The following is a 71758-nucleotide window of genomic DNA, read 5'->3' as shown; positions in this document are numbered from 1 at the left end:
AGTGGATGGACAGATGGGTCAATGGCTGGATGGGTGGGTAGATGGATGAATGGGTACATGGACGGGTGGGTGGATGGATGGGTAGATGGATGGTTGGGTGGGTAGATGGATGGATGGACAGATGGATGGGTGGACAGATGGGTAGTTGAGTAGATGGACAGATGGGTGAGTGGGTGGACAGATGGGTGAGCAGAGAGACAGATGGGTGGGCAGATGGAGGAATGGATGGGTAGATGGATGGGTGGACAGGTATATGGATGGATGGATGAATGGATAGATGGATGGACAGGTATATGGATGGATGGATGGATGGATAGATGGGTGGACAGGTATATGGATGGATGGATGAATGGATGGATGGATAGACAGGTATATGGATGGATGGATGAATGGATAGATGGGTGGTTATATAGGCAGATAAGTGAATGGATGAACAATGGGTGGGTAGACGGAAGGCTGGATGGACAGATGGGTGGATAAATAGATGAATACTTGACCCTGATGCAGTAAGAAATCATTGAAGGGTTGAGGGCAGAGGAGCAATGTAAAGTGACATAAAGAAACATAAGATTCAGCCTCTACCTTCAAGGAGACTTCAATCCAGTTGGAGAGACTCGGCATGGACACCTGAATTGTCTCTTATCACTAAGAAGTCACTTCCACTGAGGTGCCCCGTATTTACAGAGCGTGGATATGACAGGCGGTCGGATGGAAGGGAACCCATGTGAAAGAAGTCAGAGAAGGCTGCCAGGCAGAGGGGAGGTTGGCGCTGTATACCGAAGGATGCGAAGAAGTAGATGGCTGGGAAGGGGGAACAAGGCAGACTCCAGAGACCATGCCGCCACATCGACTCCAGGGGTCTGTCTGCTGGCAGGCCATTCCGCTACACCCTATCAGGATACAGAAAGAAGGGAAGGGTGGGAGGAAAGAAAGGAAAAGGAGGAAAGAAAGGAAAAGGAGGAAAGAAAGAGGAAGAGAGAGAAGGGCATGAGGAAGTAAAAAAGAGAAGAGGGAGCGAGAAAGACGAGCCTTCTCTGGAGTTCTCTGGGGTAGCCTGGAGGTTCAGCTCTGCAGGTTTCTGACCAGGCCCCCTAACCCCAGTTCATTGGAGATTCAGCCACGGTGACTCGCATGCCCTCAGTGTGGGGGCATTCTGGGCTGACATCAACATATTGCTGTCACTTGCTAAACCTTCCTATCCTCCCCCTGTTCTCACGGCCCTACACGGCCAGGAGCACAAGCATTAGTCTCTCCATAAAAGCTTCAAGGCATGAAGGAGCCACTGATGTGAGGTCTGGGTCAGGGGAAGACCAGGACGAGGACTAGCTCCCCAGCTCCTCCCCGTTCTCATCCCCTGGCAGCGAGGGCCGGTAACAAGGGAGGAGAGAGGGGCGCTCGCCATGCAGCCCAGCCAGCAGCCTGGGGTCAAACCACCTCCTATCCGGTTCACTCTGGGCAAGTGATATTTAACCTCCCTGAGCTTTGGTTTCCACATCAGAAAAACGGGGGCTATACCCCGTAGAGATATTACAGTATACCCCTATGATATTATAAGAGATGATGCTTGGAAAGCCTGAGACCCAGCAGAACGTCAGGAAGGGGCAGGCATTACTGTCTGCAGCAGTGCTGCTTTGATCCACAGTAGATTAGGTGAAATCTAATCTGTTTCTGTTGCCTTTTGCCTGATGTCTCCAGAATCTCTCCGAGTGAGAATCCTGGTCTCCTAGTCCCCGGCTGAGAGCAGGTGGGTGGGTCACTCTGGGACTTTCTAGGATGCCTGCCTCCCTGCCAGGGAAACTGGTCCCCACGGGGCCCACTGACGCCTGCAGGAGACCAGCCGGCCTGCGCTGGCGACTGGCTCGCGCCGCCGGGCCGGGTGGGGCTGGCCTGCGAACTGCATGATGCATTCTTGGGCCCCCCAAGGTAAAAATAGTTTTGTTTTGTTAGGCTGGGTGGTTACACACTCTTTGGCCTGGCAGCCTGCCTGCTGGAAAGCCAAATGCCAGACTATTTCAGGCTGTAAAAACAAGCCCCTGCCAGGCCCCAGGGTCAAGCCCCCAGATAGTGGTAATAATAGGCCACTAGCTAATTATTTCAGGCCAGGAAAAAAAGAGTTCTATGACTGCATGATTCCTCCTCCTGTTATCCACAATCATAACAGCCAACTGCAGACAATGCGTATGATTGTCAAAGCTAGTTCCCCAAACAAAACACAAAACAGCTGCGGTAGGAATCACCATCTTCATCATCTTCCAGCACTTTCCACCCGCAAAGCACCCTGATGGGCATGTTGCTTTCATTCTATCATTCTTTCACAGCAGCCCTAGGGCGTAACTATTACAAGTCCCATTTCCTAGAAAAGGAAACTGAGGCTTGGAGAGGTGAAGGAACCTGTCGTAAGGTCACGCAGTGAATATCGGCAAGGCTGGATTCAGGTCTGTCTGACCTTGAAACTGACACTCCTTCCACCAGCCTGATTTTCATGGGATTTCTTTAAGTAAGAAACTGCACTGGGACATTTTCATGGCTTTCTGGTGCCTCTGAGATAAATTCCAAATTCCTTAGTTCAAGGCCCTAGGAAGTCTGACTCCTCCTACCTTGCAGTCTCCATGTTTCCCACAAATTCGTATGTTGAAGTCTGAGCCCCCAATGTGATAGTGATTGCAAAGCAATTAGGTCATAAAGATGGAGCCCCCTGATGGGATCAGTCCTCTAATAAGAACCACCAAAGAGCCTCTTCTTCCTAGTGAGGACACAGCCAGGAAGAGGGCCTCACTAGGCACCAGATGGACCGGTGCCTTGATCTTAGACTTCCCAGCTTCCGGAACTGTGAGAAATAATCGTTGATTGCTTAAGCCACCCGGTCTCCGGTTTCTGTCCTAGCAGCCTGAGTTTAGACACCGCCCTACACTGCCCAGCTCCAGCTCCACCTTCTCCAGGCAGCCTTCCTTGATTTCTCCCCGCCCAGAGCCCGGCGAGCGTCTTCCTGTCTGACCACCTGTCACAGCCACTGTGTGTGTGCCAGGCACTTCTGCAGAGGTGGCCCATGCTCTCTTCCCAGGGAGAAGGCAGAGGCTGCATTTGTGCCTCTGTTCCTATCACTCCCCTGTCCCCAAGCCTTCAGTGACATAGGATCATATTCACCCCTCTGTCCACACATCATCCATCCATGCATTTCTTCACTCACTCAGCAGACATCCATTGGATGCACTCTGAGAGAAATGGAAATCAACTCAACACCTACAGTGGGGGTGGCAGGGGAGGCGGCAGATGAAATGCAGCTGATCAAGGCCAGGGACTAGGGGAGCGCAGGGGCCCTGGGAGTCTTTCCAGGGATGGGGTCACCTGAGTCAACTTTACAGGAAGAATGGAGGTTGATTAGGTGAAACTAGGAGGCCATTCTTGGTCAGGTCTCATGACACTCCCTCCGTGATGGGACCTAACATCCTTGTCCCCCTCGGCCGCTCTATCAGTCACGTCCCAAGAGGGAGACTGGCCCACTCAAATCGGGTTAGGAAGAAGTGTGTGTTCCCACGGGGATGACTCTTCCCAGGGGGCCGGCGGGGGAACCACATGGTCAGTGTGGTCTGGCTAGTTGTTGTGGAGCTGATACCACCCACAAGGTTTGAAAGGGCGAGGACAGACAGGGTCTAGAGGAAGCCACGGGCACAGAGTTGGGTAGAAGCCTCAGGGGAGGAGCAGTGACTTTGTGCCAGAAAGATCCATACCCTAAACCGCAGTCTCCTTTCACTGCCTGACCTCCCACTGGTACCTCCCACCAGCCAACTCTGCCAGAGTAAAGGAGCTGGCCGCCTCCCAGGCAGACAGCAGGGTGCAGAAGGGTGACTCCAGAAGGCAGAGGAAGCTGAGTGCAGCCGTCCAAGCGCTCCTGAGGGCCGCACTGGGTCCCCTGAGCTCACCGGGCTTTCATCCCCGCTTCCTTTGCTTGCTCTGCTCCCTCTGCCCGGAACGCCCTTGCGCAGCTTCTGAGCCCATCAAAATCCTCTGCCTCCTTTAAGCCACACCCACAGGCTATATCCTCTGAAAGTCTTTGCTTTTCCTACTCAGAAAGCATCCACCTTTTTAATGCTTGTGTTATACTCTCAGGGGGCTTTTTCCCTCCACCCCTTTTAAGGGCAGGAGCTGAGGCTGATTTTGTCTTTAAAACTCCGAATCTTTGCCTACTCTAAGTCATAGCCTAGAATACCTCAAAGCCCGGGAAAGGTCTGAGACATGCCTACTTACCAGCTCACTGGTTAGCCTGACACTTTCATGGATGCTGCCAGAAGACAGGAGACTCCTGGATCAGAGACACAGAACTTTATCACTCACAGCAACAGTGTAGCATTTCTGCCCCAGTTTCCTAAGCCCCAGTCCCCATGTCATGCCATGCCAAGTCACTTCAGTCGTGTCTGACTCTTTATGACCCCACTGACTTGAGTTCTTCAGGCTCCTCTATCCATGGGGATTCTCCAAGCAAGAATACTAGAGTGGGCTGCCATTTCTTCCTCCAGGGGATCTTCCTGATCCAGGGATTGAACCTGAGTCTCCCACATTGCAAGCAGATTCTTTACCATCTGAGCCACCAGGGAAGCTCAGTCCCCACAGGACCACATAAAGAGAACCATGTTAACGCCTGTACACACAGTGGGTTGCATTACAGAGAACAACACTGAGCTAAGGAAACCCAAATATTTTTCAGTGGGCAGTAAGCTCTCTGTTCCAGAGGAAGACTCTCTCTTCTAGCGAGGATGTCTGCTGTACAAACATCCTGGTAAACACAGTCCAGAGAACAGGACAGATGGGGAAGCACTAGCCACGGGGAAACACCAGAGGCCCAAGGAGAACCATCCCCCAGCAGAACCTAAGAGGCATGCGCTGACTGTGGTATGGCCACCTTCGTGTCACTCTGCCTTCCTGATGGCAAACATCAGGACTGAGCATCATCAGAGCCCTGGCTTGGTCCCTCCTTGTGGGGTGCCTCCCATTGGATACCAGGACCCACAGTGATATTACTAAGAGAAACTGTGAAGGAACTGACGGGTAATAAAGAAACTTACTGGTTCCCCCAAGCCCATGGGATCCTTAGCCATGCAAGGACATGAGAAAGGGAGGCAGGATCAAGGAGAAGGAAGAGAGCAGGCTGGGTCCAGTCCTGCCTCTTACTAGCTGGTGGCTATGGCAAGGCACAGAATTCTCATCTGAGCCTCATTTTCCCCATCTGTAAAAGGGGTATAACAGGAGCTGGTTCACATGGTGGTCAGAAGGATGAAATTACTTTATTCCTGTGAAGTACGTAGACCAGCACATAAGTAGTAAGTACTCTATGTGTTAGCAAAACAGAAGAGGCAACAGAAATGCAGGAGGAGGAGGAGGCTGGGCATGGGGGCCAGACCGCCTGGCTCTGCTCTGGAACGGGGAGCAGAGTCTTAGCTGTGATGTGAAAGGTGGAGAACACCATTATGCAGGAATCTTCTTCCCCTGATGGGGCTCAGGTGAATGTAACTTCCTACATCACTGGCCCTGGTCTCTGACCGCATCTTCATTCGCAGGTGGGACGTGACGACATCCATGTGGGTGACGATGGGTGGCTCTGACTCCATTTCTTGAGACAAATTACTACCCACCGGAAAACAGAAACGAATAAATCCTGTTAGAATCTCTTCGAATGCTAAATAAGCACCGTGCTACTATTCTTATTCTCCTTTAGAAACTGACTTGCTCTCTTCAGCAGCCAACCTTTCAGGAGCAAATCAGTGGAAGATCATAATGGCATGAAGGAAAACAGCCATCGCCACAACCTGAGCATCCTAACAAGCTGGCCAGGCCCAGCGCTGGGGCTTTGCATGCATTTCCTGTCTGATGCTCACCATGATGCCCAGGACGGCCGTATCGTCATTATCCCCAGGTGAGAGATCAGAAAGCTGAAGCTCCTGGAGCTGAAGTAACTTGAACTCAAGTTCTAAGCTCAGAGATGAACCCAGGCTGACCAGACACCACCACACTGCATTATGCTGCTACAAGGAGCCTTGGAAATCACCTCTCCCCGCGCCTCTGACCTACACAACAGCAGACATCAGGCAGATTGGCAGTGCCACCTGCTGAGTTGGAGAAATGCCTGCAACCAAAACTCTTTAACTCTGGGTCCAGACTTCTGTTCACCATCCTCCCTTCACTCTTTGTCCTCTGATAGCTGCATCGGTTAAGTTGTGAGAAATAAACAGAAAACAACATAAAACACAGAGAAAATTAAGAAGGTCGGGTTGAGGAGGAACCACAGCAGTGTGGCTGGAAAGGCAATTTCCAATTCAGTCAAGCCCAAGAATTTCACGGTCGAGCTGAGCAGGGATGTCCACCAGGGGGCGGTATGAACCTGTTAAGTGATAAGAGCCTCCATCCAAAGTCACAGGGATGTCCACAACTTCCCAAGTGTTTTCCAAGGATGGGGCCCCCGTGAGTACCGCCAGGACACACGAGGTAAGTACAAAAGGCACACAGATGAACTCGTAAAAATACATAATAAGTATGCATCTTCTAAGAGAGTTTTGTTCTCTTTTAAATACACTCGACAAAGGAAGAATTTGCTCTCTGCCTGAAGCATTAATATTTTCTTGGATTAGAAAGTGAGAGGTTCTTTGGTTCTTTAGCTTCCAAAATACAGCTTCTAAAAGAAGCAAGTGAAGAATCAGATTATGTCATAAGTTCTTCTGGTTCTGTTAGGGCTAAGTGTCTGCTGATCGGGACGTCCAGCTGCAGGTCCTTAGCAGGTCATGTAGCCCCATGGCTGCTGCTAACCAGAATACACTCAAGACCAGTGACTCTGTAAGGCGAGAGAGATGCAGAACCCACGTGGTTGCTCTGCAGCTTCTAGAACATGACACTAGGCAGAGAGGCATAAAGGAAAACACATCTTCCAAGAGCCACACATTTTCCCTGGCAGTTTCAGGTCGTGAAATGCTTGTCCCTTGGGAGCAGGCCACCATGTCACACAACTCCTGGGTCACGATTTCCCATTGCAGTCTTCATGAACTGAGGTGTCCCTTTACCCTGGAGTTGTGTAAAGCCCAGCCATACTTGGTGGCCCTGATTATAAGCATTCATTCATCCATACATTCATTCATTAAACAGGTATTTCTGAGAAACTGCTTTTTGTCAGATGCTATGGTTGGCCCTGCTTTTAACAAACATAGAGCCAAAAGTGCTAAGTGTCAGGAGTGAGAGCATGGGGGAAAGAGGGGACACAATTTTGAATTGAGTTAATGCATCCCATTTTGAGAAACCAAACTTTCCCATTTCACAGATGAGGAAACTGAGACCTTCAGAAGCGATCTGCACACTAACAATGACACACCCAGAAAACAGCAGAGCCTGGTTGTAGCCCAAGCACCCTGGCTCCTCCCCATGCTGCGGCCTCTGACCCAGGCTGCCCGCCCCTGACCCAGAATGGGTCGGGAACCTGCTGGAAAAAGCCAAGATCAATGCTCCCATTTCACAGAAAAGCAAATTAAGGCACTCAGAAGACAACCTGGACCGGTTATCAAGATCAACATCCATCCAACTCTGAAACATTTCTCAAGAAAGACTTCTTCCAGTTCCGAGAAGTCTTTTCTGGATGTGAACCATAATGACACTGAGCTAGGATTCTCCCCGGCATCTAGCGCCTGCTGACCCACCCTTACAAATGCCTCCCCCAAGAAGGGCCCCACACGTGCAGATCCCCGCCACCGACACGTCTCCTCTCCCCAATCCTACTCGGACAGATTTCCCGTTCCACATTCAACCGAGAAAACCCTTGTGTGTCAATCAATGCCCTGGACCCTTTACGGTCAGAAGGGCGAGACGCTAACTGCAAGCACTTCAGTTTGGGTGCCTTTCAGTGGCTACAACAGGAAGAGGAGAAAAAGGAGAGGAAGATGAATGAGGAAAAGGCACTGGAGAGGAGGGAAGATGATGAAGATGAAGGAAAGGAAGAGGTGGAGGAAGGGGGAGAAGACCGGAGGAGGAGCAAGAGAAGGGGGAGGGAGCGGAAAGTGAAGTTTAATGCGACTGCTGCAACATCCCCCAATGAAAAGGAAAGCCATTCTGACTTCACGAAAAGTCTTAGCTAAGAAGCAAAAAAAAAAAAAGAAGAAGAAGAAGAAGAAGCTTAACTCTAAACAAATGTCAGAAGCAGGGCAAGACCACAGAGATCTCTATGGGCATCTCAGCTTCCAACCCATGCACACCTTTCCGTTAAATACCTCCCCCCAAAACCCCCAAAACACCTGCTTTCTTTAATGTTACTTAAAATCTCTAAACAGATTATATATCATTACTAAAAACAAACCAAGGCCATGGAGAGTTTAGATCAAAATTATTTCTCCTTAAAAGGTAAACTGAACCTTGATTTCATTCACATGCTACCAGTCTGCTTGCCTGCCCCAGCTTTCCTCTCTTAGGTCAATAGTGGCAGCTAACACATCACCAAGATGCGTTCCAACATCAAGGCTGTTGGATGCCACTTGTTTATGTTGACAAAAAAAGGGGAAATAATGTACAGCAAATGCTGACTTGCTTTCAGAAAGTGAGAGAGAACATTTATCTCACCACCCAAAGTCAAGCTGAGGCAGGTATAGGTTAAAGCGTCTGCCTCCAATGCGGGAGACCCGGGTTCGATCCCTGGGTCGGGAAGATCCCCTGGAGAAGGAAATGGCAATCCACTCCAGTATTCTTGCCTGGAGAATCCCGTGGACGGAGAAGCCTAGTAGGTTACAGTCCATAGGGTCGCAAAGAGTCAGACACGACTGAATGACTTCACCTATGTTGTCTCTGCCACTAAGTCAAGCTTGTGTTCCAGTAATACCTCTGGGAGATCTGGCAAAGAATGAATGCTGCTGGGGAACAGGTTCCTTATAGAGTTTCAAATGTGCTCTTCAGCCACAATATCAGAAAAAATGTGTTCAGTTGACCCTTCATATCCGCAAGTTTTGCATCCACAGATTCAACCAACCCAAGATTGAAAGAAAATTTTGAATTCCAGAAAGTTCCCTAAAGCAAAACTTGAATCTGTCACACACTAGCAACTCTCCTCATAGCTTTCACATTGTGTTAGGTACTGCAGCTAGTCTAGAGATGATTTAAAAGATGACTTACGGGAGGATGTGCATAGGGTATATGCCAATATTATGCCATTTTATATAAGGGACTTGGGCACCTGTGCATTTTGATATCAGTCAGGGATCCTGGAACAAACACCTTGGAGGTCTCAAGGCACAACTGTATAAACTGAAATTCAAGTTTGAAAAAGTCTTTCCCTGAGTATTCCAAAAATAGGGTGACTGTGACTTTCACTAATTTCATCGAGGTTAATCCCTTTGGCAAAAAAATGAATCTTGATGTTCTGCAATTAGGGCTCAAATCTTCACACAAAAAAGTAAGAGATAACGTGATGTTTTAACAAACTCTTTTTCACCAGCTGTCTACCTGAACAGCCAGTCTGAAGCTGCCCTCACAGAATTTTCCACTCACATACTGGGCAGTGTTTAGACATCCTAAAATACAAATCTTCCCTTGGATTTTTGTCCCAGATGCTGATCTTGAACCTAGCACTGCTAAAATGGCATCAACAGATGCCAAATCTTATTTATTTTTCCTAGCTAAGCTCATTACCTCAAAGAATTCTGGCAAAGCTTCAGAGAGATTCTCAATGTAAGGGGTGTCTCCAGTGCTAAGGACCGCAGTACAGCATGCATAAACAAGCAGCAAGAACAATCTCCCTTTACTGGTGATGAATTAACCTGAAATGTTATTTCCTCTGTGAAGTCCTCTTTTCAGCCTTTGACCATTAAAGTCAGACAAAACAATGCCCTGGAATTTATCTGTAGTTTTTTTTCTCCAAATTAAGAAGCACTCTGGCAACACTCAGGATTCATGGTTTTCATGATTCTCTTCAACAACGTTAAGTTCCTGTCATTCTCCATTTAGACCTTTAAAAAACTATCTCAGTTGTTTATAAGTTAGGTAAATTCCTGATTCTATATTCCAGCACAATAGCAGAAGAGAACTGTACTCTATTAAAGAAAGAAAGAAAAAATTCCATCCAGACCTGTTAAAGGTTTGTTTGAGGAACTCAAATAAAGCTGAGCTGTTAATGGCTGGTCTCAGCAGCCTCTCCCACTCGAATAGAACACTGGTTCAACGTAATAGAAAGCAGTTGAAAAGCTATTTTAATTATCTGTACTTTGCTGTACTGTTTAATTTATAAAAATAGTATATTATGTCGAGAGGACACAAGAGCTAACCTGAAAGAGCTCCCACCAGCCAAACCTGGAACAACTGGGGCAATAAAAGAAGTAGCTGTAATGTTTTACTATAACCCAACAAATAAATACAATGTCCATGAGCCCAAACTCATATTTAAAAAGACTGAACAAATAAATAAGTGGGAGAGAAGTGATGGCTCTTCCTTTCAGAAGAACTCCAGTTGACAGATGGAGAAGGGACGGGGGAAACAGAAGGCCCCCGTCAGAGCACTGCAACGGCCACCGTGGCTGCAAGGCCCACAAGCGCTAGGAAGGCTAGCGAGTGAAAGATGAAGGAGAGACGGGGCATCCGAGAACCTCGGAGAACCACCCCCCCAAGCTGTTCAGTATTCACTAAGGGAGAAACTGCAAGCTTGCAGTGGAGAAGTGGCGGACACCACGTACCAAGGCGAGCTTCAGCGGGAACAGACACGCCCGCATCATGCACCCTGGCAGGAGGCACCGGAAGGGCACTCAGCTCTGCGGCCTTCTCTCCCCAAACCCATCACCACCGTCCATCCAACACGAGGAGACAGCAAGCCTAAACTGAGGGACACTCTACGAAATGCCTGACCAGCGCTTTCCAACGTGGTCCAGGTCACAGGAGACTGGTAGAGGCTGAGGACCAGAGGCAGTGCATGATCCCAGACGGGGTCCTGCATCAGAATGAGCATGTTAGCAGGAAAATGGGGGAAAGCTGAGTCCCTGTGTTCTGCTTAGCAGCCTTGCTGCAGGACTAATGCTTAGTTTTGATAAATGTACCATGTTAACATCATAGGAGGCTGAGTGGTGGGTGTATGAGAACTCTCTTTGTAACTCTCCTGTAAGTCTACAGCTATTTCACCAGTTTAAAAAAAAAATTAAAAAGAAGAAAAAAGTAGAACATGGTATTATAAAAAGTCAAACCAAATAGGAGGTTGAAAGAAAAACTTCACCCATCCCCTAAACCCAGTTCACCCCTTGAAGTAACCTGTTTGGTATTGACTTTATGGTTCCTTTTACTCATTAAAAAAATATATAGATACATAAATATAGATATAGATATAAATTTATTAAGGTTTTCCCTTTGCCTTTTATTTGATTGTGTTAAATGATGGATTGTTGTGAAAAGGTGAATATTTACTGATTTAACCTTTACTGAAATCTCTTTAAAAACCTCCAGAGGGACATTCTGCTGTATGGTGCCCATAAAACATGCGGGAACCCTTATTCACCCTGATTTACTTCTGAAGCTCTTATAGTTCCTGTTCAGAACCCTTCCCTCTTACCCAGACAAAATAACAATTTGAAAAGGCGCATGCACTCCTATGTTTACAGCAGCACTATTTTTAACAGCCAGGACACAGAAGCACCCTAAATATCCAGAGACGGATGAATGGATAGAGAAGATGAAATGCCACTCAGGCATAAAAAGAACGCAGTAACGCCATTGCATCAACTTGTATGGATCTAGGAATGATCCTACTAAGTGAAGAAAGTGAAAAAGAGAAAAACAAATACCAGACGCTATCACTTACAGTGTGGAATGGAAAGTACGACACAGATGAACTCATCTATGAAACAGGAACAGACTCACAAACGTAGAAAACAGACCTGTGGTTGCCAAGGGAGAGGAAAGGTGGCCGGGATGATGGGGAGTGGGGAGTGGGGAGTGGGGATTCCCAGACGCAAACTATTATACGGAATAATAAACAAGATTCTACTGTATGGCACAGGGAACTATATTCAACACCCTGTGATAAACCAAAATGGAAAAGAATACACACACACACTCTCATATATAACTGAATCACTTTACAGCAGAAATTAACACATTGTAAGTCAACTATACTTCAATAAAATTTAAAAATCAAAACCAAAAACAAACCTTCTGTCTATCTCTTCACTGTACCCTTATATCCAAGTTTCTGACCCACAGTGATTTCCTTCCTGGTCTACTCACCTCAACCCACCACCTCAGCCCAGTAATTCTTCTCTGTTTATGCCCTCTTCCATGGCTACTTCCCCTTTAAAAGGAAGCAAGTTAAACTTCCTGGCTCCTGCAGATGCCCCGGTTCACTCGGTAGCACAAGCTCCATCACCAGAGTCCAAAGCAAGCAGCAAAGGACCCTTTGAAATGGCAGGGAAGTTGTGACTTTATCAGTGTCTTGATTCCCACCCCACAATGTTTGACTGAAACACTTTTCAAGTCAGGTGGGCTACATGGTGGCATTACCCAGGATTTTTAGGTATAACCCATCCTGAAGAAGTTACATTCTATCCTTTGCAATAAACATGGATCCACACTTGATACAAGCCTTAGAAGTTCAGGGGGAAGGGGTGTGTGTTGCTGTAGTCAGCAGGCAGCACCCCCAGAGAAGAAGGGAGGGAGGTAACAGTGAGGAGAAGAGGGCCAGCTGCACTTGGGTGACGAGTGGTGTCAGCAATGGCCTGTGGGGGGCAGAGTGGCCCCAGGAATCCAGCTACCCTTGGCCCCATTTCCGTCCCTCTCCCTACACATACAGAGCTGCAGCAGGCTTTGATCCCATCTCACTATTTAATGGAATTTAAAGGCAGATCCATGCATCCTTATTCTGATTTCTTTGGGGAAGAAATAGGGGAGATTCTAACTCCTGAGAGGATGTCATTAAAATAATTGATTTTGACACTCTATTATACCAACTGTCAGAAAAAAAAATTTTTCTCTTTATTTGACACCAGCCTGCCTTGGCACTGAATCTCAATCCTTCTACTTACTTGCTGTGTGATCCTGGGACAATTACTTCCCCTCTCTGTAGAGCCTACCGCCCTCATATGTAAAAAGATAATAATATTATCCACGTGTGGTTGCTGTGAGGGTTAAAGAGCTAATGTAGGTAAAGTACCTACACTAGAGGTATTTAAAAAGCCTCCACCTTAAAAGGATAATGCAAACTACTTATTGAAATTAAATGGGTGGATGGATGGACAGATAAATAGATGTACACATATATATTTGGCATTTAGAGATATTTTGGTGATCTGACAAGCTCATGTATAGGAAAGTGCTTACCAATCCAATTTTACTAGAAAAACAAGCAGACACTGTACTGTATCTCGAAGCTTCACAGATGCTAAGTAGTGGCTACAGAAAATGGCAGGAGAGGCTAGGCTGCCCTCAGGGCACACCCGCAGCAATCTGGGGATTAACCATGCTGGTCCCCTTTCAATGGTGACTGGCTACTGTTCCTTGATAACCCAGCACCAAGTGAGTCTAGGGCCTGAAGTGATTGTTCATGGAGTCAGGGTATGCGCTTGTCTGTGGATGTGAAAGGAGGACTCTCCCGGGCCTAGTGCTGCAGGGAGCCAACGTGGGCCTCCTGGGCCACCCGGCCCCACTCACCACGCTTCGCAGACACAGGCAGCGCTGCCAGGGCCTATCTCAGCTGCCACTCCTTTCCGCCTTGGAGCCACACTTTTACACTTACCCCCCTATGGTGAAGTGTCACTTAATCTGGGAATTTCAGCTTTCAGAACATGACTCAGAAGAGAGAACCAAAAGGTCCTTTGGCAAAGTCAAAGCTACTGGCAGCACCAAGTGCGTGCACCAAAGCATGCTCGCAGCCATGACTCATAGCTGAGACAGAATTGTAACCAGGTTAGTTATCCGATAGCCCAGATCACAGAGGATTAGAAACAGTGACTTCAGAGGGGGCAGAAATCAGAGGCAGCCGACAATAACAAGGAGTGGCAGTTGAAAGTGAGGAGAGAAATGGAGAAGTCGTTAAATGCCGCCAAAAGCTTCAAACACCACAGCAATCTGGGGTCCAGAGATATTAGAAGCATCACGTCAAGGAGGACAGGGCAGAAAAGAATGTGGAAAGGGGTGAAGGCCACCAACGCAGAGCACGGCTTCACTGAGCACAAGACTGAGCGGGATCTCAGGCTGCTCACAGCCTGAGAACGGACATGCAACAAGCAGGACAGATGGAAAGCCAGGGCAGATCCCTAAGTCCCCGACCACTGACTGTAGCCTCCTGACCCTTCTCCCACACTCAGGACACGATGGGAGGTGCAGAGGGCCTGGGGCAGCCCCAGAGGGAAAAGCATGTGGGACAGAGAGATGACACCCCAACCAGACGCCCCCATGGCCTGGGAGTCAGAACTTCCACCTGATTCTCGGTGTTCCATGAACTAACAGGCAGTGGTGAGTAGACACAACCAGCCCTGCTTGGGGCCCAGGGAACCAGGAAGGACACTTTGGGGAGGGACAGGAGTGTCCCAACAGGTCGGGAAGGGGATCCAGTCCCCTTGCTCATTTCTTTTACTCTGACTGATGGTGGCAGCAAAGCTCACGTCAACCTGAGGATATGCTTGTTTGGCTCCTCCTCGGCTAAAGAGTTAGCAGAACTGAGAGGCAAAGGGGAAAGCAGGGCAAGGGAGAGCCGCAGAGCTGGCACCAGCCCTGTGACGTCAGGTGCTAAGAAACCTACTCCTGCCTAGACTGCAGACTGAAGTAAGCCAACTCATTTAACTGCAAATTAAACATGCAGTATTCCAAACGCTCAGTCTCAGGCAACATGGTGAATTTACCAAGCATCCTAAGTTAGAGGCACACAGAGCTGTATGATCACAGGTTGAGCTGGGGAGAAACATTAAGCATCAACAAGCAGACAGACTCACCAGAGAGTTAGTATCAATATTAACAGCTGGCACAAACCATCAAAATGTGAAGATGAATGTGAACAGGGGATGGGAAGGAAGTTTCCCCGGGAGAGAACAGAAACAATAAAATTCCATAGAAAAAACTGTTTGGCATCACCAGTTACCAAAGACAGGTAAGTATAAACTATGGTGTGTCACACGACATCGATTAAATAACCAAAAAGAGAAAATAACAATGATGCCCGATGATGGCAAGGTTGTAAGGAAACTGGTAAATTCAAATATTACTAGTGGCAGAGTATTTCGGAAAGTAATTTGGAAACATTTCTTGAGCTTTAAAATTATTGGTACCTTATGGCCCAATGGTCACAGTGCATGGAATTTTTTCTAAAAGAATCCAAAAGTGCAATGTCCAAAGATGCTAGAACAACAAAGAAAAATTTAAAAACAATCTAAAAGACCCTGATGTTGGGAGGGATTGGGGGCAGGAGGAGAAGGGGACGACCCAGGATGACATGGCTGGATGGCATCACTGACTCGATGGACATGCGTCTGAGTGAACTCCAGGAGTTGGTGATGAACAGGGAGGCCTGGCGTGCTGCGATTCATGGGGTCACAAAGAGTCGGACATGACTGAGCGGCTGAACTGAACTGAACCGAAACATGCATGGTATGGAAACAGTTCAGTAAGTTATACCATGTGCACCTAATGGAATATTCTAGAGCCATTTAAGGTGACAATTGTGAGAATTATGTAACAACTTAGAAAAAGTTTTTATTATACCTAGTGTGCAAAAAGAAAATGTACAGTTGACCGTGAAACATGAACAGTTTGAATAGTTCTACAGTCTGAGGTTGGTTGAATCTAACACAGAGAAATTTGCATATACTGAGGGTCAACTGTAAATTATAGTCAGATTTTTAACTGTGTGGAGGGTCAGTGCCCTGACTCCTGTGTTTTTCAAGGGTCAACTGTATAGAGGTAGGGTTACCATTATGGAAAATTTCTGTTTCTAGGGGTACAAAAATAAAAGAAGTTCAGAATAATGAAAAGTGCTGTTAACTCAGTAGGGTGGTAGGGATTAGCTGATTGTTCAGAGTGAAAACTGTCTTAAGTGTTAATTGCACAGCTGTGTCCAACTCTTTGTGACCCCATGGACTTTGCCCATCAGGTTCCTCTGTCCATGGGATTTTCAGGCAAGAATACTGGAGTGGGTGGCCATACCGTTCCCCTGGAGAACCCTTCTCCAGGGGAACTTCCCAACACAGGGATTGAACCTGAGTGTCCCACATTGCAGGCAGATTCTTTACCATCTGAGCCACCAGGGAAGCCTAAAAACTGCCTTATGGGAAGTTAAATACAGAGGGTGCTTCTGGCCAGCACTGCTCACACCCCACATGCTTCTGTCTCCAAGCCCAGTTTCCCAACATGCCCGCATCCCTCTCCCCACACTGGTCAATCAGGGACTCAGGCTTTCAGCACCCAGAGGTCTGTTCAGAAGAGAGAAGAGAAACCACCTGAGCCCCTCTCAGAGAAGAAGCCTGGAAGTCATAAGGTGACCCATACTCCCTGGGTTTCCACTTTATAACGCAGCTCCAAAGATGTGATCTCCCTCAAGACTCACAAGAATCACAGGAGGAGGTATAATTAGAGAATACTGTTTGAGTTAGAAACTGAGGCTCAGAGAGGTGAACCACCCTCTCCAGAGCTGCCTAGCACATAAGCAGCATAGACGGCAGAACCCAGGCCTGCTGACTCCAAAGCCCATGTTCTGTTGGCTAAACAGGGAGGTTACTGGCAGAAGCTTAACTGCCCTTGAAACTTTCTTAACAAGAAGAAATTTGGAATCACCAAAACCTCCCAAAGGAAAGAACACTGATTGTCCAGAGGTTGCTGAACTTGAGCTTGTATCAGAATCATGTGGAGGTGATCTAAATGTGGATCACCAGGACCTACCCTGGTCTGGGGAAGCCCAATACTCTGCATGTCTGACAAGCTTCCCAGTGACGCTCTGCCGCTCGTCCACAGACCACACTTTGAGAACTGCTGGTGTGGAAGTCCTGGTAAGGGCTTCTGCTTAGAGGGGCACTTGCGGCAGCAGGGGAGAACCGATCTCCAGGAAAACCAAGGAGAAAAATGCATTCTCCCATTAAAGCAACTGGAACTATGCGGGCTTGGTGTTAGTGGTGTAGTGGGTTGGAGGGTGTGGAAATTGAGGGCATAAGTGGTTAAGTGTTGTGTGGGAATAGGGGTGAGACACATGGCCAGTGATGGCCAGATGGACAGGCTGGCTGTCTGTATTCCAGCCACCTGGAGATTAGGGAAGGGCTATCAACATCCAAGGCCGTGGTATCGGGGGACAAAGTGCCTGTGGGCAGTCAGCTGACATGCAAATCAGATGAACCAAAGATGAGAGCGGCCTTTGGTGGCCTCTACCACGTGCTGGCGTGAGATCACTGTCACGCACTTATGAAAGCAGCATGAATGGACCGATCTCATTCAGTGGCTGCGCCCCCTCTAGGGTCAGGGAGGAGTCTGGGCATGGGGCGGTGAGGATGCTGAATCCAGCTGAACACCCTGGATCACAGCGGCTGGTGTGACGTCCAAGATCCCACCGCCAGAGATTAATGTTTTCAGGGAAGGCTCTGGCATCTTCCAGGATCCTCTGTTAAAATGTCCCTGCGAGGCTGACTCACCCATTAGCTCAACAAATATTTACGAAGTATCAGGCAGATGCTAGGCAATATAAAACCTTTAGACAGTCATGAGCTCATGCTTTAGTGGGTGTTAATCGGCAGTCAGTCCATCTCATCTTCATGTAAAATGGTCAGCAGAGGGAAGGAGTAGAGGGCTGAGGAGCAATCTGTGACTTGGGATTTACGTTCTAGGAGTCAGCAGGCTGGTGCCGTTATTCTGATGGTGGCTCCTGTCAGAGTGGCCAGCGTGGCCCAGAGCTCCTGATTCACGCCAAGTGTCAAGCCTGATGACGGAGGAGCGTGAGTACCAGTGGTGAGAATACAGTGGAGGGTAGGGAGTAGGGAGGGCAGGCAGCAGGGGGCACAGGAAAGATGGAGACATGGGTGGCTGGGTGCTCCTGACCTCAGTTTGACAAGAGCTCCAAAGACATGCATGTAGGATGAACTCCAGGGGAGTGGTGGGGAATTGGGGTTGATTCTTCTGGAAACCCACCCACGATGTCCCAGAGGCCTCCACTGTGGAGGAAAGCGTGTTTGCCGTCAGTGTGAGAGGCGTCCTGTAAGTTTCACTGCGCTTGAAAGTATTCAAAAGCCAACCAAGGGAACCGAGGGAAGAGCACTAGACTTGGAGTCATGAGCCTCAACTTAAGACTCCGGGCTGTGCCATCTGTGGGCTGGGAAAACTCAGCTCAGTCACTTCCTCTTTTGAGCCTCAATTTCCTCACTCATGAGAGAGGTGCTAACACCTACATCCTAGCCTCTGAGAGGCCACAAGAATGGTTAGAGGCCCTGACTCCAGAGCTCCACCACTGCGACGCACAAGCCACGTGACTCTGGGCTGGTTATCTAACTCCTCTGTGCCTCCATCAATACATTTGTAAAATGAGGCTAATTATCATTTCTAACAAGATTCCTTGTAAGAACTAAAGAAGATAATATGTGTAAAGCATCTACAACAACTTCTGGCATCTAGAAAATGCTGTCTAAGTGTTTATTTCAAAAATGACTGAACAGGATACTGAATTGCCAAACCCATCACCTGCCACCATGGATGGAGGATTTCGGAAGGGAATTTGCTGCAGGTGCAGGGACCAGGGGGTCCTTTCCAAGCCAAGTGGGGGGAGCCCCGGAGAAGCATGTGGGTAGGCTAGGGGGTGCTGGCAGGATGAGCACAGGCGACACAGGCATCCCCTCCTGACTGATCTCTGCTGAGCTGCAGAACCTCAAAGGCCACCCTGAGCATTAAAGAGTTCTGGTGGCACCAGACAAGAGGTCCTAGGAGGCTGGGGTTTATGCAAGGACAGGCCTAGTACTGGCCCCTCAGAGAAGCCTAAGGAGGCAGAGGCAACCTCTAACAGAAAAGCAAGGAGAACAGCCTGCATGCTTGGTGGGCCCAGTGCTCTGACCTGAGTTTTGTCCCCCACTCATAAGTTCATGTTATGAAGTCCTAATCCCCAGTGGGATTATCTGGAGTAAGGAGGCAATAAAGGTTAAATGAGGCCATAAGGATGGGGCCCTGCTCTAAGAGGACCAGTGTCCTTTCAAGAGTAGACACCAGAGAGCTCACTGTCTCTTTTCCCCATGTGAGGACGCAGTGAGAAGGCAACTGTCTGCAAGCCATGAAGAGCACGCCCATCTGAAACCCAAACAGCCTGCACCCTGATCTGGGAACTTAGTTCCAGTCTCCATAACTCTGAGAAATAAATGTCTGTGTTAAACCGTCTATCTCTAGCACTGTGTTACAGCAGCCCAAGTGAAGGCACCCAGGACGCCAGCAAGTGCCTGGGCATCCACAGGACTCTGGAGTCCTGTGGCTACCTCCAAAGTGCAGGGGCCCCCGCAGTGAGCACGGGGGCAGAACCAAAGATCAGGCCAGGAGCGCAGCTGGTGAGGCCAGGACAGAGGCCCCCACCAGGCGTTCTGCAGGGAGAGCAGGCTAGGGATCGGCCACTTGTGTGCCTGGAGGGACAGCCACAGACAGCACTGGATGGGGCAAGGGCAGCACCTGGAGCTTCCCTCTTGAAAGGAGACGCTCACACCTCTGTCTCTGCTATTGCCTGGTCTTGCTGTACCATGTACCTCCAATCCCAAATTTCTGGGACTCCCCAGGGGAAATCTGGCCTGTGTCCAAAAAATTGTTACCATCAACCAATTCCTGGGCTCTATAGGGCTGGCTCTTGTTTCGAGTTCAACTCCAGACGCCCACTGGCTCCCGCTGATCCACCCCACGCTCCCCTGGCCCCAGGCTCACCCACCAGAGTTCCCTGCCCAGGGCTGGAGGCACATGAGGCTCAGACATCATGCGTACCTTCCTGTGCTGCTAACCCTGTTGGTATCAGCTCTACCCACCAGGACCTCTCCCCAGCACATCTCCTCCTGGCTGTACTCCAAGGGAACCCCAGATTCATTAAGACTGAAGGTCTAGAAACAACTTACACAATCAGACCCAGGATCTCCTGCCTGATACCCCCAGTCAGGACCCTCTAACCCCCTTTCAAAAACTGTCCCAGAACCCATGTGCAGCATTTCTGCACAGGCTGACCCTCACTCTCCACCAAAAGGTCATCTTCAATTGCCAGCCATGGGTCCTCTTGTTCCCTTTCTGAAGCACCCTGTAACCTGAGGGAGAGCTTTGGGCATCACTGAGTTGGAATCTCAGCACCAGCGCTTAGCAGCTGCATGAGCTTAGGCACATTTCTGCGCCTCTCTGAACCTCAGTAGCTCCCACCTTCTAAGTTACGAGCGCGATCCCATGAGAACTAACATACGTTACCCCTCCCTCCATTAGGTAACTCGCCTGAAGTCACACTGGGTATGTAGCTCTAGAATCAGGGTGAATCTGAATTTATACAGCCAATTTATATCTCATCTTCTCAAAACACACATCTAAAGATTTTCTGTGTTTAATATTAACCATCAATTCGAAAGTATGCGGAATTCAGCCGAAAGCTGCTCGGATTTCTTGACTCAGCTGTGACATGAGTCATTCTGTGCGTATAACAAGAGCCACTCCTAGCAGCTTCCGGAACCGTGCGCAGCCTTGATGTGCAGTCAGCTGCTTCCCGCCTAGTGGAGCCGGCATTCAACGTGACTGGAGCTGGACGCTCGTTCACAATCCTCCCCTTCTGTCAGTGCGAAGCCAGCCCAGAGATGCCTTTAATCCTACCTCTCTATAGCTCAGAAAAAACATTTTATACAGAAAACCAAAGTTTTTCTCTATCACCTGTGAAAATTCATTCATAGAATTTGCCAGCTGAGTATTTCTGCTCTTTTTGTCTTCTCAGAGAGAATCCAGGTGGTATGATTTTCATTTACTCGCTCAACAAATATCTATAGATCTCCTGCTGGGGGCCTGGCACTATGCTCCAAAAAGTTCAGTTCAAAAGAACAACTTATTCCCAGTTGCTACTCATTTTCCATGAACCAACTGCTCAGTTAATTCCTCAGAATTGAGTTCAGAAACCTTGAAAGTCCTGCAGGCTCCATAACTACAGGTAACCTGATTTTATTCAAAGAAAGAGTGTCCTGTTCCAATCCCGTTAAATAAATCCACTCCCCTCAACCAGGCCAGCCTGGGGTGGTGTGCCTACGAGGCCTCTGCTTCTCCTCCATGATTTCTCATTCTGTTTCCACCCTCCTCTCTGTTAGCAAGCTTCCCTCCAACTCCCTGGGTCATCTTGCCACAAATCTAAAGCCACTTTCCCCTCAGCACCTTTCGAGGGTGAGGGGCCCAGTCCCTGCTCCAGTGTGTCTTTTGGCCCTACCACCACCACAGCAATTCTCTGACAACAGCTGAGTGTCGGACAATTCAATTCAATTCTGACACTCCCTGGAGATCACATGAGATACTGCAGCTTAAGAGCTCAGTTCCACAAGGCTGCCCCCCCCGCCGCACTCCTCCAAAAACACACATTTCAGATGCAAATCACAAATCCAGATTGCCACCCGGGCAATTGGCTATAGTTCAGAGGTCCCTTTGATACCCACCCTGGGTTCAGTTAACTTGCTAGAGTGGTTCACAGAACTCAGAGAAGATCACCATTGACTGATGAGATGACCACTTTTTTTTTGTTGTTTACTATAAAGAGCTATAACTCAGGGACAGCCAGATGGAAGGCATGCATAGGGTGAGGGTATGGGGGAGGGCCACAGTGCCTCCAGGCCCTCCCTGGACACACCTCTCTCCCAGGACCTCCACTTGTTCACTAACCCAGATGCTCTCCCAAATGCATCCTTTCTAAGAATTTCTGCAGAGGCTTCATGACATAGGCATGACTGATCATCACTGGCCGTGGATGACAGTTCAATATCTAGCCCCCTCCCCTCTAGGGAGGTCAGGGGTATGGGAGTGTGACAGGAACGGGGACAAAGACCAAATGCATATTACTTTAAACCACATTGCCCCTTTCCCTCATTCTAGCCACTGCCTGCTGCCTCAACTTCCTTGGCTCCTGGGAACCAACCAAATGGACCACTCTTTGCTTTGTCCACTTAACGGGGATAAAACTAAAGTCTGCCAATAGGACATCTCATTTCACCCAATAAAACTAACTCCTCCTACACTATGGTACACACAATATGGATGGAAATATGCATGTTGGCTGAAACTTCTCTTTACAAGCCCAGGCCAGCACTACAGCGCATGAAAATGAAAGGCTATAGGGCGATCCTCGCACGACTGAGCAAAACAAAGCCCTTGTCTATCTGAATCTGAACAAAATAAGGCCAGTCCCCAACTACAAAAGTTCTGTTCCAGTAAGAAGGACTTTTATTTACCTGGCAGAAGTGCCAAGTTCATCAGATAAATGCAACCTAATGAATCCGTCTGCTTGGCTGCCTCAGTTTAATGATCTTATTAAATGTTCCCAAATGGTTCCCCACCGCCCCCACCGGGGGTGATCAAGGACTCTTTTTCTTTAAACACTTCATTTAACTTCTGACAGTCATTTCTCACACAGCCTATTATCCTTGTCTCCCTTGAGCCAATTTAGGTTAAATTTTAAGCTGGAGTTTACCAAGTTCAAGGAGGCTGGTTGGGACATTTCTATTTCCTGTCGGAGCCTCACCAGCCACTTGCTCTGTAATTCCCAAAGGATATCTTCCTATTTTCCAATCTGTCAAGATCCCTTCTCGGGACTTCCCTGGTGGTCCAGTGGCTGAGACCACTGGACTTTGGTCCATGCTCCCAAAGCAAGGGGCCCAGGTTTGATTCCTGGTTGGGAAATTAGATCCCATATGCCATAACTAAGCATTGGTATGCCACAACTAAAGATCTCGCATGCCTCAATGAAGACCAAAGATCCCATGTGCCGTGACTAAGACCCAGCACAGCTAAACAAATAGATATTTCTTAAAAGATCCTTTCTCATTGTAAATGTACATTTTGTCACTCTTTTTGTCTGAGTTCTGAAAAGATGTATAGTGTTTCCCATAAAAGACCAGCCACAGCTAAACAATTTCACAAGGACTCTGGGCTTTTGTCCACAGTCAGTCAGTGTCCTTCTTACTCACAAGAGCCATTGTAGCCCACATCAGTTTAATGCTGGACTTGGCCCTTTCCTCCAAAGCTCATGAAGACAGGCACACTAGGATATGTGAAGCTTTATGAAGACAGTGAGGGGTCACAGGGCGAAGACCCAGCTGATAGCAATCACCCTCAAACCCCTATCATGGACTCCTTTTCCCCCTGCGTCTCTCTCCCTGGCCCCCGTGGCTGTGCCTTCTCCCCCTACTGCCAGACTACTGGTTCTGAAACTGGGAACCACTGATCCCCATGTTCGCGGCAGCACTGTTTACAACTGCCAAGTTATGAAAGCAACCTAAGTGTCCAACAACAAAGAGATGAAGAAGAAACATGATAATATATATATGTACATATTATACACACACATAACGGAACACTGCTGCTGTTGCTAAGTTGCTTCAGTTGTGTCCAACTCTGTCCACCAGGCTCCCCCGTCCCTGGGATTCTCCAGGAAAGAACACTGGAGTGGGTTGCCATTTCCTTCTCCAAAGCATGAAAGTGAAAAGTGAAAGTGAAGTCGCTCAGTCGTGTCCGACCGTGTGCGACCCCATAGACAGCAGCCCACCAGGCTCCTCCGTCCATGGGATTTTCCAGGAAAGAGTGCTGGAGTGGGGTGCCATTGCCTTCTCCAATGGAATACTGCTCAGCCTTTAAAAAGAATAACATTTTGCCATTCACAACACCATGGGTGGTCTTGGAGAGTATTACGCCAAGTAAAAGAAGCCAAAGACAAATACTGTATGGTATCACTTATTTGTGGAACCCAAAAAGCATAACAAACTAGTGAATATAACAGAGGAGAAAGAGAGTCACAGATTCAGAGAACAAACTAGTGGTTGCCAGCGGAGGGGGCGACATGGGGGTAGGGGACTAAGAGGTGCAAACTATTGGCTGTAAGACAGGACCGAGTTTGAGGATACAGTGTGTGACACTGGGGGTATAGCCAACATTTTGCAATAAATGTAAATGGAAAGTAACCTTTAAAAGTTGTATTAAAATAATAAATATACATGTATTAAAATATGTAAAAAAAGTAAAACTGGAACTTACCGAGAATAGAGCTCTAAAAATGACTGATGCCAGGTTCTAAACTAGAGATGCCGACGTAACTGGCCTGTGTGGCCAGCACGTTGACTCTTCACAGTCCGGGAGGACTTCAGCCCTAGACCAAGCTGGCTCAGTCCCTCTGCACTTTGGTTAAGCTGTTTGGCTCCATACTCAAGCTTGAGCTCCCTCTCCTCTGTGAGGCAGGAGGGCCTGTGATCAGTTTTCCACAGTCCCTGCCACTCCTTATCCAACCCCACACTGAAGCTGAGTTTCCCTCAGTCAGTCACTAATGTTTTCCCTGTCAATTTCCCAATAGCTAAAAAATGAATAAATAAAAGGTATGTTTCTTGTCCCCAGGTCTACCCAAAGAGAGACGACCGGCAAAGCCCCGTGTTTCTTCCACCTGGTCTGGTTTTCTCACTTCTCTTGAGGGCATTTAAATCTGTGACCCTGGCATTGTCTTCATTTCATGAAGGATGAAACCTCCTTCATGTTATCATCATTCCTGTCATAGGGGAGAAAACTAAGGCTCAAGGTCATACAACTGTTAGCTCCTCTCAGGTCAATTTAACTCAGAAGCCCAGGCTCTTAAGATCTACAGGATTCTGCAGTCTCCAGAGGACCTGTGTTGGTACCCTACGCTACTCCCTGAGAGCTCTGGCTGTTGGAAAATCCCGCTTTCTATGGGACTCAAATCGCTTTTCATCTCAAATATAATGTTCATATAAAAAGAAAGGGAAGGAAGGAGGGCCTGTGGTCCAGATGCTTTTTGGCTGACCAGTAGGTCCTGTTCAGCTAGGGACCAGCAGTGTCTCTGCTGTCTGGAGAGACCACCCTGGGGTATGCGGCCCCAGAATGTCCAGAGTCAATGCTGAGGGCTCAAAAGGAACCTAGGTGCTTATTCGCCAACAGGCAAGAAGCAATGGGTCCCTAGAGACCAGCCATATAGGGTTGGAGGTAGCAGTCAGAAGACAGAGTGGAGGCAACAGCCTGGAACACAGGCTCTGATTTGGAGCTGAGGTTAAAGGGATGCACTTTGAAGATGGGAGCAGGGGTTTCAAATCAAAGAACACATGTGGCTTCCAGAAGCTAGAAAAGGCAAAAAAGGAAATTCTCCCCTAGATCCTCCAAAAGAGCACTGGACAGTTAACCACTTGATTGTAGGACTTCTGACCTCAAGAAATGTAAGAGAGAAATTTCTGTGTTATATTAAAATAAGTTGTGCTCATCTGTTACAGCAGCAAAAGGAACTAACACCGGTTAAGTTCTGGACCCTTCCACCGTAGTTGCCTATGGCTGCAGTAACAAAGCACCACCAACAGACGGGCTTACACGACGGAAGTGTGTTGTCCTGCGGTTCAGGAGGCAACAAGTCTGAGATCAGGATGCCTGCAGGCTCACATCCCTCAGCACAGGGAAAAAGCTGCTCCCGGCCACGCTCCTAGCTTCTGGTAGATTCCTGCCTTGTAGTAGCATGACTCCTATCTTCACATTACATTGGCCCTGTGTGCACATCTGTCCCTGGGTCCACATTTCCTTTTGACAAGGACACAGTCATTCAGGATGGGGGCCCACCCTACTGAGCTTATTTTAACCCGGTCATCTGCAAAGACTCTACTTCTAAATAAGGTCACATTCAGATACTGAGGGTGATGATTTCCATCTCTCTTAGGGGCACGCAGTTCAACCTATACAAAATATTACTCCTAAAATCTGCCTCCTTAAATACATGCCGTGCTGCGGAGCCCATTGAAACTGCCCAGGAGCAGAGACCAGCTGCTTGGGGACAGTGTCCACCCACAGCTCCCTGTAGTTCATCACAGTCCATGAGGCATGGGGTGCTGTGGTCCCCCCACATCCCCTACAGGCAGCAAATGCCTCCAGGTAAGGACGATGTGGCCCCTTCCTCCCACAGCCTTCAGCCCCTCCCTGCTGCCTGTCTCATGTCACCTGAGGCTGGGCCCTGCACTGGCCACTGGTTTTTCTCATCCGCCTCCCAGGGGAACCATGCAGCTGGTCAGTTCTGCTCCTAACTTCCCCGCTGCATCCTCAGCACCGTTGATGAGCCACACCCCCGGTAAGCCTTTGCTGAGATGACGCATTCCTCATCTGTGGTTCCCTTCCATCCGCTGAGTCCTGCAAACACACCAGCACCAAGTCACTCTGTGGTGACTGAAGAAATGGTCCCAGGGAAGCTTCCCTACATACAGAGACGCTGAGCTTGCCCGGTTTTTCGGCTTGTGTGTTTAGGCCACGCCATGCGGCATGTGGGATCTTAGTTCCCCAACCAGGGGTCCAGTCTATGCCCTCTGTATTGGAAGTGCGGAGTCTTAACCACTGAACCACCGGGGAAGTCCCGAGCCTGGTTTTAAACACTGTTTGTGAGGTGGGGGCATTCTCTGAAAGATCAGGGCTCTCGGGGTGCAGCTGGCCTCTAAGCTCAAGTGAAAATTAAACTGGGACTTCCCTGGTGGTTGAGTGGTTAAGAATCTGCCTGCCAACGCAGGAGACATGGGTTTGATTCCTGGTTTGGGAAGATTCCACAAGCTGTGGGGCAACTAGGCCTGTGCACCACAATTACTAAGCCCGTGCTCTGAGCCCACACACAGCTACTGAAGTTCACGCACATAGAGCCTGTGCTTCACAGCAGCAGAAGCTGCCACAGTGAGAAGCCCACGCACTGCAGAGACGACCAGCCCTGGCTTGCTGCAGCGAGAGAAAGCCTGCGCACAGCAATGCAGACCCAGCACAACTAAAAACAAGCGAATAAATAGAAAGAAAAGTAAAGCGGGTGGATTATTTTGAGGCTGAGACCCGGTCTTACAGCAAAGTTCTTCCTTAAGAGTAACACTGAAAGTGAAAGGGTTAGTCATTCAGTCGTGCCCGACTCTGACCCAGTGGGCTGTCGCCCGCCAGGCTCCTCCATCCATGGAATTCTCCAGGCAAGAATACTGGAGTAGGTAGCCATTCCCTTCTCCAGGGAATCTTCCCGACCTAAGGATCCAACCCAGGTCTCCCGCATTGCAGGCAGACTCTTTACCATCTGAGCTACCAGGGAGCCTACCAACTATCATTAGCAAGAGGGCTTACAACAATCCAGGCACTGGGCTTACTGAAGCCAGAATCAGCCACTTATTCATCCATCGTTGAGACCACCCAGAATCAATCTCATCCTTGAGCCTTCAAGGATTTGAGTGACATTCTTCTGCTTTTCCCTACTGCGGCTCCTCTTCTCCAACCCCAAACTGTTCTTTCTCATTAAGACATGTCTCAAGCTCTTGCCCCATCTTACTCTCTTACTCACCCCCTCTAGATATAACCCAGTTTCCTAAGGCCCTAAACAATGTTCCAAGTGTAGTCTGACCAGTGAGGAGTCAGGCAGATCAGCCACCTCCATTGTTCTGGGTGATACATCTCTTCTGAGGCATCCTAAGATCACAGTGCCATTTATGGAATCCATTCTGAAAATCTCCATGGTCTCTGGTAGGAATCAGGTACCATAAGCTGCTAAAAAGTGATGATGTTCTAATCCTCGCGCTACAGCGGAGTAAACTGAAGCTTGGAGAGGAGTGACCTGCTGGTGAGCATCTGTGCAATGACTCACGGTTCTCCTGTCTCCAAATCTCAAGTTCTCCCCTCCTTTAACCAAGATGTTTTGGTCTCTCAGTTTCTTCATCTGAGAAATGCAGAAACTGGATCTCTCCCAGCTCTGGCATGCTCTGACTTGTCTTCTAAATGCAGGGTCCAGAAGCCAAAGAGTGAACAGAACAGAGAAGCCCTGAGCTAGACCTAAAACTCCCAAGAGAAGCAAAAAAGTTTCCTTTTCTACTCCTCATCCCAGCCTTACCTGCTCTGGAGACCTGGGGCTAAGTGAGGAATACCGTTGGTTAATTGTAGTTCTAACTTTGATAGTTACCCGAGCCTTTGGGCCGCAGCGCTACGATGTTCTTGGCAAGTCGGCCCACGTCATCTCTCCTATATCTTCCCTGTTCACACTCCACAGAAGTATGTCTCACTGCACATCCCATTTTCAAATTTTGTTTCCTCTCACTCCCTTAGCAAGCCAAATGATGCTCTCCCAAAATGCCTTTAAAACAAGAACACAAAGTCCTCACAAACCCCAGGTGCAAAATGGATTTCAGAAAGCCGCTCTCCTTCCGGCCCTGTGTTCTCACGTCAGGAGCACTGCCCCAGGGCTGTCTCAAGAGCTTCATCCTTCTCTGTGTTCTCAGTAGCATCTTCTCCCTGGGTACGTGTGCCCGCTGGTGCCCCACCTGTTTTTCTCCTGGTGTGAGAGGCACAGAGTCACAGTGTAAGGCACACAGTGGGTGTCACCATCCACATGTCACAGGTGAGAACTCAGCACAGAGGAGACAGGGAGCTGAGCCAAGATCAAGGAGCTGGTTAGCGCTGGCGCTGAGAAAAGACTAAGTGTCCTTTCCACTACAGCGTGTCTGGAAACGGGACTGCCATCGTGAAACGAGGGACAGATCTCTGTCCCTGACATCTGCCTCTCTCCAGTCTGCGTCTGATTCCAATCACCCTCTGTTGAAGAGCCAGACACCCCCTGCAGAAAGCGTTTCCTGGGCGCCTCAGCCCGTAGCCCCTGCTTCCTCTGAAATCCAAACCTTGCTGCAGCCCCCGCTACCTCGGCCCTTACCGCTGATCACTGGCTCAAGGCAGTGACCCCTTTCCATGACCAACGAGCCAACTTCCACAAACCCAGGGTGCCTTGGCCTGGCACCAGCACACAGGGAACCTCCGCTGGCAGCACTTGCTGTCTCTACTGTTATCACTCGGTGTTCCAGCTGCTGTGACTGTGAGACAAGCTACCCCCAAATTGAGTGACCCAGGAAGTCTTCTGCTCGTGGACTCTGTGGTTTAGACATTCAGCACACAGAGAGAGCAGCAGTCTGGGCTCCAGCTGGAAGGTATGAAGGGTTAAGGGTGATTTGAAATCTAGGAACCAGAGTTATCCAGCCTTCACTCACACATCTAACAGTCGATGCTGGCTGATGGCTGGGAGCCCTGGTTCCTTTGCCTGTGATCTCTCCCCATGAGCTAGCTTGGGCTTCCTCACAGTGTGGCATCCAACTTCCAAGGACAAGAGTCTGGGGAGGAGAGACCCTGGAAGCTGTATCCTTCTTACAGCCTGGCCCCAAAGTCACGGAGAATCAGTGCTGCAAGACTCTGTGAGTCAGTCTTGCTGGAAGGAGTGTCAGCACCACTGTAAGAGCATAGATGAGGCCACCTTTGGAAAATACAATCTCTTAAAAAAAAAAGAAAGACAAATACAATCTCTATAATCCTTACTATTATCTTTTATCATCACTTCTTTAGGATGGGTCTCCTTCAGGTGGCTCCTCCATCCCTTCTGACCATACAGCTGCCCCAGCTTTTTACCAGATATATCTGGTCCTGCAGTGGGCAAACCTCAAGCTCAGGCTCAGATTCCTGCCACAGCCCACACGAACACAAGCAGCAATAACCTGTGGCCTAATTTCTGTGCAGGAGGAGGTGTATATATCCCTAGGACCTGGTCCCAGGCAGGGGGATGAAAAAAAAAAAGTAATTCCTAAGAGATTTCAGGACAGAATTTTCTAGTTGCTAACAATTTTTGCTAGTAATACTGTGTAGGCCGAAACTGTTCTCAACTAAATATCTACACTTCCTGGTGTCATTTGCCAAGACAGATGGTTAGTAAGAAATAAACAGTTGTCATGAAGGACCTCCTGGAAAGTTTTCTAATGAAGTTGGCTTGGCTGACAGATGCATTTTCCTAGCCTGCCCTTTCCTCATTCTTCTTGTCTAGACTTAGACGTGATGGCTGGAAGGATAGCATCCTTCTTGTGCCTACGAGATAGCTTTGAGAACAGAACAGAAAGATGGAAGGCTGGTGCCTGGTAACATTATGGAGCCACCACAGTAGTTCCAAAGTATCTATCTGTATTAAGCAAAAGATTTTAAAAAGCCCCTATCTTGGACGCATTATTTTGTATCTTTACTATTTTTATCCAAGTACAGTTACTGAGTTGCCCCTCCTGACCTTGACCTCACACGCTAGTAAAGTAATGCTCAAAATTCTCCAAGCCAGGCTTCAGCAATACGTGAACCGTGAACTTCCAGATGTTCAAGCTGGTTTTAGAAAAGGCAGAGGAACCAGAGATCAAATTGCCAACATCCGCTGGATCATCGAAAAAGCAAGAGAGTTCCAGAAAACATCTATTTCTGCTTTATTGACTATATCAAAGCCTTTGACTGTGTGGATCACAATAAACTGTGGAAAATTCTGAAAGAGATGGGAATACCAGACCACCTGACCTGTCTCTTGAGAAACCTATATGCAGGTCAGGAAGCAATAGTTCAAACTGGACATGGAACAACAGACTGGTTCCAAATAGGAAAAGGAGTACGTCAAGGCTGTGTATTGTCACCCTGCTTATTTAACTTTTATGCAGAGTACATCATGAGAAATGCTGGGCTGGAAGAAGCACAAGCTGGAATCAAGATTGCTGGGAGAAATATCAATAACCTCAGATATGCAGATGACACTTACGGCAGAAAGTGAAGAGGAACTAAAAAGCCTCTAGGTGAAAGTGAAAGAGGAGAGTGAAAATGTTGGCTTTAAGCTCAACATTCAGAAAACTAAGATCATGGCATGGGGTCCCATCACTTCACGGGAAATAGATAGGGAAACAGTGGAAATAGTGTCAGACTTTATTTTTTTGAGCTCCAAAATCACTGCAGATGGTGACTGCAGCCATGAAATTAAAAGACACTTACTCCTTGGAAGGAAAGTTATGACCAACCTAGATAGCACATTCAAAAGCAGAGACATTACTTTGCCAACAAAGGTCCGTCTAGTCAAGGCTATGGGTTTTCCAGTGGTCATGTATGGATGTGAGAGTTGGACTGTGAAGAAAGCTGAGTGTCGAAGAATTGACGCTTTTGAACTGTGGTGTTGGAGAAGACTCTTGAGAGTCCCTTGGACAGCAAGGAGATCCAACCAGTCCATCCTAAATGAGATCAGTCCTGGGTGTTCATTGAAAGGACTGAAGCTAAAGCTGAAACTCCAATACTTTGGCCATCTCATGCAAACAGTTGACTCATTGGAAAAGACCCTGATGCTGGGAGGGACTGGGGGCAGGAGGAGAAGGGGACGACAGAGGATGAGATGGCTGGATGGCATCACTGACTTGATGGACATGAGTTTGGGTAAACTCCAGGAGTTGCTGATGGACAGGGAGGCCTGGCGTGCTGCGATTCATGGGGTCGCAAAGAGTCGGACACGACTGAGCGACTGAACTGAACAGTTATTGGTAAGAATCTTTTGTCACCACCAGCGTTTAGGTTAGTCTTCCTACTTCAAACCTCACCCAGCTCCAATCGAATCTTCCTTATATGTGAATCTGTTAAAGACTTTCTGCTGCTATGAAGTCTTCACTGGCTTCCCAGCACTTCTAGACAAATTTATACTCTTCAGTATGACATTTGAGATTCTTCACACCCAGGCCAGAATTAAGATTTATCCCCTCCCTCACCCCTCAGACAACATGTGCTCAAGCCACCACACAATTCTCAGCATTCTGGCTTGCAATAGTCCTCTGATACAGCTTCTCTACCTGAAATGTTCTGTGTGATAAACACCTTAAGTGGCTAAAGCCACTTACTCCAGAAAGTCTTCCCTGATGTCCACAGAGTAAGCCATTGCATCCCATGGGCTTCTAAGACAAGTTCTTTGTAAATAACTCAAATCTGCAGTATTTGCCACACATTATTACAATTACTTATTTTTCTGATCAGTCTGTCGCCTTAGGCTGTGGGCTCCCGAGAAGACAGGGACAGAGCCTTACTGGTCTGTTTATCCTAGCTCTTGGAAAATTTGAGATGAGTTGGTGAGTGATAAATGAATGCACAGACCCTGCCACCTGAGGACTCAGAGTCTTCATCCTTGATGGCTGGGCTGAAGAAGGATGCAGGGAAACTAACCAGACACCTAAAAGAGGTGCTTGCCTGATGCTCATGCTGTGCTTGGGGTCCATGGATATCCTGAAGCTGTTCCTGGGGACAGGGCAAAGGGCAGGGTAAATATGGACTCCACGTCCCTTCCATATGGTATCAAAAGGCAAAGGAGGGTGGACAACCCCATGAGTGGTCTCCTTCCCATCTTACCCTCCCTAAGCCCCAATCCACGCTGCAGTCCATCAACCCCCATCCAGGGGAAACCCCAGAGGTGGGAAAACCTCAGCCCTGCTTTGGGCCACCAAACCATAGGGCAGGTGCCAACTGTTCCAACGAGAATCCCCACCAGAGACTAATTTCATTCTAAAGCCCTTCCCCCCACAAGCTTATCTCGTCTCCACAAGGCTAAGCAGAGCCCCGATTGGTACTATTATGGACTCATTTTACAAGTGGGGATGTGGTGCCCAGAGGGGCAAGTTGTGCCCAAGCTCACGCAGCCAGCAAGAAGCCAAGCTGGGGGCAAAAATACAAGTACCAGGGCTGCACAGCAGCCGCTGACTGCAGTGGCATCAGGGGATGCCAGGCCCCTGAGTCACTCGTGAGGCCCAGCTCCCACGCAGCCCCCTTTAAGGAGTGCTGGGTCTTCCAGCAGGGCTCCAGTCTTAATTTTAGCTTGGAGGCTTGCCACTGGAGGCTTCAGCCAGCGGCAGGCTGAAGTTATGCAGGACAGCTGTCAGCCGGCATGCTGGGTGGGGCCTATTTAGCCAGCAGGGGCACAAGTCTGGGGACACTGGTGTCTGTGCCCCAGGTCTTTTCAGCACCGCCAGCCACACGGCTCCCATCTCCTCCTGCAGGTCCCCCGGCTCCACGATGATGGCCGAGGAGCGCACAGACCTGGAGGCCCAGATCGTCAAGGACATTCACTTCAAGGAGATCGATCTGGTGAACCGGGACCCTAAGAACATCAACGAGGACATAGTGAAGGTAGGCTTGCGGGCCTGCCCTGGTGCCGCCTGCCTGAGGGTGTGGGTTTGGGTGCTAGGCAGGAGTGGGCTCTGTTCCAGCACCATCGGCTTCCCTGTTCCTCCCTGGCTTCTCCAAATGCCCGTTCCGAAACCAGCTTGTACCCTCAGAGAACCTTTAGTGTAAACAAGAGCAAAGAATCAGTCACACATACAGGACCATCCACTGGGGCAGGAGAGGCAAAGGAAGCTCCTTACAACTCTGTGCTCTTCCCATCTGTTCCTGGCCCTTTGCCGGGAGCAGACAAGGTGGCCAAGTTGGGCCCTTTCTGTGCCAGGGGCATTCTGCGGTCTCCACATTGGGCCTGGGATTAATCCCCAGAAGGCAGATTCCAGCAGGGCTCCTGGCCCCTCACAGGGGGCCCAGCTTCCCCAGGGCACCACCGAACACCCACTGCCGCAGGCTGGGGGCTGTGGCCAGGACTCATGCCTGCTCCCAGCCTGACGCCAGTGTCCAGTGGCCAGGGCAGAGGCCCTCAGAGGGCACCAGGGCCCTTGAAAAGGGATCTCAGATGAGGGTTACCCTCCCTTCAGAGAGTCTCCCCCATGGCTGTGCCTAAGTCAGGCCTCCTTCCTTGCCCACATACCACCAGCAGCCTGGCTGCCTCCAGGCCCACACCTCAGTCCAACCTCCACCCGATAGCCACAGGCATCTTACTATAGCAGAATTCCTGGGAGCAGGGTGCCCAACCACAAGCATCAGAGTCACTGGAAAGGCCTTTAAAAGGGCACGTGAAGGGGCCTCCAGGGTCCTCTGAATACATCAGAAACACAGACCAGCCCCGTCCAGTAGAAACGTCATGTGACCCATTATACAATTACTGTATGTCACTTTAAATTTTCTAGCAGTCATGAGTTTAAAAAGGAAAAACAAACAGGTGAAGTTAATTTTCACAATATTTTTCATTGTGTCTAGATTTCAAAAATTGTAGAGCTGAAAATTGATTCACAAGCCCAAACTGTTCCAAACATTCTTACAAGTTTCCCAGTCACAGGATTGACTATCGATTTTTACATTTTAAGTAAAATTAAACATGATGTAGAATTGTTCAGTTGCACTCACCATAGGTCAAATGCTCAACATAGCTCAATGCTACTGGGTTAGACAGCACGGTTAAGGGCTTGTTCTAAGCACCGCCCTGCATTGTCACCTTCAGCAGGATACCTCCCACGCTGGCTGAGTCTAACTTTTTCCCATGGCTTCTGAACCCCAGAATAATCTGGCCCCCACCTTCCTCTTCTACCTCCAGCCCCCATGTCAGGAGCCAGTCACAGGAACCAGAACATGCTCCTGTATCTTTGCCAGGAGTGCCTGCTTCCTCTTCTCCACATGGTGTAGGCCCCACTCAGCCATTGAGACCTGATTTAAACATCACCTCCTCCAGGAAGCCTTCCCCGACTGCCCCAGGAAATCAGGAGCTCCTTCCTCTGTGACCCCATTCACTCAGGACATTTCTCTGTAACAGTTTATATTATGCGATTATTGTATTTATAAGCATCATTTATGGTGGAGATAGTATAATCATGACACAGCTTGGAAAGTTCAGCAAAATTAGGGAATGAGTTTTCCAAACTGAAAAGCACTATAAAAACATTAAGTAGTACTTGGCATGGTTTGGGCAGTGTGATCTAGAGGGAATGGTCCCAGACTTGACACTAACAGATCTGGTTTCAAATCCAGACTGTTCTATCTAAAAACAATGACACCAGACCCTCTGTAAAATGTTCATAATTTACCCACCCCCATCCCCACGGGGTAAATGGATCTCAGAGCAGCAATGTGCAATAGAAATAGACCATGAGGATTACATGAGATAAGGGATTTGAAAGTATCTAACAGAGTCCCTGGCGCAAAACAAGGGTGTGCAAATGTGAGCTGATAGGAGCCTGGAGGGCCAAAGAACTAAGCCAGGGCCAGCACGGATGCCCGGGTTCTGCTCTGGTGGTCCCTTGCCAGCTGCTGGGATGGAGAAGAGGATCCCAAGGGAGAAGGCAGTTTCTGAAGGATTCCTGCAGCAGGTGACAAGTGGAGAGAGGCTCAAGGGTCCCAGTGAGCCAGGAGCGAGCCGGCTCCCAGCCCAGACTGTAATTCAAGGGAGGGATGAGAGTGGCTACACTGGTGCAGTTGCTGATGTTGCCTCTTGGGGGCTAGAAGCTATCCTCACTGGAGGCACTGAGCCATAGAAAACCATCCCTCCAAGGTGAAGCAAAAGGCCCACAAACATTCCTATTGGGAGTGAAATGAAAGTTGCTCGGTCGTGTCCGACTCTCTATGACCCCATGGACTATACAGACCATGGAATTCTCCAGGCCAGAATACTGGAGTGGGTAGCCTTTCCCTTCTCCAGGGGATCTTCCCAACCCAGGGATCGAACCCAGGTCTCCCACATTGCGGGTGGATTCTTTACCAGCTGAGCCACAAGGGAAGTATACTGAGGATAAGCTGGTCTGGGAATTTATTTGACTTTTTCCTTCCTTTTTAATGAGTCAGAGATGAAAATGTTTTGAAATTTAGAATAGGGATTATAAACCAGAATCAGCTTAAATACCACAGAAAGATACAAGGAGACTTCAGGTTGGTGTAATGGGCTGTGAAACAATAAAGGAAACGAAGAAATGGGGAAGAATGTGGCTAGAAGAGAGGGGTCTACCTGGACAGACTGGCTTTCGGGTCACCTGGACGAACTTTCATCAACCGGGCAAAGGACAGGGGTGAGGGGAACAGACTTGGAGAGAAAGAGAAACAAGGCGAGGCCAAGAAGAAGGCTGGAGCTGCCCGTGGGCAAGGAAGGCAAGTAAGACGCCAGAATAAAATGGGCTACGGAGACCCAAGCCTGGCCCCATCCTGACACTAACTTGCTATGTGACCCTGGGCAAATCCCTTTCCCTCTCTGGGCCTCAGTCCCTAGTGTAGACAGAGGCCAAGTGGAAAAAAGTGAAAGTTGCTCAGTCGAGTCCAGCTCTTTGCAACCCTATGGACTGTATAGCCCAACAGGCTCATCTGCCCATGGAATTCTCCAGGCAAGAATACTGGAGTGGGTTGCCATTTCCTTCTCCAGGGTAACTTCCAGACCCAGGGATCGAACCTGGGTCTCCTGCATTACAGGCAAATTATTTACTGTCTGAAGCCCCGAGTGGAAAGAAGAGAGACCCATTCCCTTACTGGTGCTGCTGAGTTCACATAGTAAAGCCAACAGTGGAGAACAGGAGATGTACTCACTGGGTCCATGGATTTGACCCTCAGAAGGAGGTGCTCCCTTTGGATTTCCAGAGTCAAAACTTGACTGAACTGCACTGAACTGCACTGAACAAGGCCTGGTGTTGCCCTTGAACCCAAGATGGAAATGAGTGCCAAGGGCGAAGGGAGAGCCCTGCACAGCCCAGCAGACTTGACTGTAGTCTCTGTGCTCTGGGGTGGGCCTGGGCAGAGGGGAGGCCGCCCCATTGCCTTTGGCGCCCCCCACCACCACCACCACCACCATTCACAGAACATCAATGCCACCAACCACTGCTTGCTCTGTGCCAGGCACTGGGCTGTTGCTGAGATGGTGATGAGCAAGTCAGACCCACTGTCTGTGAGCCCTGTGCCAGGCTCTGGGGCAGGAAATGAGGGCCAGTGGTCCCCAGTGCTCCAGCTGGCCAGCTAGGACATTGTTCCCTTCAGACCCAAACTGCAAAGCCTCCAGCCCCTCCCCCATGCATTGCTGCAGGACCCCAGCTCCACCCCCACAGTCTGCCTGTTATCTGAGAGGGGTCTCAGGACTGTCTCATTGAGAACTCAGCAGGACATCTCACCCCTGTGTCAGGCAGGTCATTTGGTTTCTGTTTTCAGCCACTCTCTGAAAACCCTTCAAACAGACCTGATCCCAGCCCATCATACCAGTTCCCACCTCCAACCCATATCTGCCACACATGCCTTCCTCCTCCAGTAAAACACACAAACACCACCTTCTGCCGCTGAGCTCAAACTAAGAAGTACCTAGAGAACCCAACAGCTCCCTCTTCCCCCCAGTTCTCCAAAATCTGCGTTCACTGTGGACCCACCTGGACACCCTATTGCATGAAGATGTGACTGAGCTGGTGCTTCCTCTTGAGAAGAATCCAACCCAACAGAGAAGATGAGGCTACATTAAAGAGAATGTTCAGGAGGAGGTGGTAAACACCATAACTCAGTCATCAGTTGAAGGGTCACAGGAGGTTGCGAGAGGAAGGCACTTGGAAAATCAAGAGCCAGCTTCATGGAGAGGTGGTATCCAAGCTGCATAAATAATGAGGAAAATGGAAAACGTGGAAAGGGGCCATCAGGCTTTCCAAGAAGAGGGACTGAAACAAGCAAAGGCCACAACATGGAGCAGGATGTTGGGCAGCATCAGCAAAGGTGAGGACTGGGCACTGCCACTCCCCAGCCTATATCCACGGCAGACATCACTAATGGATCACAGCACGTTTCCAGGAAGCCATGGACCATAGGCTTGGCCGAGCTGGCACACAGGTGAAACCTCTTTGCAACACTGTCCGCAGGAGAGCAGCAGGATTAGAAACGCCTGCATTTACGGGAGAGAAGGCAGAGGGGGCAGGATGATGCTGAATTAGGAAAGCCCATAATCTGCCAGGCACTCCACACTGGCAACTCCTTCATTTGAAAACTTTTCATCTTGCCCCCTGGCAAGTACCTCTAAGAAGCGCTACACTGGACTAACTCACACTGAGGTATTTGTAACTTCGTGTTATGGGGACTCCTGTGTTATGAACTAGAATTTTTAAAAATGTGGTCCACTTGCTCGGGGGCACTTGTTAAAATGCAGATTTCCAGGCCCTGCCACTAGTCACTGTTTTGTACTTTCAAGAGCTGGCGAGTCCTCTTTGTCTAACAGAAGACACACCTAGAGTCCTGAGTCGTCACCAGTTTTCCTTAAAGATGCACGGTATCAGTAGTGTGACAAACCGTCCTAAAACTCGACTGCTTAAAGCAACAGCCCTCCGAGCCTCAGTTCTGTGCATTGACTGCACTTGACTGGGCAGCTCTGCAGGGCTCAGTGGCAGCTTCTCCTCTGCCACATCCTGCTGGTGGAGCAGGTCACAAGGTGAGCCCAGCCTGAGACTGCGCCCAGACAGAAGCCCTGACGGGCATCACTAGTTGGGGGTCATCTCTGGGGACTAGCTAACATCCCTCGAGAAGCTGGTGCACAGCCAAGCCTAGAAGTCAACCCAAGGCAATTCCTACTACCCTGCAGTCCACCACACCAACCTTCACAAAGGCAGAAACTAAGGGGGCCAGGGAGAGGATGGCAAGAGATGGGCAAGGGCAGGGCTCACGAAGATCTGATGACTCCTCTGATGGGACCCTTCTCTCCTCCCTGATGCCCTCTGTTATCTGAGTCTCTTCATAGCTCCTTCATCTGTGTCCTTAGCTTCAGGCCAGGTGCCCCAGGCCCCTCTGTAGGATGATCTGGACCCCAAACTCCCACTAGTACTTGGCCCCCTCCTCCTACTCCCAGAACCGGCCTGTGCTCCATCCTTGCCTCACCTCTGGCTAAGGAACCAGGTCCTGCAATGACCCTAGTCAAGGAGATGGCAGGAGAAACTGAGGTCTAAAGTTTGATGTGGGTTCCACCCCTGCTTGTCCCTTATAGGCCAGGTGGAATACTAGATATAAGACAAATGGGCCAAATTGACACCTACAAGGGCCAAATTTTGGCCCTACTATGGTCATCCCAGATGGTACAGAATTCTACTGCTGTTATTATCAATTATAACACAGGAAGCAAAGCTTTGCCATTTTCCAGCTACTCTGTAGCTATCACCGTGTCTTAGCTTCCTGCTTCAGAGGTCAGTGCTGCTCGGGCTATCTGGGTGAAGGGCCAGCCTTATTGTTATTATTCCAATCTGTTGTCCACCAGTAGTGTGCAAAAGTCAATCAAAATTAACTACTAGAGAGATGCAGTGAAAAAGAGGTATTAACGATATAAAATCCAATTATTATTATTAGAATTAACAGACACACAATTACTAGCTGAAATAACTATTTCTAAAATGCCTGCTCTCAACTTGTGGACTTACCTTGTTGGGAGGAGCACACTGATCATGGACCACCCTTTGAGCAGCTAGATAGTAGGTGACAAGACCAAGATCCCACGAAGCATAGGCACTCCTTCGGATCTTGACTTCAAAACTAATTCCGTGTCACTAAGGATGTTGGCCCAATCCTCTTGGTAGTGTCAAAACCCACAAACAAAAAATCAAACAAAAAAGGTGGGCCCAGAGAGGGAAAGCCCCAGACCCCAAATCACACAGTAACTCAGTGGCCAAGTAGAGACCCGACCCAGTGGCCATCCCCCTGCCTAGAGCCATTTCCCCCACCCACGGAGAGCCTGTCTGAATCCTGCAGGGCCCTGCATGCGCAAAGACTGAGTCACACAGGAATGAGGGGAGGCATTTTTGAATTGGCGGGGGGGGGGTGCTGGGGGATGGCTGCTGGCCTCCCTCGCATCCCTGGGCAGCGCCCAGCCCAGCTCCCCTGCACCTTCCCTGCCCTCCTGGAGATGGCAGGAGCCCCGCTGCCCAAGTCCAATGAATCAACTAGCTCTCTTGCTGCTCCAAAAATAAATACGCCAGAGAAGGGGACACCAGCTAAACGAGCCGCCACTTTCTCTCCGTCCCAGCCCCTCCTCCAGCTGCACACCCAGCCCTCCAGCTCTGCCCATGGACTTAGCCCCCACCTCACCCTTCCAGAAAAAGCCATCTCCCCTCCACTTCCGGAAACGAATTAAGAAATGAAGTCACTGTGTGCTTCTGATACACTGGCACGTCTGCCTAGAGCTGCCTGAGCTGGGCTTTATAAATATCTCCCCAAAGTAGTATGGTGATCAGAGCGGTCTCAGCTCTGGTAAAGGGAATGGCTGCCTCCTCCCAGGGTGGCCTGTCTCTCTGGGAGCATGATTTCAGGCTCACAGACAACAGAGCGGGTGCCCTGGGCACAGTGCCAGAAGGCGATTTCTAAAAAGAACTCAAATTTCAGTAACAACAGCTTCTGCCTTCTGCAAAAAAAAAAAAAAAAAAAAAAACAAGGATGATCATTAAAAGACATCATAGAGAAGTTCTTGGTGGTAGGATTATTACCATAAGCAGAGAAGGAGGGAAAAGAGGAATCCATCCACCTTACAGACATGTGCACACTCTCATTTATGACCAGGTAGGCTGGAGAATCATTGCACTTATGATCTGGGGTACCAAGAAATTTTCTGAGATAAATTTTCACAGGAACTTTAGAGCAGCTGAACAAATGATTATGTCACTGGGTACCTACCGTGCGCCATGTACTATACTAAGCATTGCCCAAGAGGATGTGCCTAGCACAATCCTGTGACTCTTCCTTAGGATTATGTACCCCAACTCACAGATGACCCCGCCCTGCCTCCTCCCCTTCAAGCTGAGCGACAGGTGAATCTAGGCATCCTGATTTGACTCTGAGCTCTTCACACAGCCCCAGCCAGGGTCAGAACCATTTTGTGTCTAGCACAAAGTAGGTATTGAATAAGTATTTGTTTGGCTGAATGGATGGATAGGTATGAATGGGTGGATGAGGATGGAAAGACGGATGAGAAGACAGATAGATGACAGGTAGATGGATATGAATGGATGGATGCATATGGGTGGACTGATGGACCCATGGATGGCAGGCTGAACGGAGACTAGATAAGAATAGATGAATGGGCAGATGAACAAATGGTAGGAGACAGATGGAAAAGAAATTATGTCTGTTCTTCATAACAAGGTTGTAAAAAACAGCAAACCCATTTTACAGATCAGAAAGTGAAGCTCAAAGAGGTTAAGTTATTGCCAAAGTCACTCATCAGATCAGCAACTGTGCAAATCCACCTTTGGGAACCTAGCTCCTGTTGAAAAAAGCACTCTAAAAGCCACTAGCAGCTAACAGTTACTTAGTGATGAGGATCCTATACCAGGCAATATGCTGAGTATTTACATGTCTTAACTTATTCAATGGTCTGATAAACCTAATGAGATCCATCTAGGAAAATGAGGCATAGGAAAGCTGAGATGCTTGTTGAAGGTCACAGAGCCAGTAAGAGACACAGCTGGATGCAAACCTCAACAGTATGAGTTGGTCAGGGCCCCTTCCACCCTCAGAGGCCAGACACAAATAATCAATCGTTGCTGAATGCAGGAATATGCTGAAATACATGAACAACGCAGGCTGGGCTACCGAGGGGCAGGGGAATTGCTGACTGCTTGGAGTAGAGTGGGTGGCTGCAAAGAAGGGGCCAGGGGCCCTGGCCTGGGGCAGGTCTCTCTGGCCGACTAGGACCAGATCTCAGAGGGAACAGTCTCCCTCCCTGACAGCCAGTATCTGCCTCAGGGTCTGACCCTGGCTGGGGCTGTGTGAAGAGCTCAGAGTCGAATCAGGATGCCTAGATGCACCTGTCACTCAGCTTGAAGGGGACGAGGCAGGGTGGGGTCATCTGTGAGTCAGAGTCCACGATCCCAAGGAATAGTCACAGGAAGGGAAGGAGAGGCCCCAGGCACTGAACAGGACAGAGGAGGAAGGCAGGGAGACCACGTCCACCCAAAGGCCTCCCTCGGATGCTCGTTCCTAGGACTGCAGCAGGATCCAGAGCCCAGCCCAGGCGCTAGGAGGCATCAGGCACAGGTGGGCATGACCATGATATGGAAGGGGCTGGCTGTGGAGGTCAGAATCCCTCAGCTGGCAGGATCCAGGCCTTGGGGATTTGGCTGAAACTCCACAATTTTAGTGTGTGTACCCAGGACAAAGCTGGAATGGTCCCCTGGGGCCTATACTCCTCAGCTTCTTGGATCTCAACTCCCCTAAGAAACAGCAACTCTGGATTTCTGCCCATATAAACCGGATGTGGAAAGATACCAGTTATTTCTATTCACTCTCCAAATACATGGGACATTCCCCAACCAACTTGGGCCTTCTTGTCCAAAGACCCAGCACTAGATCTAGAGACTGGAGACTCCTGCATGTCTAACCCCACATCTCCCACTAGCTACCAGCTCCTAGAAGCCCTCCAGGAATCAGTGTTCTCTTTTGGAGGAGATGAGGACCGTATTCTCAGTCTTCCTTCCAGCCGTTCCCGTCCATCCGGAGGGCTGGCCGCGTGAGAGGTTCAGTGATCTCCACCAAGCCCCAGGAAGAGAAGGCTGGAGGCTAAGATTCACAAGTGGGTCCTAGAAGGCCCTCTGACTCCCCAGGTCAACTTGTGCACATCACCTGCAGCCTGAAATCGCTTCCTGTGAATTTTGCTCCCCATCAACAAATCACCCCAAGTGTCGGGCTGCATACTCGGCTCTCTCCAGGGGGACCCAGGGACCTGAGGCCTGGCCCAGGAGCTCAGAATCCAGCCACGTGAGAAAAACAGGACTCAACAATGGACATACAAAATGGTCATGTCCACTCCCTACCCCTCAGAACATTTACACTGGAAAGAAAAGCATCAAAGCAATAATAATTTTAGTATTACTAGTAGAGAAATGCAAACTGGAGATGCAAGTGTCTTGTTTTTCCTACTCCCTTAATTTTCTGCAAGGTGCCTATGTTATAAGGAAAAGTAGTTTTAATAAAAACTTTATTCATAGAGAAGATCTCCTTCCCCCTCAAAAGTGGGAAAAGGGTCTGCATGGGAGACTGGGGTTTGAGCTCACTGGCCCAACTCCCCACCCTCCAGTGAGTCTGATTCATTTGTGCATTTATTCAACCAACTGCTGTTAAAGCAGCCCAGGAATACACTGCCTCTCATTTTATAGGCAAGACAGCTAACGCTCAGTGCTACTAAATGACATCACATATGAGAAAGCAGCATGATGATGCTTAAGGCATAGTAGGGACTCACAAAAGGTTAGTGAAGTGACTTGGCTGAAAGCAATCTTTATTTTTTTCCGCTTACCAAATGGGGCCTCAGTCACCATTTCAGTGGGATGTGTGAGCAGGATTTTCTTGAGTATCCACCTTCTTTCCAGCTGCAAGGGAGGGACAGGGAGGAGACTTCCCTGGTGAGCCAGTGGTTAAGACTCCACACCTCCAATGCAGGGGGTGCAGGTTTGATTCCTGATCAGGGAAGTAAGAGCCCAAATGCCATGCAGTACAGCCAAAAAGATTTTAAAAAAGAAAAAGAAAGGCCCAAGCAGGCAGCATGAGAGGCAAGTCTGAGGCAGCTCAGGACCAGGGCAGAGAGAACAGTGCTGCACTCCCGAGGTACAGCACTCAGATACCAGACGCCTCCACCAGCCAGGACAACACAGTCCTCACCTCACCACCAGCCAGATCCTGAAACAGCTCAGACCAGTGCACCTCCTCTAGCCGCCTCCATCACCCCAGACAAGGCTGGACCCAGCGACGCCTCCCAGCTGGCCTCTCCCTGAGGCATCCTCACTCCCACCCCAACAACCACCCCAGTCATGTCAGCCAGGATGAGCAACTCAAAACTCAGACCAGAGATGCAGAGAGCAGACTAGTGGTTTCCAGAGGCAGGAGGGAGGAGGTGAAATGGGTGAAGGGGGTCAAAAGGTACCAACTTCCAGTTATAAGATGAATGAGTCCTAAGGCTGTATGGTACAGCATGGCGACTACAATGCATGGTGAATAATATTGTATTGTACATGTAAAACCTGCTGAGAGTAAGTCATACAAGTTCTGATCACAGGTACACAGAGATGTTAACTACACTCAGTGTGGTGATCATTTCCTGAAATATAAAAATCAAATCACTATGTTGAACACCTAAAACTAACGTAATGTGTCAATTATACCTCAACTGAAAAAAAGCTGCAGTCCAGCCAAGCCACTCCCTGTGCAAAAGCCCTCACTCAGAGGCTGCTCTCTGCACAATACCTGCCCCATCTAGCCTCTCCGGCCTCCCTTTTGCCATTGTGGGCCTGTGCTCGGCCTTCCAGAAGGCCTGTAATTCCCTGAGAGAGCACTATCTATCCCACTAGGTCCCAGCAGTTGGTGCCCCAAACACTTTTCCAGCCCACACCTCCACCCACCACCTGGCTACCACCAGGAATCAGCTTAGCTAGATAAGGCCTCCTCCAGGAAGCTTTACCCCCAGGCTGAGTTAAGTGTCACCCTATGGGTGCACATGGCCCCTATCCTTCCCTTACCGGAGAACAGGCCTTGTTCTCTTTGTGGCTGTAAAGTCCAGAAGGGCAGGAACCTTCACCTGTTTGTCATCCTATCAGCAGGCACCCAGTAAATCTTTTCAGGATTACTGCCATTCCAATTCCCTAGGATCATAAAATAATAGAATTTCAGAGTCTCCTGGCCAGCCTGTAACTTACAGATTAAATCAGTCAACTCCTCAGAGCCTCTTCTCCCCCCATAAATCAGAGGACTGGACCAGCTCTTATGCCTCACAACTCTAGGGCAACACCAGCCATCACCTGAGAGCTGGTCAGAAATGCAGAGTCTCAGGCCCCACATGGACTCACAGGGGTCTGAAGTCCCGTGGGCGTGGCCCAGGCACTAGCTTTAACAGGCCACTCAGGGGGTTCTGACCCTTAAGAAACCGGTGATGCTGTGACTTGAGGATTCCCCGTCCTGCCCCTGCAGGTGGATTTTGAAGACGTGATCGCGGAGCCCGTGGGCACCTACAGCTTTGACGGCGTGTGGAAGGTGAGCTACACCACCTTCACGGTCTCCAAGTACTGGTGCTACCGCCTGCTGTCCACACTGCTGGGCGTCCCACTGGCCCTGCTCTGGGGCTTCCTGTTCGCCTGCATCTCCTTCTGCCACATCTGGGCGGTGGTGCCCTGCATCAAGAGCTACCTGATCGAGATCCAGTGCATCAGCCACATCTACTCACTCTGCATCCGCACCTTCTGCAACCCACTCTTCGCCGCCCTGGGCCAGGTCTGCAGCAACATCAAGGTGATGCTGCGGAAGGAAGTGTGAGGCCGGGTGGGCGATGGGGCGGCGGGGCAGGGGAGCCTGCTGCTCGCGGGGCTGCTGGTGGCTCTTTCTCCTCGGGGACCACTGCTGCCCCCCAAGATGGGAGGACACAGAGTAGGAAAACCAGAAAGAAAAGACAGTCCACCACGGAAGCACAGTGGGCTTCCCTCTGCCCCCTGCCGTACCACGATGCCCCCGTGACTGGGCGCCAGGAAGATCATTTGCTAAGAGGCAGCTACTGCAAATCCTTGCATTCACTTGTACTGTAACAGCATAAACCGGCCCACAGTTCCCACCCGGGACACCCTACCCCTGCCCCAGGAAACCACCAGTGACTGCTGGCATTAGGAGGGTGGCTCCAATAAAGGGTTTCGGTTACATCTGGAGAACGCTGTTTTCCATCTGTCCACTATGTGGGCACATGCCCTGATCATCTCCAAAAATATATTTCACTGCCCTGAGAAGCAGAAGGGTCAAGCTGGCTAACCCGTCTCTCAGCCAAATGCAAGAACCAGAGTTTGGTTTCTCTTGGGATTCTTGTTCGCTGGGTGTCTGCTCCCACTGCGCTCCTGGGGAGATTATTCCCCATTGACTTCTGTTGCCCCTGGGCCAGCCAGGGGTTACTCACAGAAGGAAACGGCCCCTGGGCTGGAAGGGGCAGGTGACACTCCCTGGGCACCACTGAAAGCAGGGCCTGGGTTCAAACCTCCCTTTTGGCTCAGATGCTGAGCCCCTGGCATCGCCTCCTGGCATGTACACCCTCAGCCCCAAGGGATGTGATGAGGGCATACGGTGCAATTTGTTCACATGTGGACCAAATAAAAGGCAATAGAAGAGGCACGGTCCACCTCCTGCCCACCTAGCCTCAGCAGGAAAAAAAAAAAATCAGAAAACCAGAAATCTTTCATTCTTTAGGGATGCTTTCCCCAAGTGTGTTATCTAGAACTAAGTCCTCGGAAAATGCAGGGAGCAGCTTTTACACTTAAATTTGTTTGGAAAATGTATTATATTTCTCTCAGAGATTTTCAATAGACATTAGAATGTTAAAGGCTCTGACAAGTCCTGTAGTAAAGAAAGCTATTTAGGCCAATAGTCTCCAATCCTATTTGATCCCCCCACCCCCTTTTTTCCTTCATGCAACACCTGTAAGTCTCATGAAATCCAGGTTCCAAAGTACTTTTCATGTTTTCAGAGGTATCACCTCACTGGCACCTGGCCATGAGCCCGAGGGACCTGGGGGTGATGTGGTGGAGGAGCCACACCTGCAGAGGAGGCAGGGCGGAAGCAGCCTCCATTCTATCCTTGCCTCTCCTCCTAGCTGGTCTCAACTTTAGCATCCACAAAATGATCTCTAAAGTCCATTTTAGCTCTTTTTACCTGCTTTTGTTTCTTCGAGTATCTTAGTATGAAAATTTCAAACACAGAGGAATGCTGAAAATGTCTGCTGTGAACAACTATCTACCCACCATCTAGGCTCTAGAATTCACATTTTACTGCTCCGCCTTCAACACGTTCCTACTCATCTTTCATCTGCCAATCTCCCCTTTCTTTTGCATTTTTAAAGAAGCTGCAGATACCGGTATATGTTGTTCTTAAACACTCATCATCATCCCTTACTTTTGGCAAACAAGAAAGTCACTGTCCAGAGGCCAGACTTGTCAAAAGGTGCACAGCCAGTCACATTCATGCTGCGGTTCCAGCCCACTGCTCTCTGCTCAAGGGCCCTGCACATTCTCAAGTGGACTTAGAGCCTGGGCTCCTCCTGCTGAAAGGTTTAAAGCAAGCACCCCTTCCCCCGCCTCAAAGGGCCTGCCCCTCAGACATCTCTCACGTTGTTGGGCAAACCATTTCAGACTTGGAGTCTTGGGTTATGCAGAGACTTCTGACCATCTTGGCATTTACTGTGACCTAACTTGACCTGACTCCAATTTTTCAAGTTCACTCTCCTTCTCTAAGGGCCAGACTATGATGGGAGCCGTTCCTTCTGTGACCCCACCTGAACAGTAGCAGTCACAACAGCGTACTAGGGGTATGATGAGAATGGGCCAGAGAAGGGGGTGGCATTCCACTCTCATACACTACATCTGGCTCATGAGGTATTCCTGTTTAAGACACAGGTTGTGATTTAGTAGTGGAGACCAGGAATGACCACAAACCCATTTGTGATTCTGCAGGTAGCTCCCATATCCCATTTGAAGGAAGATATGCCTTAAGCTTCCTTCAAGAGGACAATCTAGACTCCCGTAATGTCCAGAGTCAGATGGTGGGTGTGGCTACATCATACAAGAGGTTTGTGTATGGGTCTTAGAGCATCTTCCAACAGAACTCTGATAAATGAGAGAAGCTGTGAACCAAGAGATTGGGATCAGGTCTCCTGCTGACCCCCACCCTGCCCCCCCGGCACCTGCCACAGCCCAGATACACCTGTGTCACAATCAGACAGATTATGCAGATTCAAGGGAAGCCCAGCAAGGGAACTGAAGGCTGCAAGCCTCCAGATATGGCCACTGTTCTCAAAAGAAAGAAAGAGGGCAAAGCAATAAATGGAAAAATATATTTATTAAGTGTACCTTTTAAAGAGCAACTACGGAAGCAGGCAGCTCATTGTCGGGTACATCATTCACCAACTAGCGCAGACAGGAGGAGACAGCATAGAAATTCACCAAGTAGAACAAAATCAAGGAATTCACATTTTGCACTTAGGGGCATTTCACTGCAATTAAACACAAAAGGTTACGAATTTTGAAACCAGGATCTTCTTAAAAGACAGCCTCCAACAGTCACATCCTGTAGAGCCATCCCCCAAGAAGACCAAACAGTGTGGCAGATTTCTTTTCAGCACATAAAGAAATAAGGCTCAGAGTCTTCAAGCATTCGCATTTCACTTTTCAACGTGAGAACAATGAAACATTCCAGAAGAAAATCTTCATGCTCCAATTTATTGGCACCTCCAGGTACCACTGGGCGCATTAGGTTTGTAAACAGTCCTGAAACTGCAGGCAAAGATGGCTGGAAGACCTCAGGCATTGGGTCTGGAGGAAGACGGAGACAACCCAGTCTGAGGCAGAATTCTGGACCCCTAATCGCCTTCTTCCAGGCTTGGGTTGGGGAAACAACAGTCAATTGTGAAAATATTCTCCAGGAATATTGGGAGGGGACAGGTGCATAGCCAGTGGTGCTGCTGAAATCAAACGTCACTGGTCGGCTATAAAACAGAATCCTGTGCCATAATGAGAAACAAGATTCCAACCAGAGCTTTCACTGCAAGAGAATGAGGAAAGTGTCCCAGCTGGTTCTGATGCCCAAGAACCTTGCAGCTCCAGGGTTCTTGGCAAGGTTATGCCTGTGGTCAGAAGAATCAACTGAGTTGCTGTCTCCTTGATCCCCAGTGGCCTCTGATGGCTGCTAGGATGGCAACTTCCCTAGTTGACAGCAGAGACTGGGGCATTTCCGGCTGGCGAGCAGAGAGGCTCAAATACTAACAGGCCCTGCCATCACTGCATTTGTACCCACGCTGCCCTGGTGTCTTTGAGGTGGACACGGAGACCCCAAATCAGCATCCAGTTAGCTCCCCAAACAGCCAGGACTGGCTGGTGTTGACACTAGGCACCTATCACAGCAACACTGCACCGCCTCTGGGCTCACAGTTGACACTGTCCTCTGTCTTCAGTTAGTACTGAAGATCTTGTGCTAAATGGTGGGGCTCTGAACACTGGCATTTCAGTACATGCTTCTCTTCTCCCTGAACATCAAGATCCTGAAAGTTCATTCTACTGTGTGCGAGTGTGTTTGTGCGTGTATGTGTGTATACAATGCAGTACAGAGTGAGAAAAGGAAAGTAGAGAGAGGAGAGCTGGGGCTTTAGGAAATGCTCTTGTATCACAGTGAGTCCAAAAATACATGTGCAAAAAAAAAAAAAAAAAAGTGCCAGTGTGCCGATGAGCTGGCCAGTCCCAGCTGGAAAACCTCTGGTCTACAGCATCCTATGCTGAATAGCAAAAGGTGTTTCCTGGACATGGTCACATGTGCCTCAAGGCTGAAAAGACATTTCACAGCATGTTCACCAGGTATTATCACTACTGGTACTTTTGGTCAAACTGGAAACACCATCTCTCACAGGAAAACTAAGAAAACTATGCATTTTTCTGAAATGATGAGTCACACGGAAGCAAAAGCTCTGAAAAGTAAGAGATTCTAAGAAATTCATCCTTCAGGCTGGTTGCCTCTGAATTCAGTTGGTAAATATTTTTTAAGCATTAATGTAGTAGTTTTTAGCATATTTTCAAAATGTATACATCACTAATTCCGGAAAATCTTCACTACCCCTCAAAAAAGCCTGTAACTTAGCAGTCACTCCCCACTCACCCCAGTTCCTGGCCCCTGGAAACCACTATTCTGTATTTGTCTCCACAGATTTGCCTATTCTTGACATTTCACATAAATGGAATCATGCAGCATGTGACTTTTCTCAAGGTTTCTTTCACTTACTATGTTTTCCAGGTCCATCCATGTTGAAGCATATGCTAGTACTTCGTTTTATTTTATAGCTGAATAATATGCCATTGTATAGGCATACCACATTTATTTACCCACTGGTCAGCTGATAGACATTTGGGTTATTTCCATCTTTGCCTCTTATAAATCGCAGTGCGAGAAACACTGACATTCAAGTTTTCAGGTATATGTATGCTTTCATTTCTCTTGAGTAAAAACCAGGAGTAGCATTTCTGGCTCATATGGTAATTCTATGTTTAACTTTTTGAGGAACTGCCAAACTATTTTCCAAAGTGGCTGCACCGTGTTGCCTTCTCACAAGTGATGGGGGAGAGTTCTAATTTCGCTCCACCTGTCATTGCCTATCTCTCTGATTAGAGCCATCTTGGTGGGTGTGCACTGCTATTTCATGGTGGTGGTGATTTGCATTTCCTTCATGAACAGGGATACTGGGAGTCTTTTCATGTGCTTATGAGCCACTTATATCTTTTCTTTGTAGAAGATACAAAAATATGTTTACTCATTTGTTTATCAAATATGTTGCTCCTATTTTAAACTGAGTTATTTGGCATTTTACTGATAAAAAGTAAGAGTTCTTGATATATTCTAGACACGAGATTATGGCTTCCAAGCATCTCCTTTCATTCTGAGTTGTTTTGTCACTTTCTTGATAGTGCCCTCTGAAGCATAAAAGTTTTGTGCCCCATTGATGAGGTCCAATTTATCTATTCTTCCTTGGGCTTATGTTTTGGGTGTTGTATCTAAGAACCCATGGCCTAGTCCAAGGCCACAAAGATTCATCCCTGCTTACTTCTAAGATATAGTTTAAGCTCTTAGATTTAGGTTGATGCACTTTCAGCTAATTTTATATGTAGTGTGAGGTAGGGATCCAACTGCATTCTTTTCCATGTGGATATCCAGCTATCCTGGCACCATTTTCCAAAAAGACTACCTTTCCTATTGAATTCTCTTGCCACACTTGTCAAAAATCTATTGGCCATAAAATAAGGCCATTCCATTCCACTGGTTTATATGCCTCTTCTTTTGTCTATACCACACTCTTTTGATTACTGTAGCCTTATAATAAGTTTTGAACCAGAAGTGTGAATGCACCAACTTTGTCCTTTTCCAATGTTTATCTGGCTATTCTGGGTCCTGGCATTTCCATGTGAATTTCAGGATCAGCTTATCAATTTATATAAAAAAGCTAGCTAGGATTTTGATAGGGATTACACTGAATCTGTATATGAAGTTGAAGAGTATTGTTAACAATATTTATGTCTCTGATCCATAAACATAGGATGCCATCCCATTTATTTAAGCCTTCAATGTCTTTCAACTATACTTTGTAGTTTTCAGGATATGTCTTGCACTTCTTTCATTAAATTTATTCCTATTCTCTCTGATACTATTACAAACAGAATTATTTCTGAATTTTATTTTCACATTGTTCATTGCCAGGGTAAAGGGAAACAACTGATTTTTATATTGACTTTGTATCCCACAACCCTGAATTCATGTATTAGTTTTACTGGGTTTGTGTATGTGCAGGCGTGCATGAATTCCTTAGAATTTTCTATGTACAAAATGGCGTCATCTGTAAGGAATTTTACTTCTTTTACAAATTTAGATGTCTTTTATTTCCTTTTTCTTTCCCAAATGCTTCTGAAGTATTAGCATAACATTTTTCACCTCAGTTTTACTTGGCTGCCTGTGCCAGACAGTCTCCTAAGAGAATCCCCTGCTCTAGGGCCACCACCAGATAAGTTGGTGCTCAAGGATGCTAGCACCAGTCCACTCAAAGGCAAAAGCTCTTTGAGGCCGGGAGGATATTAGCACCACCACCAGCAAGGCCCTATTCCTCACCCCAAGCTCAGAACACTAGGCTTCTGTACCCACCTGGTCACCAATCTTATACTTACTACCTTTCTCAAGATCCCAGAATACAGTAAGTCCTCGACACACAAACCTTCTAGTTGCACACTTTCAAAGAGGCATGCCAGCCCTTGTATTTCAGGTGTACTTTTCAAGGTACTCTACTATAAGACTGAAATGTTTTACTTTCTGCCCCTGTATTCCAGGTGTACTTTTCAAGGTACTCTAAGACTGAAGTGTTTTACTTTCTGCCTTGTATGTATTACTTGCGTGAAAAGTCTTACAAGCCTATTCAGCACAGTAACATACTAGCACAGTGCAGGGCTGCATACAGCGCTACACTGTATGGTATACTAGTACAGCACTATATAGCTGACTGTGTGAGCTGGGTACCCAGGCTAACTTTGTTGGATTTACTAACAAATGAGACTTACAAACGTGCTCTCAGAACAGAACTCATTCTTATGTAGGGGACTTACTGTTAAAGGAAGGCAGCAGTGGGGTCAGGGCAGGAGTACCCATGGAGGCTCACGGAAGATCTGGGGCTTGGCTTGATGGTTGAGTCACCCTACCATCTTCCCCGTGGGGGTTGCTTCCCCACCCAACTCCAGCTGCCCAAGGTGCAGGGGGGTACAAACTGGAAGGTACCTTACACACATGTACACAGCCACCAAGAGCCAGACTGTCGCTGTCGCACAGTCGAAGCCAAGGAGGGCGGTCCTGGTCCGATCAGTCACACCGTGGATGGCTGCGAGCAGCTTCTCTGGCTGGAGCTGTGCCGGCTCAGGACAAAGGTGTACGAATGGATCTTTTTGCTGACGCTCGTCTCCCCAGGCTGGCTGCCTTTCAGGCGGCGGAATGAGCAGCAGAGGAAGCGCTGCACAAGGTCTTGGAAGAGGTGGCCCGTGAAGAGCATGTAGATCCAGGGGTTGCAGCAGCTGTTGAGGCTGGCCAGAAGCATGGCGATGATGAAAGCCGAGGCTGGAGGTGGAGGGGCAAGAAGGGAGAACACGGCATCACTATCGCAGCATGAAGCCTCACCTCCTGAGAGGAGGGACCAGGTGCTGTGCCACAACACGGAGGACCACAGAGACCAAGCCTGCCTTCCTCCCACATTGGTGCTCTGAGCACATGCTCAGCCCGGCCCTGGAACGTCCCTCGTCCTTTCTCCCATCCGAAGCTTCCCTACCACATGCTTCCATCCGCAAGGCCACCTGCTCATTCCTTCCCGACCTCGCAAGTATCAACTGCCTCCACTCAAAGAGTATCCAAGCACACAGAGGTAGAAGCTGCCAGACCTAGCTTGTAGCCCTGCCAGCCAGAAATACTTCAACTCCCCAAGAAACTGCTGTTTTCTCATCTCTGAATGACGATAACGAGAGTCCCCAAATCTCACAGGAGCACAGCAAGGGCGGAAAAGCACCTGATGCTACAAGTGGCCGATGCGCAGCGGCTGCGATCGTGACCCCGCACCAGGGGGCCGTCTGGGCTCGTCTAAGTCCATGCTGTTCTGAATGAGTGACCCAGCAGGGGAGGAGAAGGCTCCAGACTTATTCCAGCTGACTTACGAAGATGCTCTTAGCTCAGGAATATCTGATCTTGCATGCAGATCTCAGAGGTAGGGTCTTCTGCTTTGCTCACACACAGCTGGATACTCCAGCCGGGAAGAGCGCTGTAAAATCACCCTCCCTGCTTTCTGCTCACCTGCACTCTAGCTCCAAGTCCCAGGGCCACACCACTTTCCTGGTGGTGGTCTTCTACGCTGAAATCCTCACTGTGTTGACCGTCTCCTTTCAAAACATAGCCGCCCAGTGGGTTGCTGCAATCAAGCACTGACTGAAAAGGTGACTGAGAGCGGCGCTGCCCCAGTGGAGTCCAGCAGGCTGGCAGCGGATGCTGCAGTGGCCACTTGGGGTCCCGTGTTAGGACCCAGGCACTCAACCCAGAGCTGCCAGAGAATAGCAAGCAAGCCCTCAGCGGAGTTTCTCTGGGGACACTCCCTTCAGCCAGAGGGTAACACTCTGTCCCAGGCAGCCCAGATCCAGTGCCTGCTTCATGCCAGGGCCCCCAGGCTGGCTCCCGTGTCTGCTCTGAAGGATCAGCCCACTTCCCAAGTTCCTGTGATTCTGGCCCCGGTTATGCTAGAGCAGAGTGATGGGGAAGTCAGTTTGGACAAAAGGGGGGTGTGGAAATCAGAATCTACAGACTCATCCAAGAGAGTGGTCAGCAGCCAGCATCTCCTTGGGGGTCAGGCCCATGGGGAGCCCCTTACAGAGGACCCAGACGCAAACCCATGGGGTGTGAACCCCCTTCCTACCTATTCATTCTCTGAGCCACATCTACTGTCTGAACCTTAATAGCCTTACCTTGAAGTGGAGGTGACACCCACTAGGACTTTGAGAAAATTGGGGGAAAAAAATTGTGTGGAAAGGCATTGTGAATGGCAACGTGTTTATCCAAGTTATCATATTACTATTTACAGATATGAAATGTGATCAACTGCAGAATTTTTTATCACTCTTGAGTTCAATTCAAGAAACTGTTCTTTGCCCTTTTTTCCATGACCTAAAAAACCCCCCAAAACTCAAAACCCAGAGCCCTGAGATTGGATTACATGACCCCAGAGGAACTCGGGATGGTCTGCTGTGGAAAACTTTACTCTGCCATAAGAAACCCAACAGGGAAGAGGGGTGCAGCCATGGGCGAGAAAGGGATTTCAGGGTCTCCACCAGGTGAGCTGGCTCTCGTCCATGTTTTCTATCCCCCTCAGCAAAAGGAACACCTGTCCCTCAAGGCCCAAGCCCTAAGGGCTTGCAAACCACTCTCTTTGGTCCTGGAGAGAAGAGGGGCTGAGCGGGAGGCATGAACCAGGGATCGGGCCTCACACCTGCCTGGCCTGAGCTCAGGGCATTTCTCAGGAAAGGGAGGGAGGGGCGGAGGAAGAGATCAGATGTCCATGCTTCCTCCCCTGCTGTATCTACTCAGTGCCAGCCACCCAAGCAACCCTGGGGACCTGCCCTCAAGGGATTTACAAATCCAGGTGAGAAGGAGAGAAGCAAGACAGGCCTTCTAGTCAGGGGGGAGTGGGAGCATTGGCAGACGGGCAATGAGCGCAAGGCAGGGCACTAGGGGTAATCTTCAAGTGGGGGCTCCTACATGCCAAGCAGAGAACTGAGCAGAAAGGGCCATGCGCCAACTGCAAACATCCCCTGCTGGGCATTTACCACCCCCAGGAGACAGACACCATGCTGAACTTCCACCCAGAACCATGACTCACGGAGGAAGTGGGTGGCCGAGGGCCATGCGAGGACAGGGTGTCCCAGTGGTCCACCCACCCACCAGCCTGGCTTTACTCAAGCCTCACGAAGTCCCCTATGCGGATTTCCCGGTACTGCCCCCGCCTGTCACCATCACTGTCACCCTGGGCCCAAATTAGCCCGGAACAGCTGACGGGCAGCTGGCCATGGCCTCTCCCCTCTGGCTGTGCTGTTTCTGAGGCAACGAACACATGTCACTTACAATTCAAAGGCCTATGGCTCAGTTGAATCTGATCAAGCTCATCAACCTTCCTAAGGGGCTCTCCTCCAGAAACCACTCACTCAGTTCAAGGTCTCCCCTCCCCAACCCTACCCCAACCCATGGCTCCCAACTCAGGCATCTCTCATAAGGACTAAATCCCTTATCCCTACAGGAGCTATAGGAGAATTTGGGAGTTGTGGTGTACAGAGGCTTTTTTACAAAATGATTTCTGGATGTACATGTACAGAAAGATTGAATATGAGTATGTTTTCCAAGGCTCTGTCTTTGGAAAGACCACCATTTTACAACACTGGAATTGTAAAAGTCACAGGTATGTGATCTCACCATGTATAAGGTCAAGAAAAAGAGCTAAACTTGTGGACTACAGAGCTTTAAATAGTCTTCCGTGATGCCACTGTTCAAATCTGGGGACATGTGGGGACTACCAGGAAGGACCTAAGAAATAACCATGTTCTAGAATCAGAAGAGGTGAGGTTTCCTGCAAACAGAGAGCCTTTCCTTACCCTTTGGAGAATGACAGGACCCTGCCACCAACTTGGGCCACTCATGCAAAGGCAAGCCACACATTTTAGAAACAGAGATAATACATTAAAGCTTTTTAAAGCCTCATTACTCAATGTGCAGTCAAGGGCCCTGCACTGGCATCACCTAGGAAATGCAGTCTCATGGGCCCCACCCAGATGTGCTGAATCAAAATCTGCAATTTAACAAGTTCTCCCACATGATTCTATGTACAAAATGAAGTCTGAGAAGTATTCCAATGATCTCATCAGGCAAGGTGCATATGTTTCTTTGCATAACCAGCTCCTACTCATCCTTCAAAATCCTTTTCAAATGTTGATTCCTCTCTGATCCTGATTTTTTTCCAGGGAGCTAGAATCAATGAATCCTGGGGGCACTCACAGTACTTCTGACAAATGAATACAACTCTTACAGCATCATCCCTTCATACTGTAATTACTTCTGCTTATAATCTGTGGTTGAGCACTGTATGATCTCTGTGGCTCTGTCCTTGGCCACTAGCAGAGGCTGGAAAATGGGAAATGTCCAATAAGGGACTAAATTGAAGTGAAGCATGAAATTAGCAGACAGGAAGTCCTGATAAACAAGTCACCACCACCAGTATGCTGGAAAGGCAAAAAGACAATTTCTCAGCTTGATGATGGGAGATGGGCCCCTAACAAGATGACTGAACGCAAATGCAATTCCCTCCGGGAAAAATGAGTTCGCACTCAAATATTAAGGTCAGGTGGGGATAAAGAGAAAGAAACAGAATGAGTAGGTGTGGCCATTGCAGCGTGAGGCGTGGACCGAGGAAGGCAGAGGCCCCTGGTACTGAAGCGTCTGGAAAGGGGGGAGGTACCAGCGTTCCCGCAGAGCACGGAGGGAGGTGCTGGCAGAGGCTGCCCCTCAGTGGCCTGGAATCAGAATCACAGGAAGACCACCTGGTTACAGCACTCTGCCACCCACTCATCCGAAACGGTCCCCTTGGGCTTCCAAAACTCAGAGCTAGACTCTCCCCACCTTGCGTCATACTGCTTCCTCTGGGGAAAACCTTAATTCCCCTTGACCTCTTAACACTCTTGTTCCCAGCTTTACTGGACTTGCCACCACTCAATGAAAACTGCAGTCCCTCTGTGAAAATGCACTCCTGAGCCCAACAATCCACAGTCCCCTGGCTGTATGGACGGACTCTGTGACTGACGCGTCTTGAAAGCTTCCCCTTTGGAAAGCACTGACAGTGCTTGCTGCACGCCAGGCTCTATGCCACCAGCCCCTGCCGCCCTCCCCACAGCATGAGGCCTAATCTCAACCCCAGCAAACAGCCCCAGGCAGGATTATCAACCATCCAGGGTGACTGCTGCTCGTTTTACAGATGGGGAAACACTTACAACCAGGCCTTTCATTCAACCTGTGCATTTCAACCTTTCCCCTGGCAAAATACCCTGGCAGATATTTGATTATGCCGAGTGGTGGGGGGCGCACTTCCTCACTGAGTAGCCAATTCTATGGCCAGAGGTCTGCATAAAGTCTTATTTATCTTTAGTTCAACTCTACACACCCATCCCTGCCCCATCTTATGCACCTTCCTCCTCCCATAACCCACATATTTATTCAGCTAGCATTGGGTGCCCTCCAGTGGGTGGCCAGCCGTGCGCTAGGCAATGGACACCCACCAGAGAACAGGAGAGGTGGCATTCCCCTGTGACAAGGCTCACAGTCCACCTCTCTGGCTTTTAACAAGCTTCTCCACGTTCCAACCCTCCTGGACACACTACCTACTGTCCAGCAGACTCTGCCAACACACCCCCCCCTCCACCCAGGCTCTTGAGTGAGAAATGTCCATTTCCTCTGACTGGAATAAATGTCTATTTCCTCTGACTGCCAAGATTCTCAAAGCCAATCCCAAGAATGAAAACAAAACTTTTAACAACCAGAATGGGGGGAACGCAAAATGACATTGATCATGTGGTCCCCAGGTGCCATGGGTCACACCATGTCATCCTCATAACAGCCCCATGAGTAGAGCTGCTGTCCTCATTATAACAGAGGAGGAGGCTGGGCTCAGAAAGGGGAAATCATCAGCTCAAGGACACACAAGAGAAAGTGGAAGGGTGGGCTCCAAACACAGGCCGACACCTGCTCCAACATCTGCTGTTACCCTGCACCAAGACCTGGGGACCTACAGGCCTGCCTGCTGTCTTGACCAACTGGATACATCCGTCTTCATCTCCCCCCAGAGAAGCAGCTCGGGGTCAGAGTCCCTGTTACCAGCCGCCAAGCAAGTTCCACAGAGTTCAAGGGGAAAGGTTGGTGCCAAATCTTTTGGCTGTGCAATTTGATCTTGAAGGTTCCATCCGGTGCTTGTCCAAACCTGCCAGGGCTGTCTGGTCCCAGCCCTTCTTCTGCAGACTTACCAGACTCACCAAAGCAGGGTCCCAATAGCATGTGGCTACTGGGAGGGGGCCGCTCATTAAATTATCACAACCCTCCTCTTGCTTTTTTCTCCTCTAGTTTCTGCTCTGAACAATGAAAATACTGAAATTGAGAGTTTTCCTCTTTGCTTTGGCTCTTATGAAAAGGAAGCCTCTTGCACAGCGACCCCCCCCCCAACACACACAGAGGCTTTATTATTGCTATTATTATACTTCTATCCTTTTCCCCCCTTTCTTCCCATTTTCCTGTATCTATTTCATCATGCCTGGGACCTGAATCTTTGAGCCCCCTCCTCGAGTTACTTTTGGAACAAGGTGAGCTCTAAACCAATAAAGGCAGAGCTTGGTGTGAGTGAAGGTGTAGGCGGGGAGAGATAGAAAAGGATCAGCTGGGTTTCCAGGGACCGGCAGCGGGGAGCGAGACCTAAGGAAAGAGTTCTGTGGGGGCCACAAGGCTAGCTGACAAGCCACATGTGATTTCTCCAGCTGCTCAGTTAGTCCCTGACCTGTGGGCAAAGCAAAGTTAGCGAGCTGAATGATGATTTCAGCTTCCACGGGTTGGCTGCCATGTTGGAGACTGCTGGAAGCAGTAGTGATTTTATCCAGAAATGGGATAAGTTTGCTTTCTCACTGACAGAACGGCTGAAAGCAAGCCCCTCAGTCTTTCCTTACAAGCAGTTGAGCCGCCGGCATTCCAGCGCATTGAGATTACCTTCGAACCAAAAGGCGTAAGTCATTCACCACCACAGATCACCCCTCCTGCTGCACAGGAGCGACCGGAACTGTCAGGGATGAAGGCTGAAGGCGCAAAGCATCGGCCACAAGCCAGCGCCCCAGATGCTCTGCCCCCCTGGATCCCTCCTCACAGCATCCCACCCCACCTTCCCCTCCCGGTTTCACCAGCCACCCTCAGTTCTGACCCTGTCTGTCCTCCAGTCTGGGGAGCGCGCGTTCCCCGCCTACCAGAATCACCCGGGCTCCCGAGACAAATGAGAAAGTTTGCGTCCTGTTCGCTCCCTTCCCTGCTTGCCCCCACCCCTCAGCAGAAGCACTGTCTGGGTTCCTGGGCGCTGACAGCGCCGCCGCCGCAATACTCACCTCTCCACCTCGCGGCTAGGGAGAGGGCGAGGGGCGCAACTCGCCTCCTCCGCTCGGCAAGGGATTCCCAGTCTCCGCCCACTGACGGCGCCCCGCCCCACACCTTCTCAGGCGCGGTTCGAAGAATCCAAGCAACCATCTGCCGCTGCTCTGATCCAAACCAGGTCTCCCGGGTTCACACTGACTTGAACTTAAAGTGGAAGTTCAAGGGAAGTGAACTTAACGTGGTAGGAGATTGGGCCTGGGTCAGAAAGTCACCTCCCCGCATGGCTCCTCAGGTGGAAGAGGCAAGTCATTGGAAGCTCAATTTTCTGGTCCATAACAGTGAATCAGATACCCCATGTGGCCTAAAGACTGTGGTAGGGATTTTACGTGCATTTTCTCATTTCATTCCCCTACTGTTGAAGAGGGGGCTTCCCTGGTGGCTCAGTGATGAAGAATCCGCCTGCTAATGCAGAAGACTCCGGTTGGATCCCTGAGTTGGGAAGATCCCCTAGAAAAGGAAATGGCAACCCACTCCAGTATTCTTAGCTGGGAAATCCCCTGGGCAGAGGAGCCCGGCGGGCTACGATCCATGGGGGTCGCAAAAGAGTCGGACACTGGTTAGCAACTAAACAACTGCAGGGGAAAACTGGCTTATCATCTTTGCTATTTTACAGAAAGGGAAGTCAAGGCTCAGGGAAGTTATGCCCCAAATCACTTGGCCAGCAGATGATGTGGCCAAGGCTCAGAACAATCCACGAAGCCCGCCAAACCCTGGACAGGGACAGCAGGACCAGGGCCACGCCCGCCGCGCTCCCTCCTCCCGGTGTTTCCGCCCGCGCTACCTTCCTTGGGCGCATCGGCATCCCAGACACTCCACATCTGCACGAAAAAGAATGGCGTCCAGCACACGATGAAGGCCAGCACGACGATGAAGGTCATCTTGACCGTGCGGATCTTAGCCTTAGAGATGAGCTTGACGTTGCTGACGCGGGCCAGAGCCGCGCGCCCCGCGCAGTCTGCCGCCGCGCCCTCAGCCCCCGCGGCAGCCTCTGCCGCCGCCGCCTCCGTCTTGAGCCGTAAGTTCTGCCAGATCTTGAAGCTGATAAGGCCGTAGCAGGCGGCAAGCACGATGACCGGCACAATGTAGACGGCGAGCGTGATCCACGTGATGTAGGCCTTGGGCCCCCAGGGCTGAATGAAAACGGCCCAGCAGTCGAAGACGCCGTCGGCCACCTCGCGCAGCGAGAAGATGTGCACCTGCGGCGCGCTGGCCACCAGGCAGCCGAGCCAGGTGGCGAGTACCGCCAGGCGGTCGGTGCGGCGGCGCAGCGAGCGCAGCGGCTGGCAGATGGCCAGGCAGCGGTCGAGCGACATGAGCAGCAGCAGGTAGGTGGACGCGAACATGCCCACCACCTGCAGGTACTTGACGAGGCGGCACAGCAGGTCGGGCCCGTAGAAACGGAACGTGATGTCCCACAGAAGCTGCGGCAGCACCTGGAACACCGCCACCGCCAGGTCGGCTATGCTCAGGTGCTTCATGAAGAAGAAGAGGCGCGAGTGCTTGTGGCGCGTGGTGCGCAGCGCCAGCAGCACGCACGCGTTGCCGCTCAGCGCCAGGAACAGGATGAGGGACAGCACGGCCACCTCCACCCGCGCCAGGGCCTCGTTGCGCTGTGGCGGCCCGGCAGTGCGATTGCCCTCGGTTCCCGGAGGCGCCGCGCTCCCGTTGACCGCCTCCGCGCTCCAGTTTGCCGCAAACGCGCCCTCCATGACCGCGGCCGCCGCGGTGTGCCCCGGCCTTCGAGCCCTTTAAGGTGCGGCGCGCGGGGCGGGGCCCGACGCGCAGTCCCGGCGTGCCTGGGGGCGGGGTGGGGGCTCCTGGATTCCCCTGCCTGAGACTCCGCGGACAGATCTGCCGGGTCGGACTCTGAAACAAACCCCGAGGGCCGTGAGAAGACCGTGCGTTTCTCTCCCGACTCATGTATGCCTCAGCTGTCCCCTTTCCAGGAACCCCAAACCATCTAGGACTAGGGCCACCACCGCAGGCCCTGGGGTTGCTGAGCGGCCGTCCTAGAAATTTTGAGATACTTCTGAGACACTGGAAATGAGCGGGAATCTACCGGACCTGCAGTTCCTTGAGATAGTCGCTTCCACTGAAGGAGAGGGAGAAACATAACCAGTTTCCTCCCGGATTTCTAAGCCAGCCACCTCCTCTAGGGATCTCCCAACTAGTTACTCCCCAGAACCCACAGGACAGCCACCTCTCCTAGTAAACCCCACTCCGGATGCTCCCTCTGAAGAGCCCCCTGCCCCCAAACAGCCACTTGCCTGGGAAACCCTACTCAAGACCATCCCCCTCCAACCCCCTTTCTAAAATGCTTAGCCATCCACCCCTGAACTTCCACAACAACCGATCCTGGAGGCACTCCTGACTCAGTATATCCAGGATGCCTAACCTCTGTTCTCAGTACCCCTGACACCTCTCGGGGGAGATCCTCCCCAGCCCAGCATCATCGAAGGTTCGGGAACTCAACAGGCGTCTTGGCCCCCGACAGCCAAGGGATCTCCGTCGAAATCCTGAGCAGGTACTTTACAATCTCTCAGAGTACCGGCGGCGCCTCCGGTACTAGGATCTCAAAGCACTCCAACACCTTCTCTCGGGTCCCAGTGGCTCCACCAGCGCTAAACATCCTGTCCATTCATGCGCTGGATCCAGCTACCTGAACCGAGTCGTAGGGCGAAACTACACTTGGTTCCCTGGGGAAGTTGCACCGCCACGGATGGTTCCAAAGACACGTGCGCTCCCAGCGCAGGTTGAAATGGCTGCTGCCGGTACCCAGTCTGATAGGATGCTAAGGGCTCAGACGCTGTAACCTGGGGTGGAATCACCCCGCCTGAAGCCCTGACTGGTCGCTGGGTAGGGACTGCTGCTGCTGCTGCTGCTAAGTCGCTTCAGTCGTGTCCGACTCTGTGCGACCCCCACAGACGGCAGCCCACCAGGCTCCCCCGTCCCTGGGATTCTCCAGGAAAGAACACTGGAGTGGGTTGCCATTTCCTTCTCCATGCATGAAAGTGAAAAGTGGAAGTGAAGTCGCTCAGTGGTGTCCGAGTCTTAGCGACCCCATGGACTGCAGCCTTCCAGGCTCCTCTGTCCATGGGATTTTCCAGGCAAGAGTACTGGAGTGGGGTGCCACTGCCTTCTTGAGGCGATCAAAGAGCCCTGTCGAGGCTATGCGCGCGGATGGCATTAGGATGCGGCGCTGCCTGCGGGTGGCCAGCTTTTCTGCAACGTGTAGCGTGGGGTGTACCCACACACAGATCCGCTAGGAGGCGCGGAAGGCAGGTCTTGCTGGTTCCCGCGAAGCGGTATAATCTTCCCCAGCGTTGCCCCAGAGCGGTAACCAACAGGTTTATTTCACAGTGACTTAAAGCAGCAAGGGGGAAGAAGCTCGTAAATAATATGCTTGGTTTCTTCCTTTCTTGATTTAGAAGCTCCTGAATCTCAGGCAAATGGGAGGCCTGGATAGCAGTGCTTCCCTGTTGAGTTGACAGTGAGGAAGTTACAAAAGCATTTAACAGATATTTCCCAATCATCAGGTCAATTTCAGGGCTTCTTCCCCTCCTACTGTTCCAGGGAGCTTGATGTAGTGGATTTAGCAGTGGATTCATGCTTTGGAATTCTTTTGCTCCTATTTCCATTCATGAGGAATGAGATACTTTCTGTTCCAATCGGCACTGGGAGAGGTCTTTCTTCACTTAGTTTTAGGGGAAGATCTCAAGGGCAAAAAAAAAAAAAAAATCTATCTTCATTTTAAAATAACTCTGCTTGATTATGGCCCAAAGCCATTACTGCCTCTTTGCTATGCTTCAATGTTAAAATCCTAAAAATTGTCAAAGTAATATGAAATTCTAAGATGGTTTTTCTGACTCCTAGCTCTTTTTCTCGGAGAAGGCAATGGCACCCCACTCCAGTACTCTTGCCTGGAAAGTCCCATGGTCAGAGGAGCCTGGAAGGCTGCAGTCCATGGGGTCGCTGAGAGTTGGACAGGACTGAGCGACTTCACTTTCACTTTTCACTTTCATGCACTGGAGAAGGAAATGGCAACCCACTCCAGTGTTCTTGCCTGGAGAATCCTAGGGAGGGGTGGGGGCCTGGTGGGCTGCCGTCTATGGGGTCGCACAGAGTCGGACACGACTGAAGCGACTTAGCAGCAGCAGCAGCTCTTTTTCTACTCTAAAATCATTTTTAAAAATAATTTAAATTGGCTGAGAAAAAAATGGCAGAAAGAAAAAAGAGGGTTCAAAAGTAGACATGGCTCTTTAAGTATCGTTAACTTTCATCTCTTCCTGACATTTCACTTACGATTAAAATTATGTGGCTAGAATAGTGTTAGTCAAGGATGGGGGCTAACAGTTACAGCCCTGTGCCAAGACATACTAGGGGTGGACCATTGCTGCTGCTAGATTCTGGGCTTTACCACCTACGACCTATGTGGCCAAGTCATGGAGCCCCTGAGACTCAGTTTCTCTGGGGGCTGACCTCGTGGGGCTGTGAGGAAGTAAGACTTCACTCACGTGAGGAGTGCTCTGCAAACAGGTAAATACATCTGAAGCTGTTTTCTCACACTGACAATCCTCACCCCAGGACTATCCTATGAAAACATGTTCTCATCCAATCAAACTCCATCTTACTTATCTTCCTGGATTGAACTCATTTATCTTTTCAATTAAGATCAACAGAGAGTGTATGTGTGCATGTGTGTGTGCGTGTGTGTGTGTATGAGACAGAGAGAGAGAGAGACTGTACCAGGCAAGGACCTCTAAGTTAGGCTCTCTGAACCCGAACTGGTGTGATGAGAATCTGAGATCTTTACCTCTTCGGGGAAGCCCTCCCTGACCACCTCAGCCCACTGAGAATTCCCCATTTTCTGAAGCTCTGATGCTTGACTGCAGATTTCACCTATAATATGAAAGTGTCGAGTCTCCCCAGTGCAGTGTAAGTGCCTAGAATACGTCTTGCAGATCATGGTCCTTTATATAATTACCATTATGTTTCCTGACATGCATACCTATCAATAGCAAGCTGTTGAGAGAATTACACTGGATTACCCAAAAACACCCCCTCTGCAAATTAACCACTAGGTTCAGTCTTTTGCTTCCCAGAATAATCTTTCTGAGGAAATCTGGCTAAAAGAGGACTCTTTGTGAGAAAGCATGCTATTCTGATATGTTCACTATTTTTCCTGAGAGGGAGAGATGGCAGAGATAAAGCATGATGCTTCCAATTCCACAAACATGTCCTCTGACTGTGGCTGTGACAACACAACCTATTAAGGAACTACTATCAACACACACATTCTCCACCTGCCGACACCACTGGCCTATGTTAAGGCATGACCAGAGAGAAAAAGCCTTCTAAGGGGGGGACAGAGCTTGGAATAAAAGGTTGTTCTTCTCTTTTCTTTTTTTAAAGCAAGCTATTCTTAGGCAGAAGAAAAGGTTTATTGAGAATCAGGAGCTTTGGAATGTGTGACTTTTTGAAGAGGTAGGGCCTAGAGGAGGGAAGTCATTTAAACGTGGGGGTTATCTTCACAGCAAGTGAATAAATGAATGAATGGGGTTCTCCTGAGGACTACTGAGGAGGAAACTGAGGTTCAGAGAGGAGGGGGGGCCTTGCCCAAGGCCCCATAGCTGGTGAAAGAAGGCCAGCATGGCTGGAGTGAAGCATGAGGCAGATCTAGAGACGTGGCAGGCACCAGACCCCCAGCCTGGTCGACTTGGGTGTCTTACCTGAGGGAGAGATGTGACCAGTGACAGGCAAGGGGCTGGCTAGCGGCTCAGGTATGAAATTGCAAGGGGCTAAGAGAGGTGACTTGAGATAGTCCCCTAGGATCACTGGAGAGTCAGCCTAGATTCATTCAGGGCACACAAAGAAAGCAAAGCTCTTCTCCATCTGCCCTCCACTCCTCAACTCCCTGCCCCCTGCACCTCGTTTCTATCAGTCCATCTCTGGTGGGATGAAAGAGCCTAAGGGGGATTCCAGTGACCTGACAGCTCCAAAACAAAACTTGCCCTAAACCTCCACCAATTCCAACAGCCCACTCGCTTTCATATTTCATTAAAAAACAAAGGACATTTCTTCCTAGAGGGGGCCCCTACTGAAGTTCACCTCTCCTCCTGGGCTGCTGAATGCATTACGGCCGAGCAGACCATGTGCTCTTTCTGGCACAAACATTCACTCAGTAAATATCTTCTAAGCACCTACTGTGTGCCGAACAGAGTGACCAAGGATCACAGCACCGAGTCTGGAGTTGAACTCCACTCACCAGCGCTCCTGAGATGGGCAAAAGTCAAGACAAGCAGGACAGGGATCTCAGCTGCACCAGGGATGCAGAGTCCTGTATGACCAAGGGCAAGTCTTCATTCTTCCAGGGCCCTGGTTTCTTCTCCTAAAAATTAGGGCATTAGAAAATCTCTGAGATCCCTCACGGTTCTCATGGTCATTCTCTAAGTCTAGTGAGCAAAGCACACACAATAGAGCAGGGAGCATGCAGACTGATGCAGCATCTCAGTGCCACCGAGGCCTGGGGCACTCAGTAGGTACTCGGCAAGCACTAGCAGAAGGACCGAGCCTCAGAAGTCACAGTGCATCCCTCTGCCACATTCTGCTCCACGAGGCAGTCACTAAGTCCCCCCAGGGGCAGGGGGAGGAGAAACAGAGTCTGTCTTTTGCAGGGAACAGTGAAGTGCTGGAGGCACGTGTGACTAAAGGTACTGTTGTACCTTTGGGGGAAAAATACACAATCCTACTGTGTCAGTGAGTTGCTCAGAAAGCTTCAATGAAAGAAGAGCTAGAATGATGCCTGCTACATGGCGAGTATCCAAGAAACAGGAACTAGGATGTGGCCAGTGCCTACAAGGATGCACAGTTGTCCAGAGACCACAGATCAGGAACCAGTGGCCCTGTCCAGAGAGATGAGCTGGAATCTATCCTCTAAACCCCAAGCCACAGGGCTGAGTTCACTTCACTATCCCCCAGTCTGAGTGAATCAGGGGCCTATGACAGGAAAGCCACATTAGTGAGAGTTTTCCCACATGCCCCCCCCACATCTAATACACCCCAATATTATTGCCAAAGGTCCCAGATTACGAGCCAAGGGCATTGGTCCTAAAGAAACCACACATCCTACACAAGACAGACTAAGCACATGGCTCAGAAATGAGAACAGAAATGTCTGCAGGCTGCAGAGCCAGTGGAGACATACGCAGCTTCTGGAAACAGAGGCTCCGATGTCCTCCAGGCCAGCAAAACAGTCCCTGGCAAGCCAGGTGCTTCCAACCCACTCTGGGGGCCTGCACAGCCCAGCCCTGGGCCAAACTGCCGCTGGGGTCTGTTCTCTTAACAGATCTCCCTCAGCTTCATCAGAGAAGACCAGGCCACAGAAATTTCAGCCAAAAGTAGCCACAAATATCACTGCTCCCAGAAGTGGTTTTGTTGTTGTTACTGTTGTTTTTTTTTACCTCATGGAGCATTTCTCTCTACCCAGGGGTCGGGGGTCGGGGGTCGGGGGTGGGGGGCAGTCAGGCACAGAGTGACAAAGAAACAACGGAGAGGACAGCAAGGGCCTGCCGAGCCCCTGCACGCCAGTGTCTACTCGTCCCACAGTCCTGAGGGCCAGCACAGTGTGGAGAGGCCACAAGGAATTGCAACGAAGACACAAAAGAACCATAAATGTGTTAAATGATGGACCAGAAAGGACTCCAGAAATCATGTCTTGCCATCCGTTGCTTCTTAGAGAGTAAAAGCGTGCTTCAGACTGGGATCGGGGCTGACCCCCATTTCTGCTGCTCTCCTGCAGGGCCAGGCCCCTCTGGCTGCAGCTCTGATCTGTTTGCAGCTTGTTGGCTCCAGGCAGTGAGCCCTCCAAGCCTTACACCTGGCCCCCTGCTCCAGGAGAGCCGCTTCTGGACTGCCTGGAGCTGGGGGAGGGGGCCCTGAGAGTCCAGTTCCAGCCCCAGGGCAGCGCCATGCACCTACTTTACAAGGTTGAGTGCAAAGTGACAATGTGGAGCCTCTTGTTCAAATTTGATTAAGAAAGTGACATCAGAGTGTTAAATCAGGAGTGGAGCCTGAATTAACGCAGAGACTGCATGGCCCATGAATCCAGCTCACCCATCACCCTTCACAGCATCCACTCCATCTCAAAGACTGACTTTTTCCTTAAGAATCTCTTGATGCTCTCTCCCTCGTCCCCCACCTCCATGCCACTGCTCCACACTACGTTGCTGGCCACACACTTCCTGGACATTGCAACCCTGCTCTCCCCTCCCACCTGCTCTCCATACAGCAGTCAGTTAGCTTCTAAAATGACACTTGTGATGATGTCATCCTCTACTTGCCCTGGGAGTAAGGGCCAAATACTTTAAGGTAGCCTAGGGCCCTGAGTGGTCCAGCCCCCGCTGCCCACACCAGCCTTGTCCTGCTCCACTCTCTTTCTGGTCCTCTAAGTTTCAGCCACTTCCCCATTCCCCTGGCCAAGCAAGCACATACTCATGTCTCATCTCCCAGCACACCTACCATATCCTCCTGATTCCATCAGGACCTCTCATCTGCAGACTCCTCCTCCTCAGCACCTTCCATGAGAGTGATTTCACTCCATTTGTGTGGGTTTCTGGGTAATGATGAGTCTGGCTGTGGTCACCAGTGTCCCCGTGCCTAGAACCTTGGAGCGTGCACAAGTCATGGAATGAATGAGTTGCCATTGAACCAGTGGCTGCCACAGACAGAGATCCTGGGGCTGACAATGTGCCCAGTTGGTCATGAGGGGGAACAGGGACGGCTCCTCAACTGTGACAACAGGACTAGGTTACCTTCCTTGAATGGATGTTCTAAGGATGAAACTGCGTTGTATGTTAAGTCAAATCATTATGCTGTATACCTTACACAGTGCTGTGTCAATTGTATCTCAATAAGAAAAGAAAAAAAAAAGAATGAGACTGTGGAGTCCCATACCAAGGTCACAGGTGCAAGGCCTCACCACAGAAACAGGATCATCTCCGGAACTGACTGAGCCCCATTGTAACTATTGCCAAAAGCGCCCTGATCCTTACCAGCCAGCTTCCTGACCCCAAATCAGGCAACAATGACCACCTTGGTACTCACCCTCTAGCACCCTAACAAGCCACCTAATGCCACCCTTCCAGCAGGAATTTTATCTTGAGGATATAGAAATTGGCTACTAGCCCAGAATCGCCACTCTCCCTTGAACCAGTAGGCTGTTCTAACAGTATCGACTCTCCCTGGCCTGTCAGAAGGTCAGCCTGCTGTGCTCACAGCAAGCACATTATCTCTGCTCTTTGTTCTCAGTACCACTCACTCCTTTCTGCAATACTCTGGGTATGGAAACTCTTTTCCAACCTGCGCTCAGACTGCCACAACACTGACTATGTATAGAAAAGCACCTGGAACAAGATGCTCAAGACAGTCTATTTAACGTTTGTGAATGGACACTGTGAGGCCTGGGGCAGGTGGGCATCAAGGGAGCCCTCCAGTCTTTCCTATCCCCAAATATCTGGGATTCTAGGAAGAAATGCTTAGGCTCCTTTCTTTTCATGACAGATTAGAGATGGTATGCATTTCCTCTTCTAGAGGGACATGCACTTAAAAGGGGGGCTCCTGTTGCTACTTCAGGTTGCATAATACCCATCCCTGGCCAGGCACAGGCATGGGAGGAAGTGATTCAAATCCAGTGGGGATGAGCTCCACACCCAGGTCACATTCTTCTACACTGGTTCAACATTAGGGGAGAATGTTTCACCTAAATTACATTTTAGCCTAAGTTAGATCTAGCCTAAACCCTCAGTCTAATCTACATTAACTAACTTTCATAATGAGGAGAAGCAGGGTAGACACCCACCCTACCCTACCCACAGGCATAGAGCTGCCCCAGGCATTGTCCATCTGTTTTGCTCCTGAAAAAGCTTCCTGAAGTTCAGACTCAATGAAAAGATGATTAAGTGGCCTGGTCAGTTCAAACAGAAAGGGAGCTTCCCTCCCTGCCAGGCCACCCACCAGGGATGGGAGTAGCAACTGGGGTCCAATCTATTTCCTCCTCCAGCCTGACCTTTGGTTTGTCTTCCTAGGTGGGCTTTGTGGCTCCCAGGGGTCCTGACAGGCCTGGAGGCCTCTGGGCCTTGGGAGGCCCCCACCAATAGCTGCCCAGGGCGTCTAGAAAGTGGGCGGCCACCACTAACATTCAAATGAGGCTCCAGAGGAAGCCGAACCTCAAGGCAAAGCCTGGTGCCCCAGAGACCTAATATCTGTGATGGATCTGGGCAAAGTAAATGGAAAACCTTCTGGAAAACACTCACCATTCTCGACACCATTAAGAACATTCGTGATTCATGAGAAGAGGTCAAAATACCAACATTAACAGGAGTTTGAAAGAAGCTAATTCCCTCATGGATGACTTGAAGGGGTTTAAACCTTTACTGGAGGACGTAGCTGAAGATACGGTGAAAATCTCAAGAAAACCACAATTAGAAGCGGAGCCTGAAGATGTGACTGACTGAACTGCTCCAATCTCATGACAAAATCAGAAGAGAGGACAAGCTGCCTCTTATGAATGAGTAAATAAAGTGGCTTCTTGACCCTATTGTTCATCAGGAATCTATTCCTGATGAAAATGCTGTGAAGTTTGTTGAAATGACAACAAATGATTTAGAATAAATTTATTTAGTTAATAAAACAGTAGCAGGATTTGAAAGCATTGTCGCCAAATCCTTCAGAAAGAAATTCTACTGCAGGCAAAATGCTATCAAATAGCAATGCATGCTACAGAGCAATCATTTATGGAAATAAGAGTTCATTAACACAGCAAACTTCACTGTCTTATTTTAAGAATTTTCACAGCCACCCCATTCTTCAGCAACCACCACACTGATCAGTCAGGCAGCTGTCAACATCAAAGCAAGATCCTCCACCAGCAGGAAAAAAAAAAGATAACTTGCTCAAAGCGGAGATGATGGTCAGCATTTTTTACAATATTTAATTAAGGTATGCACAGTTGACCCTTAAATAACACGGGTTTGAACCACATGGATGTTCAAGTGCTCAGGGTTGGGCTTCCTTAATCTAACCCCTGCAGAGTTCAAGGCATTAGAACATAACTTTTACCTGTACCAGGAAACCCTCGCTGAGGGACGGACACGACTGAGCGACTTCACTTCCACTTTTCACTTTCATGCATTGGAGAAGGAAATGGCAACCCACTCCAGTGTTCTTGCCTGGAGAATCCCAGGGACGGGGGAGCCTGGTGGGCTGCTGTCTATGGGGTCACACAGAGTCGGACACGACTGAAGCGACTTAGCAGCAGCAGCAGCAGGAAACCAGGAAATTCAGGACTCACTTTACTGCAATATTTGCTTTATTGTAATGATCTGGAATGAAACCCACATGCCTGCACAGGGGTTGTATGGACACATATTTCAGTTTTCTTGGGCATATACCTAAGAGTGGAACTGCTGGGGCATACAGTAACTTTACGCTGAATCTTCTGAGTTTTACATTCCTGCTAGTACAGCATGAGGGTTCCAATTTCCCCACATTCATGCAAACACACATCACTAATCTCTGTTTTTAGATTCCAGCCGTCTTGCTGGATGTGAAGTGGCATCTTGTGGTTTCCATGTGCATCCTCCTGATGTCTAATGCTACTGAGGCATCCTTTCATGTCTTTGTTGGTCATTTTTATAACTTCTCTGGAGAAATATCTATTCATGCTCTGCCTATTTTTAAAATTGGGTTGTCTTTTTATTACTGGATTTTAAGAGTTTGTTATATATTCTGGGTTAAAATCTCTTATCAGATATAAGATTTTTAAACATTTTCTCCCATTCTGTGGGCTTTTTACTTTCTTGATGGTGTTCTCTGAAGCAGAAAAACGCTCAATTTTGAAGTCCAATATATCTATCTTTTTTATTTTCTCACTTGTGCTTTCACTATTATATCTAAGAAACTACTGACAAATTCAAGGTCACAAAGATTACACAAAGGTCACACAGGTACACCTGTGTTTTCTTCTAAAACTTTTATAGTGTTAGCTGTTACATGCATTTTGATGTAATTTTTTGTATAAGGTACAAGTATTTTGTACATGTAATTTTCTGCATAAGGTATGAGTTTAAATACATTTCTTGCAAGTGGATATCCAGTTTTCCCAGGACCATTTCTTGAAAAAACTATTCTTTTTCTATTAAATGGACTTAGAACTCTTGCAGAAAATCAACTGAGAATAATTACGAGGGTTTATTTCTGGACGTTCAGTTCATTTATTTATATGTCTGTCCTCACACCAGTACCACAATGTCCTCTAATTACTGGAGATTTGTGGAAGTTTTGAAATTGAGAAGTGTAAGTCCTCCAACTTTGCTCTTTTTCAAGATCAGTTTGGCTATCCTCAGTCCCTTACATTTATATGTGAATTTTAGAATCAGCTTATCAATTTGTGCAAAGATGGCAGCTGGGATTTTTTTTTAATGCCCTCTCAGTTATTTATTTTTAATTAATTAATTTATTTATTTATTTTACTTTACATTATTGTATTGGTTTTGCCATACATTGACTTGAATCCACCATGGGTATACAGGTGTTCCCCATCCTGAACCCCCGTCCCACCTCCCTCCCCATCCCATCCCTCTGGGTCATCCCAATGCACCAGCCCCAAGCATCCTGTATCATGCATCAA

At 49.2% G+C, this 71758-nt stretch overlaps 2 protein-coding genes across 2 annotated transcripts; one reads left to right on the top strand and one right to left on the bottom strand.

Annotated features, from left to right (window-relative positions):
- The first annotated feature begins 32895 nt into the window (after window positions 1-32895).
- CAV3 (caveolin 3) lies at window positions 32896-45473 on the top strand. The gene is made up of 2 exons (XM_004018300.6): window positions 32896-33117; window positions 44746-45473. Exons 1-2 carry the CDS (start codon window positions 33004-33006, stop codon window positions 45085-45087), a joined length of 456 nt encoding a protein of 151 aa, XP_004018349.1. The 5' UTR covers window positions 32896-33003; the 3' UTR covers window positions 45088-45473.
- Window positions 45474-51194: 5721 nt separating this feature from the next.
- OXTR (oxytocin receptor) lies at window positions 51195-60782 on the bottom strand. Its single transcript, NM_001009752.1, is given in 2 exon segments — window positions 51195-52434; window positions 59855-60782. Coding segments are annotated over 2 exon segments (1176 nt in total). The 3' UTR covers window positions 51195-52186.
- Between the last annotated feature and the right edge of the window lie 10976 nt (window positions 60783-71758).

This window comes from Ovis aries, chromosome 19 (genome assembly GCF_016772045.2).
Source record: "Ovis aries strain OAR_USU_Benz2616 breed Rambouillet chromosome 19, ARS-UI_Ramb_v3.0, whole genome shotgun sequence".
Classification (NCBI taxonomy): domain Eukaryota; kingdom Metazoa; phylum Chordata; class Mammalia; order Artiodactyla; family Bovidae; genus Ovis; species Ovis aries.
The sequence above is the reverse complement of the archived record's forward strand: the minus strand, read 5'-3'. Positions and strand labels throughout refer to the sequence as shown.

What these genes read in the sequence shown, in the direction of transcription:
- CAV3 (XM_004018300.6), top strand. Translation starts at nt 33,004, where the DNA reads ATGATGGCCGAGGAGCGCACAGACCTGGAGGCCCAGATCGTCAAGGAC. An exon ending in TCAACGAGGACATAGTGAAG is followed by an intron (nt 33,118 to 44,745) that starts GTAGGCTTGCGG and finishes CTGCCCCTGCAG; the next exon opens with GTGGATTTTGAAGACGTGAT.